Source organism: Delphinapterus leucas, chromosome 21 (genome assembly GCF_059928025.1).
Source record: "Delphinapterus leucas isolate spDelLeu-1000000601 "Yukka" chromosome 21, BTC_Dleu_Yukka2, whole genome shotgun sequence".
Taxonomy (NCBI): Eukaryota; Metazoa; Chordata; class Mammalia; order Artiodactyla; family Monodontidae; genus Delphinapterus; species Delphinapterus leucas.
In genome coordinates this window covers 14,764,430-14,836,518 of record NC_143149.1, presented here as the reverse complement: position 1 = coordinate 14,836,518, position 72,089 = coordinate 14,764,430, and the positions used below count along the sequence as shown (strand labels likewise).

The window sequence follows — 72,089 nt, the reverse complement described above, 5'->3', positions numbered from 1 at the left end:
CTTCATCACTTTAAATATGTCCTGCCAGTCCCTTCTGGCTTGCAGAGTTTCTGCTAAAAGATCAGTTGTTAACCTTATGGGGATTCCCTTGTGTGTTATTTGTTGTTTTTCCCTTGCTGCTTTTCATATGTTTTCTTTGTATTTAATTTTTGACAGTTTGATTAATATGTGTCCTGGTGTATTTCTCCTTGGATTTATCCTGTGCTTCCAGGACTTGATTAACTATTTCCTTTCCCATATTAGGGAAGTTTTCAACTATAATCTCTTCAAATATTTTCTCAGTCCCTTTCTTTTTCTCTTCTTCTTCTGGAACCCCTATAATTCGAATGTTGGTGCGTTTAATGTTGTCCCAGAGGTCTCTGAGACTGTCCTCAGTTCTTTTCATTCTTTTTTCTTTATTCTGCTCTGCAGTAGTTATTTCCACTATTTTATCTTCCAGGTCACTTATCCGTTCTTCTGCCTCAGTTATTCTGCTATTGATCCCATCTAGAGTATTTTTCATTTCATTTATTGTATTGTTCATCATCGTTTGTTTCATTTTTAGTTCTTCTAGGTCCTTGTTAAATGTTTCTTGCATTTTGTCTATTCTATTTCCAAGATTTTGGATCATCTTTACTATCATTATTCTGAATTCTTTTTCAGGTAGACTGCCTATTTCCTCTTCATTTGTTAGGTCTGGTGGGTTTTTATCTTGCTCCTTCATCTGCTGTGTGTTTTTCTGTCTTCTCATTTTGCTTATCTTACTGTGTTTGGGGTCTCCTTTTTGCAGGCTGCAGGTTCATAGTTCCCGTTGTTTTTGGTGTCTGTCCCCAGTGGCTAAAGTTGGTTCAGTGGGTTGTGTAGGCTTCCTGGTGGAGGGGACTAGTGCCTGTGTTCTGGTGGATGAGGCTGGATCTTGTCTTTCTGGTGGGCAGTTCCACGTCTGGTGGTGTGTTTTGGGGTGTCTGTGGACTTATTATGATTTTGGGCAGCCTCTCTGCTAATGGATGGGGTTGTGTTCCTGTCTTGCTAGTTGTTTGGCATAGGATGTCCAGCACTGTAGCTTGCTGGTCATTGAGTCAAGCTGGGTGCTGGTGTTGAGATGAAGATCTCTGGGAGATTTTCCCCATTTGATATTATGTGGAGCTGGGAGGTCTCTTGTGGACCAGTGTCCTTAAGTTGGCTCTCCCACCTCAGAGGCACAGCACTAACTCCTGGCTGCAGCACCAAGAGCCTTTCATCCACACAGCTCAGAAAAAAAGGGAGAAAAAGTAGAAAGAATTAGTAGAAGTAGAAAGAAAGAAAGAAAGAAAGAAAGAAAGAAAGAAAGGGAGGGAGGGAGGGAGGGAGGAAGGAAGGAAGGAAGGAAGGAAGGAGGGAGGGAAGGAAGGAAGGAAAAAAGTAAAGATAAAGTAAAATAAAATAAAGTAAGATAAAATATAATAAAGTTATTTTAAAAATAATTATTAAAAGCAAAAAACAAAACAGAAAAAAAACGGATGGATAGAATCCTGGGAGAAATGGTGGAAGCAAAGCTATACATACAAAATCTCACACAGAAGCATATACATACACACTCACAAAAAGAGGAAAAGGGGAAAAAAATCATAAATCTTGCTCTCAAAGTCCACCTCCTTAATTTGGGATGATTCCTTGTCTATTCAGGTATTCCACAGATGCAGGTACATCAAGTTGATTGTGGAGCTTTAATCCGCTGCTCCTGAGGCTGCTGGGAGAGATTTCCCTTTCTCTTCTTTGTTCTCACAGTTCCCAGGGGCTCAGCTTTGGATTTGGCCTTGCCTCTGCGTGTAGGTCGCTGGAGGGCGTCTGTTCTTCGCTCAGACAGGACGGGGTTAAAGGAGCCGCTGATTCGGGGGCTCTGGCTCACTCAGGCCGGGGCTAGGGAGGGGCACGGAGTGCGGGGCGAGCCTGCTGCGGCAGAGGCCGGCGGGACGTTGCATCAGCCTGAGGCGCGCCGTGCGTTCTCCCGGGGGTAGTTTTCCCTGGATCACGGGAACCCGGCAGTGGCGGGCTGCACAGGCTCCCCGGAAAGGAGGTGTGGATAGTGACCTGTGCTCGCACACAGGCTTCTTGGTGGCGGCAGCAGCAGCCCTAGCGTCTCATGCCTGTCTCTGGGGTCTGCGCTTTTAGCCGCGGCTCGCGCCCGTCTCTGGAGCTCCTTTAAGCAGCTCTGAATCCCCACCCCTCGGGCACCAGGAAACAAAGAGGCAAGAAAAAGTCTCTTGCCTCTTCGGCAGGTCCAGACTTTCCCCCCGACTCCCTCCCGGTCAGCCGTGGCGCACTAACCCCCTGCAGGCTGTGTTCACGCCGCCAACCCCAGTCCTCTCCCTGCTTTCCTACCGAAGTCCGAGCCTCAGCTCCCAGCCCCGCCCGCCCCGCCCGCCCCGCCGGGTGAGCAGACAAGCCCCTCGGGCTGGTGAGTGCCGGTCGGCACCGATCCTCTGTGCAGGAATCTCTCCGCTTTGTCCCCCGCACCCCTGTTGCTGTGCTCTCCCCTGCGGCTCTGAAGCTTTCCCCCTCCGCCACCCGCAGTCTCCGCCCGCGAAGGGGCTTCCTAGTGTGTGGAAAGCTTTCCTCCTTCACAGCTCCCTCCCACTGGTGCAGGTCCCGTCCCTATCCTTTTGTCTCTGTTTATTCTTTTTTTTCCCTACCCAGGTACGCGGGGGTTTTCTTACCTTTTGGGAGGTCTGAGGTCTTCTGCCAGCGTTCAGTAGGTGTTCTGTAGGAGTTGTTCTACGTGTACATGTATTTCTGGTGTATCTGTGGGGAAGAAGGTAATCTCCGCGTCTTACTCTCCCGCCATCTTCCCGGAAGTCCCAACTAACATTTCACACAGAACGTTTCTTAAAGTCAAAGCATGTACTGGCTGGTTAGAAACTCCACTCCAACCAAGTCTCTTGGAAGGTTAAAATTACACCAATTCAATGTCAGAGCTTTCAGTGCAGGGTTGATATTGAAGTGTGGTATTTAATTCAATGGGATGGAATTTTCCAGTACAATTAAATCCAAAGCTATGGCTAATGTGACTATAAAAAGCGCATTTGATTATCCAAGTACTGTGACCCAGAGAATATGTTTGTTCATTTAAAATGTTCAAGATATTGAGAAGTAAATTGATAAGTGATTTGTTAACTGAAGAGGGGAGGGGAATAGTAGGAAGAGGATTAGCAAAAGGCAAGAAGAAGATAGAAGAAAATTAGACTTTTAATCTCTTTCTATAATTTGTTTTTTTATATATATTTAAAAGCCTTAAAAATGTGCTTATTCATGGCCTCACCAGAAACAAATACATAAAGAGAAAGAAATCCAATTGACTTTTAATTGTTGGACACCAAATTATCAATTCAGAAAAATTTCTAGGAGAAATATAAAATTAGGTACTAATGTAAGCACACATGTCCTCTGCGTCTTGTGAAGCTACAACATAGCCCAGGGAAGCTGAGCACACATTAACCAGGGCCAAGATATAGCCAATCAAGACCATTAAGCAGCATGAAGTCAGTCTAGAAAACTACAGGTCTGGATGGGGACTGCTTATACTTCTTCCTATGATAGATATTATTTGACTACTGCTATGAAATTTGAATTTATATGTTCTTTCCATTATCTTCACATTATCAATGTATTTATATCCATGCCCTACATACTGTCAACCTATTATAGTCTATAGTACTTCTTGCAAAGTCAGCCATGTTATTAGTAGCTTATTTATTTAATAATGATGATTGCTAATAATTTATTTCGTGATGCTCACAACAAAAACTTAAATTTTCATTTTTCATATGGAAAAATAGGAAGTTTAGTTTTTTCAGTTAAGTTCCCCTAGGCCATTTACACAACTAGGAAGTGTCAAAGTCAGAAATTGAATACATACATGTCAGCTTCATTCAGGGTGCGTGATCAAAATACAATTGCTCTTTATTTTCTCCCCCTTTGGGGTTGGCTTCTCATCCACAATGCTTGTCCAGCCCTACCTGTCAAAGAAAAGTGTTCCCTTAAATCAATACTCACTATAGTACTTGTTCTTAAATAATTTGGCCAATTTCCATTGCCTACCTAGTGAACTGCATCTTTTTTTTTTTCTTGGCTGCTTTGGGTCTTCGTTGCTGCGCGCGGGCCTTCTCTAGTTGTGGTCAGCGGGGGCTACTGTTCGTTGCATTGTGCAGGCTTCTCATTGTGGTGTCTTCTCTTGTTGCGGAGCATGGGCTCTAGGCATGCAGGCTTCAGTAGTTGTGGCACATGGGCTTTGTTGCTTCGCAGCATGTGGGATCTTCCTGGGCCAGGGATCAAACCCCTAGTCCCCTGCATTGGCAGGCGTATTCTTAACCACTGCACCACCAGGGAAGTCCCGTGAACTGCATTTTTAAAGAAGCTTCTAAATACCTAGAAGGGCAAGGCCTAATTCTATCAAGCAATTTTCTATCTGGATGCACTGGAGCCAATGGGCAGGTGAAATATTGGGGACTAGATTTTCTTTCATATCACATTATATAAACGACTTTTAACTCCACCAAAGTGGAAGGAAAGCCCATCTTCTCTTGTAGTTTCTCTCCTGTCTTGGGACTGTAACTTGCACAAATATAAATTTCCTGGAGGGACGATAATGACAATGATAGGCAAGAACATTGAATAGAAAACTCTTCCTATGTAATTGTTGAACATTTAATTTTTATTTAAAATCCCTATTAGTATATAAAACTCAACTAAAATCTTTTTAAAAATTATATAGAGAACAGCATACATGTCTCAAGCCAGGCAATATATTAACAAATTTAATTTCCAGCAATCAAATAAGCCATCCTCCTCAAAACATCATTTAAAAAATCCAGTTGTCTTGCTTCGGCCATTTCATTAGCTGACGCCCACAAATGAACTGACGCCCCTAGAATTTTTATAAATTTTATTTGCAATATATATTTTAGCTGAGCGATTTTTCCTCATGACCTAAAATAACCTAAGGGCTCAACTGTCGTTCTTCATATAATACTGACTTCCCTTCTGTCAAAGATAGAAGTCCTTTCACCCTGTGATATGCTGGCTTCCACCCCTTGCTACCAAAACTCCCAGGTTCCTAAAACATCAATGGGTCTTCTACCTGAAGCTGCCCTTTGCGGTAATGCACTCTTTTGAGTCATCTGTCTTTACTTTCCTTCCTTTGCTTGTCTCCCACTCTAGTGTCAGTTAAATATCACCTGGAATTCATATGACATTACCGTGATTGCAATATTTTGGATGCCATCTAAAGAGTTTCCATATTTTGCAACTCCCCTGTAGATTAGCTCCCATTGCTGGGAAACACTGTGGCCTCCTACTTCTACTTTCTTCACTAATAGCTGACACTCATCACAATCGAGGGAGTCAGATCTGCCGGAAGAAAGTGATTCCATCTAGGGTGGAATAGAATAACAATGTTGCTAAGTATACCTACCACTTATTGAGTACTTACTGTATGCAAAGCGACATGCTGAGTTCATTTCTTCCTCACAGTGATCTTATGAGAATGTATTCTTTTCCTTAGGAATTTCCAAATTGAGGAATTAAACACAGAGTAATGAAGTCATTTGCCCAACATTACACACCAGCAAACAGTAGAGTGGAGATTTTAACCCAGGCAGCCTCACTCCAGAGCCTGCTTGCCCAGCAATATTATGAAGTGCCCATAGTAGTTTGGGTGGACAGTACCGAGAAGGCATAGTGGTGGGCAGCAAAGCAAATGAAGATGGATGGGTTTCTGGATGTACAGTGTTAAGTGTGGCCCAGGCTCTACAGTTGTTTGAAAAGAATAAAAATCAGCGTGAAGGGGATATCAAGGATGAACGCTTTCAAGACTGCAAATTCATTTTACTCAATCTCAGTGTGTAAGAATACAGATGGCTGCATAATTTAAGCCGGTCTATGTAAATGATTAGCAAAAATAACTCAAGCCCTTGGCCTTTGGAAAAATTGTCAATGTGGTTTCAGATGCTTGGAACCTGTGCTCCCTGGACTAAGCCAGGCAGGGTCCCTTAAGTGAATTAGTGCCATTCTGTGAATCACCACCCAAACGTGTAGGCTACATACTGTATTTCTATTTATTAAGCAACCATGAAAGACAAAGCTGCAGGGAATCGCCAAAGCACCAATAAACAATAAAAGAAAGCCCCACTGTTGTTTTGTTCACATTTCAGTTTTCCCACATGCCCCTCTTCTCAAACTGCAAAATTGCTGTTCATCCCCATGTTGACCTGAACGAAATGTGGTAATCTGTAGGGATCGTTTTCTTTTAGAAACAAATAGCAATGAAGCTTGCTATTTAAATCTTCCTTCCATTGATGCACTTGAGTATTTAAATTGCACAGTTAAAAGTAATGAGCACTTGGTACCATTTTCTGTCTGCATCAAACTGTTCTCTCCCATTATCTAAGAGAAGTTATTTCATTCTAAGCTTCTCAGATGTAATAGAAGAGACTTTTTACCTGTTTTTTCTTTTTTATTCTCATAATTCCTTGGTTCTCCCAAGTCTTAGCCCAACCACTTTTAGTTCTTGCATGCTTTCTTTAAATGATAAAGAGCTCCTTGAAGCTGTCTCAGCAATAATGCCTTCTGCTTGCTTTTAAAAGAGCTGTCAAAATTAGTAAGTCCCCAACACAAGTGTTTTCCCTATCATTCTTCTTCCAAATCAGTGATATTAGCTTCTTCTGCTGTGAAATTCTTTATAAAATAGTAAAAAAAAAAAAAAAAATTAGCATATTTTATTTGTAGCTCAATATGTGACTTGCTATTCTGCCACAGCAATGACTTCCAGTCAGAAGTGTCACAGTGAAAGAAATAATGATTTAAAAATAAACTTGATGGGCTTCCCTGGTGGCGCAGTGGTTGAGAGTCCGCCTGCCGGTTCAGGGGACACGGGTTCGTGCCCCGGTCCTGGAAGATCCCACATGCCGCAGAGCGGCTGCGCCCGTGAGCCATGGCCAATGAGCCTGCGCGTCCGGAGCCTGTGCTCCGCAGCGGGAGAGGCCGCGGTGGTGAGAGGCCCACGTACCGCAAAAACAAAAACAAACAAACAAAAAAAAACCCCTAAAAATAAACTTGCTGATGTTCAGTGACCAAGGCTTTGAAGTGCGGCTTCACCCAACCACTAATTCTCAACATGAAGAAGGATTGACCCTTGGAGGTCTCAGTTTGGATACATTGTCTGTTTTTCAATTAGATTGTGCTGTGTCATCCCTCCTTGGGCTGGATACACCGAAACGTGAGGCAGAGGAATGGCCCATCCCCAGTGGTGCCCCGAGCCAATGGCTCCGTTTGTACTGAACCGTGTCCATCTGGCTGATGCTCTGCTCACCATCCGGCTCCCTAACACGCTGGGCCCCCAGCTGGTCTTGCTCACTGTTTCAAGGAGTAGCGGGGAAGCAACACAGCTCACAAGCTTCCTCTGTGAAGAACGAGCTCTGCACGTAACATACAGGAGACCTGCTCACACCCAAGGGAGTCCAGCCACCAATGCACCACACACCTCTTACCTGACGCTAACGACTTTATATTGCACTACGGTATGCTTTTTTTAATGAGAAATTTTTTTCTAAAAAAGGAAAACCAAGTATAAATCCAACAGTAACTCACTCTTTTTTTGAATATGCTAGTATACAGAGATTGAAATGACATAAAAAAAGAGATTCGTGAGTTTTTGCTTTTTATTTTTTAGCATCTTTATTGGAGTATAATTGCTTTACCGTGGTGTGTTAGTTTCTGCTGTATAACAAAGTGAATCAGCTATACATGTACATATACCCCTATATCTCCTCCCTCTTGCGTCTCCCTCCCACCCTCCCTATCCCAGCCTTCTAGGTGGTCACAAAGCACCGAAATGATCTCCCTGTGCTATGCAGTTGCTTCCCACTAGCTATCTATTTTACGTTTGGTAGTGTATATATGTCCATGCCACTCTCTCACTTCGTCCCATCTTACCCTTCCCCCTCCCCGTGTCCTGAAGTCCATTCTCTACGTCTGTGTCTTTATTCCTGTCCTGACCTTAGGTTCTTCAGAACCATTTTTTTTTTGTAGAATCCATATATATGTGTTAGAATACAGTATTTGTTTTTCTCTTTCTGACTTACTTCACTCTGTATGACAGACTCTAGGTCCATCCACCCGTGAGTTGTTTTTTTTTAACAAGTAATCAAGGAAGCATGAAAATGTGTTGAAAACAATGTTTAAGTAATTTAATCAAAACTGCATGAGTCTATATTTAATATTTAACATTAGACAGAGAGAGAAGATTCCTCAACTCTCTCATTGTAACTTGCCAATACGAGAATTCATGCTGTAGCTTTATTAATTTTTTATCACATTATTTCATATTATTTTTAAATATATGCCTGAAATGTATATGATATTTAAAGAACGATAAGGCAAATATCCATTTAGCTACCATTGTACATTATCAATAACTTTGTTATTCCATTATATTGAATTTATTTATAGTTATGTAAAAATATTAGTATTACTAAACAGTATGTTATTCAGTTTGTCCTAATTACACATTTATAATGATGGAATCACACCACATATCTGTAGATTTGTGTGCATGTGATTTTCTTTTATTGCTCAATATTATCTTTTTGAGATGCATGCATGTATAACTGTGTGAATCTAATTTGTTTTTTCTGGTCTTAGAAGACAAAGAGTTGCTTCCAGGTTATTGCTTTTGTGCAAACGCAGCCATGAACATTATTGTACATACCTCCTGGTGCATATAGCCAAGAGTTTCTTTCGAGTATATTCCAAGGAGTGGAATTGCTGTTTTAGGTAATATACATATTTACCTTAACTAGGTAAAGCCAAATTTTTTCCCAAAGAACCACTGATTAATAAGAATCCTAATCTTCTGAACACTTCTAGTCTTAGACTTAAAAATTTTCCTAGAAGGTTAGGTGTCAAATGGCAACTAATTGTGATTTTATCTTTATTCCTCTGATTCCTAATTGAGTTTAACATTTTTTAAATACAATATTAGCCATTAATGATTCCTCTGTCCTGAACTGTACATTTTTTGCACATTTTTGCACATTTTTCTATTGAGTTGTTTAGTAATTTTTTATATATTTAATTTTATATGTTCTATAAAATAACTTTTATCAGTTACACTGTTAAATGTGGCTGAAACTGTGTCCTAGTTAGTTTGTTTTCTCACTCTATTGTGTTTTATGAAGAACAAAAGTTCTTAATTTTAATGTGGTACCATTTAGCCATTTTTCCTCATTTGTCTATAATTGTTTTTATTCAACAGTTATGTTGCCACCACTAAGTAACAAATATATTAGCCTATATTATTGTCAATTTAAAATTTTTTGTCACATAACTTTTCTTTTTTTAACATCTTTATTGGAGTATAATTGCTTTACAATGGTGTGTTAGTTTCTGCTGTATAACAAAGTGAATCAGCTATATAAGTACATATATCCCTATTATCTCCTCCCTCTTGTGTCTCCCTCCCACCCTCCCTATCCCACCCCTCTAGGTGGTCACAAAGCACCGAGCTGATCTCCCTGTGCTATGCGGCTGCTTCCCACTAGCTATCTGTTTTACATTTGGCAGTGTATGTATGTCCATGCCACTCTCTCACTTCATCCCAGCTTACCCTTCCCTCTCCCCATGTCCTCAAGTCCATTCTCTATGCCTGCGTCTTTATTCCTGTCCTGCCCCTAGGTTTTTCGGAACCTATTTTTTTTTTAGATTCCATATATATGTGTTAGCACATGGTATTTGTTTTTCTCTTTCTGACTTACTTCACTCTGTATGACAGACTCTAGGTCCATCCACCTCACTACAAATAACTCAATTCATTTCTTTTTATGGCTGAGTAATATTCCATTGTATATATGTGCCACATCTTCTTTATTCATTCATCTGTCGATGGACACTTAGGTTGATTCCATGTCCTGGCTGTTGTAAACAGAGCTTCAGTGAACATTGTGGTACATGACTCTTTTTGAATGATGGTTTTCTCAGGGTATATGCCCAGTAGTGGGATTGCTGGGTCGTATAGTAGTTCTATTTTTAGTTTTTTAAGGAACTTCCATACTGTTCTCCATAGTGGCTGTATCCATTTACATTCCCACCAACAGTGCAAGATGGTTCCCTTTTCTCCACACCCTCTCCAGCATTTATTGTTTGTAGATTTCTTGATGATGGCCATTCTGACTGGTGTGAGGTGATACCTCATTGTAGTTTTGATTTGCATTTCTCTAATGATTAGTGATGTTGAGCATCCTTTCATGTGTTTGTTGGCAATCTGTATATCTTCTTTGGAGGAATGTCTATTTAGGTCTTCTGCCCATTTTTGGATTGGGTTGTTTGTTTTTTTGATATTGAGCTGCATGAGCTGCTTGTATATTTTGGAGATTAAGCCTTTGTCAGTTGCTTCATTTGCAAATATTTTCTCCCATTCTGAGGGCTGTCTTTTCGTCTTGTTTATGTTCTCTTTTGCTGTGCAAAACTTTTAAGTTTCATTAGGTCCCATTTGTTTATTTTTGTTTTTATTTCCATTACTCTAGGAGGTGGGTCAAAAAGGATCTTGCTCTGATTTATGTCATAGAGTGTTCTGCCTATGTTTTCCTCTAAGAGTTTTATAGTCTTGTCACATAATATTTTGATCAATCTGGAACTGATTTTTAGCTAACTTCCAAAACCAGTCCACTGATCAACAATTTCATTTCTGTCATACTTTAATATTTCTATATACATATGGTTTCTTCTGGATTCTTTGTTCATTGCATTCATCTATCTGCCTTTTTCTGCATCAATATCCACTATATTAATAATAATAGCCTTTTAATAAGAATTATATTTGGTAGGGCAGGTATTCCTGACCCAACCTTCTGCTGCAGGTGTGATTGATCATTATGGCCCTTTGCTCCTCACATATACGTTTGGTTAAATCATATTGGTTCCATGAAAAACTGTTTTGAAAATTTTACTGGCGATACCAAGAACCTCTGGATCAATTTGGGGGTAAACTGACATATTTATGATATTGAGCTCTCCCTATCAATGTACATGGTCTGAGTTTCCATTTATTTAGGTCTTCTTTGATGTCTTTTAGCTAATGTCATACTATTCTTTATAAGAGATGGTACATTGCTTTTAGTTTTATTCCTATGATACATTTTTCCTGCCCTTGTATGTAGTATCCTTTATTTAGCAATTCTAAACATTATTTGCTAGTATATAAAGATAAAATTGACTTTAATACCTTGACTCTTCTACTTAGCCACGCTATTCAATCACCTTATTAATCTCAGTGGTTTGCGGATTACTTTGGGTTTTCTCTTTCCTTTAAGATAAGGATGGTGTAGTAGTGCACACTAGAAAAGGCTGGGAGAAATGAACATTCACTTTAGATCTGAGATGTATGTGATAAGCTGTATAATACTGATATAGAGAAAAATATGAACAATGCATAAGCCACCTAGGCACCCTCAAACTAGGAAGTTTCTGAAGAGCTTGTGTAGAAGATGTCTGGGTGAATTTGTTTTTAGTTGTCTATTCATTGTTCAAGTTTGACTCAAACTATTCAAGAGCTTCCTCCATAGGTTTGTTACTCTCTGCCATCTTCTTTTTCAAAAATTAATTGTTGACTAATTCAGTAAAAACGTATTTTTTACCTTTTAAAGAGTATATTAGGACTTCCCTGGTGGCGCAGTGGTTGAGAGTCCGCCTGCCGATGCAGGGGACGGGTTCATGCCCTAGTCCGGGAAGATCCCATATGCCATGGAGTGGCTGGGTCTGTGAGCCATGGCTGCTGAGTCTGTGCGTCCGGAGCCTGTACTCCACAACGGGAGAGGCCACAACAGTGAGAGGCCCGTGTACCTTAAAAAAAAAAAACAAAAAAGAGTATATTAAATGCAGTAGTACATGGAACAAATGTTATAAAGTAGACAAAATGATAGCACTTTAGATGAATACAAAGTGTTTTGAAAACATCCCTATGTCAAGTTCAATTTCTTGCAACAAATACTCATTGAGGACCTTCTACAGGCAAAACCTTGACCCATTAAGAAAAGTATTTGTTTGGTTATCCCGTGCTAGGAAAAACTAAGAAGATAGTAAATTTAACTAATATAAGCCATCAATCTTAGAAACAGAAATAACCCTCACCCCCATCTTTACTCTGTAATAGGTTTATCACCCTGATTTATTGGATAATTGCCTAATCCCTCTTGCATATGTAGACAAGAATTCATCAACGTGAGGTACTTAAATGTATTCATCGTTGAAAGAAAACTTCAACTAGCTAGCCATTACGTCCTAATTGGTTAGCTATGGTCATCACTCAACACTTTCTAGGGAAAAGTCATACAAAGGAAACGCTTATGAGAATTCTTTTTCTGACTCAATGAAAATTCTAATATTTTTCAATTCATGTCTAAAACATGGAAATACTATGGTAATATTTAGCCTACCTCAACCCAAGTAGTTCTAGGGATATAATTTCTGGCTCTACCTCTTACGAGAAGCAAATCCTTGTAAGCATTAAGAAATTCCTGAACATGTCATAGATTTTCAGTAATTGTTATCTTCACCCTTGCCTTCTCCTTTCCTCCCTGTGGTGGGTTTGGGAGGGGTGGGGAGGTTATATCTTTTAGAGGAGATAACACTTTGAAGACTCAATTAGATTTAGGTATTTAAAAGATTTAAAATATTAAATGTTCTTCCACTTAGTTCTTTATTTGAGCTACTCAAGTCTTCTAGACTTGTTACATCTGCTAGTAATACAGAAATATATTTATTTATAATCAATGTAAACAATACTGAAGTATATTTGGTAAAAATGCAAACCCTCCACTGTTGCCACCAATCTTTTTTCCCTCCCCAGAAGGAATGAAAACAGTGTACTTTGTAACTTTAGAATGTTTTTCTATGCATTTACATAGACACATTCATAAATGGATAAAAAGTTAGAACATTTAGGACAGTTTTGTTGTTTTAATACAAATGGAATCATATAAATATTTCTGCAAAATTATTTTCTCATAATAACATGTCTTAAAGATGTTTCCATGTTTATATTTTCAGGTCTTTACCATTGAACTGCCACAGAGTAGCTTTTTATATAGTTTGGGATATTATCTAGCCATTCACTTACTGGTGAAAATTTATAATATTTACATCTATCTGTGTATACATTTTATTTTTAAAAAAATTTATTGGAGTATAGTTGATTTACAATGTTGTGTTAGTTTCAGGTGTACAGCAAAGTGATTCAGTTATACATATACATATATCCACTCTTCTTTTTAGATTCTTTTCCCATATAGGCCATTACAGAGTATTGAGCAGAGTTCCCTGTGCTATACAGTAGGTCCTTATTAGTTATCTACTTTATATATATTAGTGTGTATGTATGTATTTTACATCATCCTGGTGTGAATATCCTTATACATGCCTCCTTTTACAGGAGTGAACAGTATGTACTAAAGATACTTGGACATTACATTTTCCCAAAGGGGGGAAAAAAACCCTACCAAGTCCTCCCCACCTACACATTCTTACATTAGCAGGACCAGAGACTCAGGGGCCTAGAAATTATGTACCTCTTCCCTCAACATACAGAACATATTCAGAAGATTCCTTTAAATTCAGTTATGTGTTTTTCAATATGTCCCCCTAGTAAATTCTCATGGCCATGTACTCTGTCTCTTCCCATTTCAATTACCTCTGTCAGATCCTGTAAGATTTGTTCTCTAGATTAGCTATGATTTCTAGTATCCCAGCATTGCCTAATGTGTCATACAATCAATGATGTAACTGGCAGGAAAAAATTGCTTAAATTTGGCCGAATGCAGGTTAGCTGAAACCCAGCTATTCAACTCCAGCAGTTTGTTCAAAAATTAATATGTATGAGAACTGTTAAAAATGAATATATATAGGAACTGGTTTTTCAAGTATTCTTTTGTTAAATATTGTGCAACCACCTATTATCCTTTTAAATATTTGTACAGACCATTTTCTAAAATGCAGGGTGTATTATATAATATGTAAATATTTATATTTTATTTGTTAGTAGAAATGATATAGCATTAATTCTTAACTTACCATAATTTATCTAGGCTATTTTGTTTCATGTTGTGGAAAGTTAAAATTTTTGCTATATGTTAGAGTTTTCTAAGTAAAATCTTTCTCTAATTTTGCAATACCAATTTTCAGGCATTATCTGCTTATTTCCCTATTTTTTACCTGTATTTCTGATCCAGTCTTAGATAACTATGTCCACTCTTTCAGTTTTCATAGAGAAACATCAAACAAAAGTGGCTTAGTTTTAAAAAAAATTCCTGCTTAATTTTTTCCCTTGCACAAAAAGTGAAACATAGTCAGATAAGCAGAATAGGCATAACTGTCTTTAAATTGTTATTTTTAAAGTAGAAAAATCCCATCCTTCAAGTTTCAGTTTTTTTAATTAATTATTTTTTTGAATTTTATTTATTTTTTTATACAGCAGGTTCTTATTAGTTATCCATTTAATCCATATCAGTGTATATATGTCAATCCCACTCTCCCAATTCATCACACCACCCACTCCCACTTTCCGCCCTTGGTGTGCATACGTTTGTCCCCTACATCCATGTCTCTATTTCTGCCTTGCAAGCCAGTTCAACTGTATCATTTTTCTAGATTCCACATATATGCATTAATATACAATATTTGTTTTTCTCTTTCTAACTTACTTCACTCTGTATGACAGTCTCTAGGTCCATCCATGTCTCTACAAATGACCCAATTTCGTTCCTTTTTATGGCTGAGTAATATTCCACTATATATATGTACCACATCTTCTTTTTTTTTTAATTAATTAACTTATTTATTTATTTATGGCTGTGTTGGATCTTCGTTGCTGTACACAGGCTTTCTCTAGTTGTGGCGAGCAGGGGCTACTCTTTGTTGCGGTGCATGGGCTCCTCATTGTGCTGGCTTCTCTTGTTGCAGAGCATGGGTTCTAGGCATGCAGGCTTCAGTAGTTGTGATGCACGGGGTTAGTTGCTCTGCGGCATGTGGGATCTTCCTGGACCAGGGCTTGAACCCGTGTCCCCTGCATTGGCAGGCGGATTCTTAACCACTGTGCCACCAGAGAAGTTCCTTCAATTCTTTTTTAATTAATGACTCATTATTAGCTTTTTTTCTATTTTTCCATATTTTAACAGAAATGTATGCTTTATTTTAGAAATAGAAAAATGTAATTTTTTTATTTTGAAAATACAATTTTTTAATATTTTAAAATAGAAAAATACAAAAAGGAGCACAAAAAACCCTAGAATTTTACCTATCCAAAATATCTATTAACATTTCATTATCTGTACAGATTCTTTTCTAAAATACAAAGTATGTTTATTATATAAATATTTGTGTCTTACTTTTCAGTAGAAATGGGATCATACCATTATTTTGTAACCTACAGTTATTTAGGCAATTTACCAAATGTTAGATATTTATTTTATTCTAACATCTTCTTATCTTAAACAGAGTGTGCAGGAATAATTTTAATATGAATTAGAAATGTAAAAGCAAAGAGATAGAGAATAAGGAGAATTGGTTAAACATGAAAAAAACATGACTGAAATGATGTTAAATATTAAAAAGCGAAAAAGGCCTATAAACTGGAAAAGAATATGTAATGATGTATGAAGGTCTGCAAAGTGCCCCATGGTGTACCAAAAATAACTAAGACTAAAAAACAGCAGTGTCCAGGAATTTTCATTTAAACCCCATCATCATTTCAGCCAAAATGACCTGCTGACCAACTTGCTTTTAACTAAATTGCTTTCAATGAAATTATGTTCTATAAAATTGCATTTGTCCACATTGCTTTTTCTAAGTTTTTTTTTTAATGGTCAAATTATATCTTGCTATTAGGACAGAATTAGGACTCTGGAAGCCATTTTTGACCCATGCTTAGTTCTTTCCTCTACCTCTGCACCTCCATCCCCCCATCATCTTTATCCTCAAATTTCATCATGGATCAGTTTCCATCCCAGAACCATGAGATTCTTCCTGTGAATGTAAACGTTGTTTGGAAGATGACTTTCTTCATACCATGCCTTCAGAAATACTCTGGAGTTATGGCTTTTTAACCATAGAATATCTAACTCTAACTCTCCTAGTTTTAGGATGTTCCCTTCAGTCCTTTTTCAAACTAAATTTCATGTATCATGTTTTTACCTCTCCTTGTAAGATGAAGACTAAGCATTTTAAGTGAACTCTTGAATTGGTGCTATATACCCAATGAACAATTCAACTATATCAACTAGGCTACTCTATTGCTCATTGCAAAATGTTTATGATAGCACACTCTTTCCATATATACCGAGAACACTCTATTTCCCTCATCTTATGGCTTCATCCTCAAATTCCCAAAGCTATCTATGTTAGTCCCATAATAGCAATGCAATAGAAAAAAACCCCAAATTATCAATATGCCTGTATTTGCAGCCCTTCTCACCTGAATTCCAAAGATTCTTGTTTAAAAGGCAATCTACTGACCTCTTCCCTGTAGCCCCAAGTCCAAACAGCAAGCTGTCTGTGAGACTGTGCTTTCCCAGTAGCTGTACCTAAAGTAAAGGAAGGGTAGAGGGTTTGGTAAGAGTGAGATGTGGTGGACAAGGTGCATGAGAGTGTGTTGAATGAGGGTTAAGCGGTAGGGAGGAGCTAGTGAAATAGAGGAGTGGAGTGACATGAAGGAACAGGAGAGTTTTACTTTTGCTTTGTGTGTGTGTGGTTTTCATAAATGTATAATATGGAAAGAGGAAATTATGTTTGAAAGCATTTATGGTAAACTTCCTGTGTCACAGGTAGAATAAAATGCCTGGCTGGACTTGTTAAGAAGGTGAAAAGCAAAAATGATGCCTCAAGGTTTCTGGAGTGAGATTTGTGTTTCTTTTTTTTTTTTTTTTTTTTTGCGGTACGCGGGCCGTTCACTGTTGCGGCCCCTCCCGCTACGGAGCACAGGCTCTGGACGCGCAGGCTCAGCGGCCATGACTCACGGGCCCAGCCGCTCTGCGGCATGTGGGATCTTCCCGGACCGGGACACGAACCCGTGCCCCCTGCATCGGCAGGCAGACTCTCAACCACTGCGCCACCAGGGAAGCCCTGTGTTTCCTTTTAACATGATTCTTGCAGAGCCTGAATCATGTGGAGACATAGCTTATAAATACGATCACCTGGTCAAGAACTGAGTAAGTTGTCCTGACCACTTCACACAGGTAAAATTAGAATAAAAACCATCCTCCGCTTGATGACAGGCTCCCAGGGAACACTCTAATACCAAGGGGCAAGTCTGGCTCCCTTGCCATCATTTTTACTTCATCCATCTAACAGAAATTGCACAAAAATCACCAACTACATTCCATCTCAAATTTCTCTCAAGTCTGAAATGAACCCGTATCCTATTTTGCATGAATCCCTTTCAGCCTAACCACATCACACTCAGCATCTCACCTGAGAATGTAACACAAATCTGTCATCTGAGCAATACTGAAATCTTGCTGTAACACAACTAGCTGCAGTGTTTAGGAAATTGCATTGTTTTGGAGAGAAAACCTGAGAAATCATGATCCATCTAGAAATCCCTCTATACCTTATGGCATCCTTTTATCACTACCATGCCAAGAGGACCAGAACTCACACTGGCAGTAACAGGAAGGGAATAACACTGGAAATATATCGGATGTTGGGTTCAAGTGCTATGACAAGGGCAGCAAGATCTTGCACATAATTTCGAAAGAAACCCTACCATAGTACAATATAAGGCTATCCTCAAGAATTCATCTGGACCTACTTTGTAACCTCCCTGTGTCTCTCACTTTCCTTGCCACTTTTGTCTGTTATTATTCCTCAGAAGCATATCTTTATGTTTTCCCTTATTTGAGTTGCAATACCCTGTCTTATGAAGGTTGTCCTGGTCCTTAGGTTCATGCTTCCCCTAAATCTACCTATTCACTCTTTACTGTTACATTCCTGGCACCTAGGACAATGTTGGTACATAGTACATGTGCCCATTTGATGGTGCCTATATCCTATGTGTTCCTTACTCCTGTTTCAGTTCCAAAAGCTAAAACTGTGCCCCCTAAAGTAGCATAAAGGATCTGCACTAACTTTAATCATCAAAGGAAAAATATTCATAAAAGTTCATAATAGTTAAGTTAAAGATAGGAGAAAGTGCAGAAAAATCCTCTGTGAAGAAAAATAAGGACCAAATGATGTTTTGCAATTGTTTACAATGCTCTCTAGGAGCTGAAGTTTGTGAAAAAACCATGACTAGTGGTTTCTAAGAAGGTGGTTACCTTTGTCAGGGTGGTCAGGAAAGGCCCCTGTGAGGATATTTTCGTAAGAGAACCAAATAACGAGAAGCAGACAACCATGTACAAACTTGAGAGAAGATCATTCCAGGCACGAAAAAGAGCAAGTTCAAAGGCCCTGAAGCAGGGGTGAGCTCAGCATGTTCTAGTGACAGGACCAGCAAATGAAGTGACGGTAGGAGGTACTACCCAAATTAAAGAACATTAAAAAAACAATATTTAAGGATGAGATATGTTATTTTTTCACATCAATAACCTGGAGATTGTGAGATATCCTGTCCAGAGATTTGAAATAAAGAAATTAGTTCCTTCACCCACAGTAATATACAAGGAAACATTTACTAGGCATATGTTATGTAAGTTTCCTTAATTTACAATTTTATTGAAGAATAGCATACTTATACAGAAGTGCCCAAAGCCTAAGAGCAATCAGTACACATATTCATTTGACAGTTGTAATTATGTACCTGGCCATGTTCTAAGCACTGGGTACAGGGGTGAAATGAAAGAGATCACACATCTTTCATGCAGCACTTATCTGAAAGGCAGGAGATAGAAAATAGATGCATAAACAAATAAATAAAATCATTTCTCATGTTGGTCACTGCTATGATGTGAGTATAGCCGGGTAACTATATAATAACAACTCACTATATTTGGCCTTACTGATATTAGAATAGAAAAAGAAAACTTCTACAACCTTGGTTTTCATTTTTAGTATATATAAGTATCACCTGGGGAACTTGTTAGGAATTCTACCCAAGGCTCCACCACAGAAACTAATTCAATAAGTTTGTTGGGGCCTGGATATCTGCATTTTAATTAACATCTATGGAACCTTAAGCAGCTGAATGCATAGGGAAAAACTTTTTAAAAGAATGATCTAGGGGCTTCCCTGGTGGCACAGTGGTTGAGAGTCTGCCTGCCGATGCAGGGGACACGGGTTCGTGCCCCGGTCCGGGAAGATCCCACACGCCAGGGAGCTGCTGGGCCCGTGAGCCATGGCCGCTGAGCCTGCGCGTCCGGAGCCTGTGCTCCGCAACGGGAGAGGGCACAACAGTGAGAGGCCCACGTACTGCAAAAAAAAAAAGAAACACAGCCAATGAATGTTTAAGGATATAAAAATAGAAATAATTGTTGTAAATTAGAGTAATGACATGTGTAAATGACAAAATATATGACACTATAACTGATAAAATTTTGATCTCAAATACAAACGCTCACACACACAAATATATAAAGTTACCAGCCACAGTCTGCTAAATAAGTGCTTATTATAATTTAAAAAAAGCTTACCCATAATAATAGAAATCACCAACCATATTAAAAAATACATAGAAACACAAATAAAAGCAATTTTGTTACCATTACATATTGCAGTTAAGACTTCAAAAATAAATTTCAGTAATACACAATGCTATCTCAACTTATGGCAGTGTGTACTGGCTCATTCCTACTTCAGTGCAATCTGGTTAGGTGCAAAAATACTTTTGAGAATCAGACTACATGAATAATATTATAATAAATAATATATTAAAAGGCTCTAGAATTATATTGTTACATGGAAATATAAATATTCTATAAATTTCAGGAGTCAAAATGAGTATATGTTTCAACAAATTATGTGTGTAAAAATATATGCATAAATATTAACAAGAACTGAAATAGAAATTTATAGGATGCAAAGTATTTTTGCTTTTCATGTTCACTGGTGTTTTGTTTTTCTAAAAGTTTCTGAATTATCTTAGGCAATAGATAATTAAAATTCTTCTTATCAATAGAAAAGAAGCCTTATCTCATGTGAGGAAATGTTAATTTGTTTCTTTCTGTTAATGAGCCCAGAATCAGTGTCCTGTGACAGTTATTTATTCATTTCTCTCAAGGTGACACAACCTTCAGAATAACATTTACTTCTTGTCTTCCTGGCATCTCAATCTAAAAACCTAAGAAAATAAGATCACATTTCAGCATTTCCCTCGCTAAAGATTTTTATTCGTCAAGAAAATTGCTGTTCTCAAAACAACAAATGACACTCAATATGGAAAATCGTCCATCATTTTCCAGATTTGGGAGTCCCATCTTGCTAGCTTCACCAGATGCTGTGCCCTTGCCTCTACCGGACTTAGATTCGCATCCACTTACCTGTGATGACTCTTATGTTTCCAAAGGATAGGATAAAGGGTATGCCCTCAACAAATACAACTATTTGTCCCTGGCCCTCAACAAATACAACTATTTGTCCCTGGCTGGGCATCTGACCCAAATCCTATCTCTTCACCAATTGTTAGTTCAACCTGCCAGCTGCAGAAATCTTAAGATGGGAAAAAATATTTGCAAATGAAGTAACTGACAAGGGATTAATCTCTAAAATACACAAATATCTCATGTAGCTGAATATCAAAAAAAAAAACAACCCACAACCCAATCAAACAAATGGGTGGAAGATCAAAATAGGCATTTCTCCAAAGAAGACGTACAGATGGCCAAAAAGCACATGAAAAGATGCTCAACATTGCTAATTCTTAGAGAAATGCAAATCAAAATTGCAGTGAGGTATCACCTCACACCAGTCAGAATGGCCATCATCAAAAAATCTACAAACAATAAATGCTGGAGAGGATGTGGAGAAAAGGGAACCCTTCTACACTGTTGGTGGGAATGTAAATTGGTACAGCCACTATGGAGAACAGTATGGAGATTCCTTAAAAAACTAAAAATAGAACTACCATGTGACCCAGCAATCCCACTCCTAGGCATATACCTAGAGAAAACCATAATTCGAAAAGATACATGCACCCCTATGTTCACTGTAGCACTATTTACAATAGCCAGGTCATGGAAGCAACCTAGATGTCCATCAATAGAGGAATGGATAAAGAGGATGTGGTACATATATACAATGGAATACTACTCAGCCATAAAAAAGAACAAATTAATATTATTTGCAACATGGATGGACCTAGAGATTGTCATACTGAGTGAAGTCAGACACAGAAAGAGAAATATCATATGATATCGCTTATATGTGGAATCTGAAAAAAGCGTACAAATGAACTTATTTACAAAACAGAACTAGAGTCACAGATGCAGAAAATAAACTTATGGTTACCAGGGTATGATGGGGGGGAGGGATAAACTGGGAGATTGGGATCGTCATATACACATTACTATAAATAAAACAGATAACTAATAAGAACCTAGTGTACAGCACAGGGAATTCTACTCAATACTCTGCAATGGTTTATATGGGAAAAGAATCTACAATAAGAGTGGATATATGAAAAAAAAAAAAGAATTATACTTGTCCTTTTCCTCAAGGCCTAAAAAGAATGGAAGAATCTAGATCCTAGCTTCACAGTACTTGAAACCTAACCTGACTTTTCTAAATTCTCCGTAAGGAAAGGGGCTTCAAAAGCAAAAGGAAAGATAAAATGTATAACCTTAGACATTTTTCATTGTTGCCTAAAGATCTGGTACTCTGTGAGAGCAGGGCTGAAAGAAGGCATTGGTCGGTGACCAGACTGTGTAATCTTAGCATTTCAGAATTCTCCCTGAATATAGATGTGAGGGGAGAAAAAGCTCATTAGTGTTTGCCAGTCTGAAAATTGTTTTCCAAATATTTGCATAATAATGCCTATACTGGTCTCACAGCATCTCTAAGTTTTTTTTCTTTTAAATATCTTACTTTCCCTCTTTGTTTCAAAAAACGTTTAAAAAGATTTATATAGTTGCCTAACACACTCCAAGTTATCTGAGAAACTTTTTAGACTTGAGTAGTGGGAGGAGGTGAAAACAATTTGTGAAGTATCTGATTGGGAAGGGCACCTAGAGAAAAAATTTAAAGTACGCATGTAAATAACATTTATATGAAAAATTTAAAAGACTATCATCATTTTTCCCAGACCATTATATTGCTCAGCTACATGATTTTTGCTGGAACATAAGGAAGTGGACAAGCAGAGGGAAGCTTGGAACTTAAAAAGTAAGTTACGACTTTGCCTGATAGTTTCTAAGAGGAAATTATTTATGTCTCTCTTAATACAGGGATAATAAGGGGAAGTGGAAGTCTACCGAAGATAGAGGAAAAGGCTATAAAATTTTTGATACTTGAATAAGGTATTTTAATTCCCAGATGAGGATCCAGTGACAAGTACCATAAAATCAGGATGACCCAATAAAGACTTGTGATGAGCTAATTTTACTCAAGAATGAGGAAAAAATCAGCATGAATAATAACTGAAGATTAGAGGAAAATGTATTTAATACACTTAACTTTGTAAAAAAAAATTCTGACCTAAATTATATATTATTCATTTAAATGCACAGTATTTAAATGCACTAGATAGTAATTCTCATAGACACTAAGTATAGCTTTGTTAAGCACTCTTTGTGTTTTAAAAGAGTAGAAAAGGGGCTTTGGTTTAAATCTCCCAGTTAATCATGCTCATAGGAAGTAAGAGGTTAGCTCGGCTATCTCCACACACCAGGTGGATAAATATGGACATTTGAAATATAATGCCCAGAAGATAAAATTTTTAAAAATCCTTCAGTTGTAGTCTACAAAATACATAAAAACTTTAAAAAATATTAGTATATATATATATATATCCAAACTGTCTTTAGGTTTTCCGCTACATCAGTTTTGCTAGCTGGTTACTTTAGAAAATGTAGGAAAGCCCACCTAACAGCTGCTGTTATGATTATGATTCCTCATCTTTGAAGCATACTTTCAGTGAATAATATTCTAAGCTCTATGTTAGGTTTGAGGAGGAAGTTAATTACATTCTTGAACTTTCCTGGATGGATTCAGATGTCACAATCTATTTTTTTCATTGTTTGGGCCAGAGATAGAGTCAGAAATATGTTCACTGTGACCAGGAAAAAGATCTAATCTCTCAAATTAATATTTTTAATAGTATTTATTACGGCTAAGCAGTAATTCTTCTCCCAATTTGCTTCCACATATGGACATCGAGTATTTCCCCATTTTACAGCCATTCCTCTTCTACAATGTTTCTATCAAAAAGTCATGTTTCTAAGGGCTGCATCTGGAGTTCCAGTGTTCAAAGTGTTTTCATCAGAGAACAGATAACCAGCAATAACTTCACTTGCCTTGTGATGCTCCATCTTCTACAGAAGAATCTATCTTCCCTCACAAAGCATATTCTGTAAGATCCAGCACTAAACACGTGCTAATATTAAAGAATAGAATCTCCTACTTAGATAATCAGTACTTTTACTCCTATTTCTCATTTTAATTCCTATACTCAGATACTCCTCTTAAGTGCTTTCATACTTACTGTTACCTATTTGGTTTATAAATTGTAACGTCTGCCAAGAAAATACCAGACATTTCTCATGCACTTTGGGTTCCATTTAGGATGTTAGCATTCTCTTTGTAGTTGAATTGTGAAAATATTATTTGTATATTTATATTGAACTTTTTTTGTGGAATCATATAAATCAAAATTATTTACCCTATGGCCTGACCATAGAATTTAGTGGGTATTATTTAATTTTTCAATTTTAGCCCTATATTTGACAAAAGCATGCATTTATTAATAAGTTTCCATCAGTAACAGTGATATGGTATATTTAGAATCTTTCTTCTGGATTTTTATCTAATCATATTTTCTTCTAGCTGTAAAACCAGACAAAATTCTAATCCAATCCCATTTCTTTTATTTACAAACAGTCAAATTTTGAACATTACTTAAACTCTCTCACTTTGTTTCCTTAATCTGTGTAATAAGCATAATACCACTGTCATAGGCCATTATAAAGATTCAATGACTATATATAAAATAAATAACTAATAAGGACCTACTCAATACTCTGTAATGACCTATATGGGAAAAGAATCTAAAAAAGAGTAGATATATGTATATGTAAACTGATTCGCTTTGCTGTACAGAAGAAGCTAACACAACATTGTAAATCAACTACACTCCAATAAAAATTTTTTAAAAATAATAATTAAAAAAGTCTTAAAATAAATAAGATACAAGGGTGTAATGTATAGCACAGGGACTATAGTCAATATTTTATAATACCTTTAAATGGAGTATAATCTATAAAAATATTGAATCATTATGTTGTACACCTGAAACTAATATAATATTGTAAATAACTACACTTCAGTAAAAAATACAGTAATGTAAAAAAAAGATTCAGTGAGAGGTTATGCTCAGTAAACATTACTTCCCTTAATCTAACATTTTAAAACTTTTTTTATAATTAAATTTTTTAGAGGTAATAGTAGATTCACATGGAGTTGTAAAAAATGATACAGAAATTTCTTCTTACCTTTTAATCAATTTTCCTCAATGGAAACATTTTTCAAAATTGTAGTACAATATCACAGCCAGGATATAACATTGATAGAAGCCACAGATCTTGTGCAGATTTCCCCAGTTTTATCTGTGCTACTGTGTGTGGGTAGCGTGTGTGTGTTTAAAATTTTATTTTAAAGTAATTTTAAACTTATGAAAAGCTAAAAGAATAATACTAGGAGCATTTTTTATTTTTCCTAAATCATTTTAAGTTGCCAACCTGATGCCCCATCGCCTACCAAATATATAAGTATGAATATCCAACAAACAAGGCCATTGTTCCACATAACTGCGCTATTACCATCAAAATCAGGAATTTAACATGGGTACATTATTACCATCTAATCTACAAAGTTTATTCAAGTTTCACCATTTTCCAAAAATATCCTTTCTAGAAAAGAATCCAATTCTATTCAGTTGGCACATCTGTTAAATCCTGTTCACATTGGATCTATTCTTCCATCTTTACTTGACTTACATGATTTGACACTTTTAAAAATTGTAGGACAGTTATTTTATAGTATGTCCCTCAGTTTGGGTTTGTCTGATTTTTCTTCATGACTAGATTCAAGTTAAGTATTTTTGGCAGGAGTATCAGAAAAGTAATACCAAATTATTCTCACTGCATTCTATCAACTGATAAGCAAATTCACTGTGTGCCTTGCTGGGGATATTAAACATTAGCACGTGATTAAATAGTTTCTTCCAGGTTTCCCCAGTTGTAAAGATCCTCTCTTTTACCTTTATAATTGATAAGCATTTTGCGCAGAAGTTCTTTGAATTTATAGAAATATCTTGTGCATCATTTAACTCTCACCAAAATGTTTTACATGCATTGATATTTTTGGCTGAGTTACTTATTACTGTGATAACTGCCAGATGATTTTCTTATTCTGTAGTTTTCTCCTCTATTTATTAGTTGGCATTCCACTGTTACGAAAATCTTTCACCTCTGCTCATTTAGTCATTCATTCACTTATTCATGCATTCATATCTGTATGTACTGGTGGATTTCTGTTTTATTCAATTGATTATAATATGTTGCTATTATTACTTATTTTAATGCTCAAATTGTCCCAGATTTGACCAGTGCGGATCTCAGGCTGGTTTGTGTATCTTTTGACATGGTTCTATCATATGGGGAACATTTCTTTATTTTCTGGTACATCAAAATGTTCTTGGCTCATCCGTTTCTTCCCTTCCCCAGTCCAGGAATCGGAAATTTCTCCAAGGAGCTCTGGTTCCTTTTAGTGGAGAATGGCATTTATAAAGCAAGATCTGAGTGAAAGATATGCTCATTGCTACTGGAGTATCTCTGCTCCCAGGCTCTCTCAGGACAGAGCTAGGATATATATGAACTATGTTATATACAATTATATTATCTATCCCCAGATCTTCCTTCCTTCCTCCCTCCTTCCCTCCCTTCCTTCCTATCTTCCTTGCTTTTTTCTTTCTATTTGTCATCTATTGAAAACTATAAATTCACATTAATATTTCCATATCTAATCTAACATTACAGGGTTCATTCTAGTTTTCTTTTTTTCCATATTTGTGACTCCCTTTTCTAGCATCAATAAATCGGACTCAATTTTTCTCGACATAAATAACTATTTGATTATTTACCTTCATAGGTACTCAACTCATATCAAAGCCACCATCACCCTCCTCTCCACCCTCCCCATCTCTCCGCCACCGGTGTGACAAACTTCTCAAGCTGCTTGCCTTCTGAATACCCTACACTAGCAACTACCACTTCACTCCTCCTCATGCATGCCATTCTCACCCCACTCAATCTTCAGTCTTTCACATAAGATGCCACTACTCACCTCCACCTTCAGACATCTTCCTCAACTCTCTCATCCTCGAATAACCAGGCCAGGCTGCCACCAGTGCACCCAAGCCTCCAGACACTCTGGTACCTCACTCAGATTCTGAAAGCCCCCCTTAGGCACTGCCCATAACACTGTATGGATGACAGTTTTTTCACATCTTCACCTAGTAGTTTGTTGACCAAATTAGGAAGAAAGGAATGGAGGAAATGAGGAAGTAAAGGAAAAAAAGGTGCACAGAAAGAAGGAAAGGAAGGATTTTGTTTTAAATCAGGGATCTATAGACCCCTATCTTACACTATACATAAAAATCAACTAAAATGGATTAAAAACTTAAACATAAGACCTGAAACCATAAAACTCCTAAGAGAAAACACAGGGGAAAAACCTCCCTGACATTGACCTTGGCAATGATTTTTTGAATACGACACCAAAAGCTTAGGCAACGAAAGCATAAATAAATAAACTAAAAATTTCTACATAGGAAAGGAAACCATCAACAAAATGAAAAGGCAACCCATGGAATGGGAGAAAATATTTGAAAACCATAAATCTGATAAACCATATAACTGAAAACCATATATCTGATATCCAAAATATGTAAGAAACTCATACAACTCAGTAGCAAAACAAACTCAAATAAAAAATGGGCAAAAGAGCTGAATAGACATTTTTCCAAAGAAGATATACAAATTACCATTAGATATATGAAAAGGTGCTCAACATCACTAATCATCAGAGAAATGGAAATCAGGATCATAATGAGATCTCACCTCACATCAGTTAAATAACCATTATCAAAAAGACAGAAAAGGGACTTCCCTGGTGGCGCAGTGGTTGAGAGTCCGCCTGCCGATGCAGGGGACACGGGTTCGTGCCCCGGTCCGGGAAGATCCCACATGCCACGGAGCGGCTGGGCCCGTTAGCCATGGCCGCTGAGCCTGCGCGTCCGGAGCCTGTGCTCTGCAATGGGAGAGGCCACAACAGTGAGAGGCCCGCGTATGGCAAAAAAAAAAAAAAAAAAAAAGACAAAAAAGGTAACAAGTGTTAGGGAGGATGTGGAGAAAGGGGGACCCTTATATACTTTTGATGGGATTGTAAACCGGTATACCAATTATGGAAAACAGTATGGAGGTTCCTCAAAAAATTAAAAATAGAACTACCTTATGCTCCAGAAATCCCTGTTCTGGGTATATACCCAAAGAAAATTAAAGCAGTACCTCAAAAACATATCTGTGCTCCCATATTCATTGCAGCATTATTCACAATAGCTGAAATACAAAAACAACCTAAGTGTCCATTGATGAATGATTGAGTAAAGAAATGTTTGTATGTACATACAATGAAATACTCAGCTTTAAAAAAAGGAGATTCTGCCATTTGCCACAACATGCATGAAAATGGAAGACATTATGCTAAGTGAAATAAGCCAGAATCAGAAAGAAAAATACTGCCTGATGTCATTTATATGTGAATCTTAAAAAAGTTGAATACACAGAAACAGAGTAGAACAGTGTTCACCAGGGGCTGGGAAGTGGAGGAAATGGGGAGATGTTGGTCAAAGGGTATGATGTTTCCGTTATGTAGAATTGATAAGATCTGGAGATCTAATTATAGCATTGTAACTATAGTGAATGGTACTGGATTGTGTACTGGAAATTTTCTCAGAGAGTGGATTTCAGGTGCTCTTACAACAACAACATGTTAACTGTGTGAGGAGGTGGATATGTTAATTAACTTGAATGTAGTAATCATTTCACTATATATATATGTATATATCTCAAAACACCATGCTGTGCAGCTTAAATATATACAATTTCTATTTAAAAAAAAAACAAATAAAAATAAAAGTAGAATTACCTTGAGATCCAGCAATTCCACTTCTAGAATTTATCCAAAAGAATTGAAATCAGGATCCAAAAAGTTTTAGTACCCCTATGTTCATTGCAGCACTAATCACAATATTTCCAAGTTGTGGAAACAAAAGTCCATTAACAGATGACTGTGTAAAGAAACTATGGAATATACATCTAATGGAATATTATTTAGCCTTAAAAAAGACAGGAATTCTGCAATGCATGACCATATGAATGAAGCTTAAGGACAAACGCAGTGAAATAAGCCAGTTACAGAAGACAGGTATGGCTTGATTCCATTTGTATGAGGTATCTATGAATAATCTCTAAATAGGTGCGGTACAATATTGTACCTATAGTCAACAATAACATATTTGTACATTTAAAAAATTTTAAGAGGTAGGTCTCATGTTAAATGTTATTTCTGTAATAAAATTTTAAATTTAAATTAAAAAAATACTTTCCTTTTTCAACCATCTTGGACCCTGTGGAGGCCTGCTGAGAGCAGGACTTCTAAAACAACAAATATGTCTGGAAGGCTGGTCCAAGGCCATTCTTGCTGGCTATAAGCAGTGTCTACGCAACCAGAGGGAGCACACAGCTCTCCTGAAAATTGAAGGTATATATGCTTGAGATGAAACTGAATTCTATCTAGGCAAGAGATGTGCTTATGTGTACAAAGCAAAGAACAACACAGTAACTCCTGGTGGAAAACCTAAAAAAAACAGAGTAATCTGGGGAAAAATAACTTGTGCTCATGGAAACAGTGGCATGGTTCATGCCAAATTCTGAAGCAACATTCCTACTAAGGCCATTGGACACAGAATTCGTGTGATGCTGTACCCGTCAAAGATTTAAACTTACTGAAAAATAAATAAAAGTGTGGATTTGTTCCCTTGTAAAAAATAAAATAAAAAAATAGAACCATTCTTATCTCAGTGTCTAGCATAGGACTGTACTGATTGAATACAAGGTAATAAATATTTGATGAATAAGAAAAAATTTTTAAAAACCAATCAAGAGATTTATTTATCACCTATCCCAATAGAGGTATGAGAGGGAAATTGTTCTCTTTTTAACTGGCAGTGTGGTTGTGTAAGGGAGAACGAGTAGTGAAGGAAAAAGTTAATTTAGGATATTTAAAATAGGCCAAGAGTTGCCCCCTGAAAAGTTTACAGAAATGTCACAATTTGGCTTTAGAGTCCACAACCACCTATAAAAATTAATAAAAAGACATCTTAATTAAAACAGAGTCAGGAAGCCAGAAGGGGAGCTCTCCACCCTACAAGGATTGCAGATCCCGACAGGAAGAAGAAAGACGTCCTCTTCCTGTCTGGCAAGAGCTCAGCCAATGAGAGACTGTCACAACTCAGCCAATGAAAAGTCACTATACTTGGCACTCTCAATTCCTCCAATGGACTCTTTGTTTAGTACAGCCCTCCCAACTTCCTCTTCTCCTCTTTAAAAGAGTTCTCCTCTCCTTGCTGCAGGGAGACTTGTGAGTGGCTCACCGTTGCAATTCTTTGCTGATCCTGAATAAACCCATTTTTTACTGGAGAAATAACTGGCAGTCTGTTTGTTTAAGGTCAACACTCCCCATTTTGTGCTTTTCTGTCTCACATATTGTGGACACCTAGCACCCTCATGGACTCTCCCCACCTTGCCTCCACCTATTAGCCAAGGATTTGAAACTCATTCTCATATTGTAAATAAGCAAAAGCCAATTTTTTTTCTTAGATAATGAATATGCAGAGACGAGGTGCTAAGTATTCTTTATCTACCTCACATCTTTTTCTAAACAGATGGCTTCTCTAGGCACCAACCTTGCCTTTCTTCTCCATCATGCTTAAATCTGAGGTCATGGCTCAGTTTTTGACCTGTATCTCATAACTCATTCCTCCCTAGCTCCATTTTTGACCTGTATCTCATATCTCATTCCTCCCTATCTCCACCAGACCATGCTCTAGATAGTATTCATAGCTGGTTCTTGCTTCTTAATAGACGAAAAGATAGAAAGGAAATGACTTCTCACCTGCCCAGGGGAAAAACTGATTGATTGCAGACACTATGGGTGAAGTATGGAAAAATGAATCAATGATAGGGCCCTTTGTGTCCTTTCTGACATTACGGAGGAAGACAGGCTACAGAAGACAAGCACAGGTAGGACAGCGCACCAGTTTGTCTGGCAATGGATCACCGGTGCAAAAGGCAGCAGAGTTTATACACAGAGACCAAGATGAGACCCCAGAGAAGTGGTTCTGAGAAGCCTGAACATATGATCCTGTTGCCTCTGCTGATGGTGTGGTGATCTCACACTCAGACCTTCGGTCAGACTTTCTTTAGATTTTCCTTCCCCTACAGTTTCTCGGCAGTGAGGTGTTTCATTGAACGTCTGGAGTAGCAGCATAGGAAAGTGTCATAAAAATGGAGGAAATTAAACGAAACATGCCCGGTAGGAGCCGAGCATGAATGCACCAGTTCCTGTTCTTCATTGCTGTTCTTTCCAGATGTGGAGAATTTTCGTGAAATGGAAGAAATAAAAAAAGAATGGTTAGTGGTGTCTAAAAATATGTAATTGGATTCAATGACTATTGTGCTGGAAAGGTGTTTTTCAGAAGTACTTCCTGGAGAGAAAAGACATAGGAGAAATTATATTTCGGCTGGCCTGGCAACATTATTTTCCACGCTGAGGACTGTGAATGTTTTATCTGGCTGTCATCCTATTGGCTTTGCTGAAAAATTTAACCCTTTGAACATATGTTAAGAACCGAGTGCCAAGGTAGCTGTTCAGTGTCTCCACCTCAGCTTCTAGTTGGCTGGCATTGCTGCGTATTAAAAAAAATAAGATATATTGCTGTGGAATACAGGGGAATATTTTCTTTATGGATAGAACCTTAATGGAAATGTGGAAAAGAGTCACTAATGTCTTAAAAAGTTTCTTTGCATTTAAGTTGCTTGAAATCTTCTTACCTTTCGCTCAGTGCTGTTGACTGGGGTTTTTACCGCCTGCTGTTGACAGGGTTTACCTTTTTGAAGGAAAGTCATTTTCTCGATAATTTTCTCAGTGGTTCTAATACCACTCATGATGAGTGATTAAACTTCACTTGGTCTTTTTCCTCTTTCTAATTCCACTCACAGACAGTTTTCCTTACCTGAAAGGGGAAAAAATTGTACCTTGATCTTTGAAACTATTTCATGGAGTTGCATATGCCCTCAACAAACTTCCCTACTTTGTACCCCTCATAGTTTTCTTGTCATTTGGGCTGGAAAATGATCCTATCATTTTCCAGCCCAAAGTCTGAAATAAAAGAACATATAGTTTCGATCAAAGAAAAAGGAGAGAGGCATCCTGCTGTAGCAAAGCAACTTTGACATTTTCCTTCTATTCAGAATGTTTGATTCATTCTTCCATTCATTTAATATCTATCTAGTGAAATGTACTAGCTATAAGGTAGATAATTACATATTTCAGGTGTCATTACACATTTTAGGTGTAAGGATCTCTTAGACACATTCTCTGTCCTCAGACATTTAGATTCCAGTAGGTAAGAAAAGATATTTTTAGAATAACCTAAAGGCTGCAAGAGAAGTACCCATTAAGTGCTAAAACTGAAAAGACATATGGGAAGCATGAATCAGGGAGTTATTAATTTTATTTTATGAATCAGGGAGTTATTTTATGGGGAAAGTTCCATTTGATTTGGGAAAAGAACACTGGTTGAATTTCCATGGGTGGAGATGGGGTGGGAGGAATTCAAACAAGGAAGAATGGTATAAACAAAATCCTTGACAAGGAACTGACCAATATACTTGTTTGTCTGTGTCACATGTTTCTCATGTAGGGAAGACAACGAAAGTTCCCCACACCGGTACTGCCTTTCATTTCTCATGTGTTCCTCCTAGTTCTATGCCTCAACAGGGCTCCATGGAAATGTGAACGCTTCCATGTGTCCCCCCACAAAGCTGTCTACTTAAACTGAAGTTTATGCCCAATCCATCAACCCTCAAGGTCTGAGAATTACACATATGTGATGAGGAAGTATACAAATGAATGTAGCCCCCAAATGAATTTTCAGAAGTAGAGACTCTCAGCAATGGAAAGGCAGTTGGGCCCGCTGAAAGCTTTTATGGGTTTTTTTTTTCCCTCTCTTACAACTACCCATCCCCTGCTTAAATACCTCTAGTTGCATGGGACTCACTACTCTAAGAGCCCATTTTTCCTTCTGAAAACTCTACTACAAATTTATTTTTCACATGTTAAGTGGAAACCTGAACTTCTGCCCTCCAGTTCTTTTCTCCAGGAGGACTGCTCCCCGAAGCAGTCAGGCTGTGAGAAAATCCTCTTCTGCTAGGGATAAACTCTATTTTCCTTATGTAAATTACCTACAGGTTTCTCTATAGGGTGACACACATACACAATAATTCCTACTCTCCAACCCATGATTTGGAACGTTGGATGGATTATTTTGTGTATTTACTCCTAAATTCCAAAGACCTCAAAAATGCTTGCTAAAATAAAGCTCTTACCATTAAGAATGAATCATGTGGAGAGAAAAGAATACAATCCACGTCCTTGGCAAAATAATAATAATGATAACGAAAATGATGATGATAATAATAATGGCTTTATAAACCTTTTAAAAATAAATTTACTTATTTTTATTTTATTTTTGGCTGTGTTGGGTCTTCGTTGCTGCGCGTGGGCTTTCTCTAGTTGCAGTGAGTGGGCTTCTCATCACGGTGGCTTCTCTTGTTGCTGAGCATGGGCTGTAGGCGTGCAGGCTTCAGTAGTTGGGGTTCATGGGCTCTAGAGCTCAAGCTCAGTAGTTGTGGCACATGGGCTATGTTGCTCCTTGGCATGTGGGATCTTCCTGGACCAGGGCTCGAACCCGTGTCCCCAGCATTGGCAGGTGGATTCTTAACCACTGCACCACCAGGGAAGCCCAACCTCTTTTCTTTATGACCCATTCTCTTAGGGAACCAAATAGCTTGGGTTTGTAGAGCCTTTGTTCCAGAATGTTTAAGACATGGCAATACAGTAATTCAGGAGGCAGGAGTGGCAGTGAATATTGTGTTTTCAGGGATTATTTACCACAGCCTGGCTGTGAGAGCCTATTTTGTGAAGAGATAATATTAGTTAGGACATTGGGGAAAACCACTGATTGTCAAAAGTACTGTTGAATCTTTTATAAAACCTAAGCTCGGAGACCAAAATCCAGAATGGTTCCAAGTTTTGCTTTGGCTACAGGAGCTTGTCTGCATCTCTAAATAAAACAAAAATAAACGTAACAGTTCTGTATTTCTCAATGTCTTGGTGAGTAATGCTTGTTTGTTGCCAGATATTTAGTCAAGCTGAGTCCTCCTATAGAAATTCCAAAATGCTTTGGGTGCTTTTAAGACTGTGTCCCCAGCTGGCTAGTGAAATTCCTTTCTCTAAAGTTTCAGAGGAGTTCCTGGATACCAAATCTAATGGCCTCTTCTAAACCAATTCTCTCTATTTTTATAGAGTTATACAACCCCTCTTTGAAATTCTATCCTCCTCATAGATGTAAACATATCAAGAAGAGCTAGAAAAACACAGGGCTGCAATTCAGAGCTTGGATGCTTTGGAAACTAGTTGGCTGATGACATTTTTAGAACTCTTTTTACAAAAACTGATAAAGAAGAAGGCATGTCTCTCATTAAAATTATAGATTTGCTCTTCAAATTTTTCTCATTTGGAGTTTATTTTGTAATATGCTGTGAGGTAGGCTCAAAGTCATTTTTCTCTACATAGTCAATTTTTCTAATGTGATTTAACAAATACTCTATCCTTTACCACTGATTTTTCATGCCAGCTCAACATATACCACATTCTCATATTTAAAAGGATTTGCTGAACAATCTATTCTCAATTCAATTGCTCTATTTATCTTTTTCATGCTAATGCCATATTCTTTTAAATAATATAGCTTTGTGACATCTTAATACAATAGTTTGGGTTTCTTTTTTCAGAATTGCCTTACCTAATTGTGAGCCTTTGATCTTCAATGTATTTTTTAGAATCAGCTTTTCAAATTCCCTGGTAAAATCTTGCTAGAATTTTAATTAGGAATATTGAATAATCAATTTCTACATTAATTTGGAGAGAACTGACAACAAAGTGGTGTTTCTTTCCACTTATTTTGATCTTTTTTAAAGTTCTTTAATAGAGTTTTTAAAGCGTGTGTGTGCATGCATGAGTATGAAGGTCTTATGCGTTCTCTGATAAGCTAAACTCAAGATATTCACATAAATGGTGTTTAATTTTGTATTATGTGTTAATTTGTTATTGTTGATGTAAAGAGGTGCTATGGATTTTTAGGTTGATTTAATTCTTGGAAATCTGCTGAATTCTTATTAACATAAATTATTTTCTGTGAAGCTTTTCTATGTAAGTGACTAGAGCACCTTCTAATAATAGTTTTTATCTCTTCACTTCTATTCTTATCTCTTGGTCCCTTTTTTAAAAGGTATTTTTATTTTTTGCACTGGCCAGAACCTCCAGCACCACCTTACCTATTTCAACCCTTAATTCAAATGTTTCCTTTTGATCCATTTATTTAAACTCGTAACTCCCACCCAGTACTCTCTTTCCCCATTCCTGTGTTATTTTTCTCCCGGTGCCTAGGAGAGTGCTCGGAGTATAGTGGGTGACAAACAAGTACCTGTTGAGTGAATAAATGTTGGACGGGAGGAGTGGTAGGGGGTATTCTTTCTTATTCCTTAAATTAAAAAAAAATGTATCTAACATATGAAAATTTCTATAAACATAGCTTTTTTATATAAAAAATGTTTTCTTCTAGTCCTAGGGTTCTAGTATGTTTATACTAAAAGTTTAACTTTATCAAATGATTTTTCAGCATCTATCACAAAAGAGGCAGCATAAAGAGTGATTAAAAACCTAGACCTGGACGCTGGATTCAGATTGCCTGTATTTGAATCTCAGCTTTGCCTCTAATTAGTGCAATGAACTTAACTGGCCTAAATAATCTCCTTCAGTTTCATCTTTAAAATATGGATGATAATACTACCTACCTCATAATATTATTATGAAAATTAAATTAGTTAATATGTGTAAAGCCCTAGAACAGTGTCTGGTGCAGTATGAATGCTTTAATAAATGTTGTTAAATAAATACTATAATAATCATGGATTTTTTCTCCTGAATTCATTTTATGGCATTTTACTTTATAGGGTTTTTTATTATGAAAATCCTTACACTTAAAAAAAAAATCAGGCTTGATCTCATTGAATTCATTTTTTGCTATTCTATTGGATTTAATTACACACAGTTGTATTTAGGATATTTGCAACTTCTTTAGAAATGAAATTAACATAACTTTTTTTTCTGCAGAGCTGAATTTTTAAAAATATGATACTGGTCTCATGAAATGAATTGGGTAGTTTTCTGTCCTTCTATATTTTCTGAAACAACTCATGTAAGATACAGATCATCTATTTCTTGAATTTTTGGTAAAGCTTACTTATAGAACATTCTGGGCCTAGTTTTACTTGTGGGAGGAGAAGTAGTGAAAAAGTGCTTGAAAATGAAGGTTTCAAGAACTTTAACGCATATATATCCTATTTTGCTAAAATCTATTATTTTATAAATTATATCTAATTTTAATTCACTATAGTGAGAAAATATAATGTACATAAAGTTGTTTCTTTTATGGAGGCTCTATTTTGGCCTAGTACATACTCAATTTTAGGAATATTCACCTGTGCTCTTTTATTCTATGTGTGTTTGTGTTTGTTCACAATAAATTCTCTCTCCATATCTCTCTGTATGTATATTATGTATGTATGTACATATGTATGTAGAAAAATTTAAACTGTATTTTAAAATACTATAACCTTGTTTTTAATCTCATATTTTTCTGAGAGAAATTTTTTAAATACCTTTTGTTTTGTTTTTTTGTTTTTTTTTTTTGCGGTACGCAGGCCTCTCACTGTTGTGGCCTCTCCCGTTGCGGAGCACAGGCTCCGGACGCGCAGGCTCAGTGGCCATGGCTCACGGGCCCAGCCACTCCACGGCATGTGGGATCTTCCCGGACCGGGGCACGAATCCGTGTCCCCTGCATCGGCAGGCGGACTCTCAACCACTGTGCCACCAGGGAAGCCCTAAATACCTTGTTTTTAATCTCATATTTTTTTGAGAGAAATTTTTAAAATACCTAGTGGGATCTTATGCTAGTGATTTTAAAATCTAACGTGAAAGCACTATTATTTGACGTTAAACTCATTTATATTTATTCCAGGCACCATTCTATTAAGGCAATTTTTTCAACACACACAAAAATGTATATGCACAAACACATACAGAGTTTTGCTTTATTTTTACTTTTTCTTCTGTCCTAGTGTCTGATATATTGAAATTTCTTCTACTGATTTAAAAGTTTATTTTCTATTTTTACTATTCTGGTGATTATTTGAATTTAGGCCTATATTTACCCAATAAATTCCTAAAGCTTCTCAATATTGTATATTCCCACTGATAACAACCTTATCATTCCTGATCTTCCTTATTCCTCTTCCTCTTCCAATATCCTTTGGAGTTTTAGTCCCAAAGCCTTTATTTAAGTTAAATTGACCCTTGAACAACATGGGGGTCAATGGAGTCAACCCTCTGTGCAATTGAAGATCCACATATAACTTACAGTTGGCCCACTGTATACGTGGTTCCTCCTTATCCTTTGTTCTGAATCCATGGATTCAACCAACTGTGGACTGTGTAGTACTGTAGTGGTTACTACTAAAAAAATCCTCGTAATAGTGGATCTGGACGTTCAAACTGGTGTTGTTCACGGGTCAACTGTAATTACTTATTTAGATTTACTAAATAAGATTTGATAAATTCTTTCTTGAACTTATTTCATTTTTCAGGAACTTCTTTTATCTTTAGCTACAGAATATTCCTACAAGACTTTTTTCAAATGGGGATCTGTTTCCTAAACTTTAGTCAAACTTTATATTATTTATATAATTATCTTTATTTCATCTCACATTCAAATGACAATTTGAGCTGCATATAAAATTTTAGATTGAAAGTTGCTTTCCTTCAACATCTTGATAGTATTATTCCATTGCCATCTTTTATCTAATATTGTTCATAACTGGAACAATCCAACATAGTATCGAGAATGTATAGATAAGATAAAATAGGAACTATGTTCAGAGGACAGAACTATATTCCCACAATCCGAAAGAGAGAATTCTTTGCAATAAATTGTTCAACTACTGCCTGAAATGTTTTGCCCTTGAAAACAGGGAATCTGCATCTCTATTCTTCAGATTCCTATTCCTAATATCTATAGAGAATTTATATGTAAGTCATAATAATGTGTAAAATTTTATATATACTATTAATAAAGAAAATAAAGCAAACTCTTTCAATATTCCCTATTAATTAGTGTTCTTGCTTTGATCTAAGAAAATTAATAAATATATAAATCAGAATACTCTTCATCAAGTTTTAATTCCAGGCTAATTTATTAACTAACCATTTCTTCATCCTTGTGGCTGCATACACTATTTACTTGCTGCTTTAAAATAAATTTAATCAAGTCCACAAACTTAAGTTTTATTTTTGAAAGATATTATCAGCAGCTAAGAAATTGAAATAGTTCATTTCAGTGATTTCTATAAAATGTTTACCTGTATTCCCTTTGGTTTAGGTTTATTTGAAGGAAAAAGTGATATTTTGCAGTTTTAGATCATCTCTAAACACATCCAAAGTCTTCAGGAAATTTAAATCAGACAAGTTTAAAAGTTAAGTACAATACTAAAAATGTTAAAATTCTAAATAAGATACTTTTTTGTTTTTAGTAAATTTATATAATTGTTTTGATTATCCAAAAATGATATAAATAAGGACTAATTCATTTAATGAAACATTGGACTTTAATTTCCAGAGTCACATATTTTTGTTTATCATAGTGGGAGATGGTACCAGTCAGCTACAAACATGACCCCAAAGATTTTCACCTACTGGTATTTATACCTTCATGGAATGCCTCTCATTGAGTGTGGGTAGGACCTGTGACTTCTAACCAATAAAATATGACAAAGGTGATGGATGTCACTTTCATGATTATATTGTATTATGTAAGACTCTGTCATTGTAGATTGTGGGCCTGATGAAGTAAGTGGCTATGTTGGAGAAGCCCACATACAAAGAATTGTAGGCAGCATCTAGGACCTGAGGGCAGCCTCCAACTGACAGCCAGTGAAAAGCCAGGGAATGTGAGTCGGTCATTCACCCTCAAGAAGACGAATTCTGCCGGCAATCTGAATGAGCTTGGAAACAGATTCTTCCTTAATTAAGCCTCCAGATGTGCCCAGTCAACACCTTGAAAGTCTGAACAAAGGATTCAGACAAGCTGTGTCCAAACTCTGACCCACAGAAACTGTGAGATAATAAATGTATGTTGTCTTAAGTTGCTAAGTTTGTGTTAATTTCTTAGGCAATGATAGAAAATACACATATGATAGTACATAGATGTGATAAATGGAGGAGACTAAAGTTTGAGGAATTTTAATTGTTTACTTTTTTTAGCCTAGAGAATGCTAAACACAAAAGATATTGTTATGATCCAGTGAAATGAATACGATAATAGAAAATGTAGGCAACTCTGCAAATTGCTTATCCAAAATGAAAGTGAAATTAACTTTGTCTTAGGTGGACTTCAAAATTGGAAGGCAGAGAAGGCTGTTCACACATAGATAAAGAAGGCTCTTGATCATTGGTATTTGGCAAAAGCCACTTAAAATCAATTCATATATCAGAGACTGATGTAACAGTAAATATTGGGGAGTGGGCTGGGGAAAGGCTTTACCAAGACTTTCTCAGTAAAAGTCAGAAAGTTGTAAATTATAAAATAAGTTAATTTTACTTTTAATAAAAATAAGATTATAACATGTTAGTTCTAAGAATAAAATTAATCAAATGTTAGTAGATGGATTGGGCTTTTATTTTTTCTCATAATATTATATTATAGAGGTATAGGATTTCCTACTTCATTTATTATTCTGTAAAAGAATTCTTAGTTTTCATCAATTTTTCCCGTGATCTTTTAAAATTCTTTGATGGTTAAGTCATTCTATTTTACTTACCTATTATTCAGCAACTTTGTTTCCTTTCCTTTTCTTCAGTTATTAGCTTGTCTAGATGGATAGACTTTCATTTGTCATTGGGTTTGTTGTGATCTGAGCAGTTCTTTCATATCACTTTTATTGACTACATGAAATATTGCATCTTTTACAATAGTCACCATTTTGTTTTGCAAAAGCTTTATATTATTTTCCATTATATTACTGAATATCTAACAATTTGAAAAACCACTCCCTGTCTCACGGCAAAGACAGACTGTAATATTAAACCTCAAATGTGAAATCTACAAGAGCAAGGATTTTGTCTGCTTTTTCTGTAACAGTCTCTTTCAAGATCTTAATGCAAAAACCTTAATTTCTACTTTGAAATCTACTCCACCTTCTATTTCTAGCCTCATTCAGCCCACAATTTCCTATCCTTTCTAACTCTAGTCCTCTGGAAAAATATACATAAGTAAGTCCATGATCTAGACTTCCTTATAGTACTTACAGTTGGTACCTTGGTACATTGGTACTTGGTAGAGTTGGTACTTACTTGGTACCTTCTTAGAGTTTCAATCCATCTCATACAGTGAGCTCTATGAACCAAGAGAGAAGGAAAAGCTTCAATACTTTATTTTTAAGTGCTAACTAATAAAACCAAGAAGTGTATGTATATATTTATTTGTTGTCTTCTTATGGTTATAGGTCAGGTTTACCACATCTATAACTCTATCAACAAGATAAATCAATATAATGTATACGTTGAGTATAAAGTTATTCACCTTTCCTCTGCAATCTTCCCCTTTGTCCATTTCCACATTTGCTATCTTCTAGTATTTGACATGGTGCCTGGCACAAAACAGCTTCTTAATAAAGAGTTGTTAAGTAAAATAGTCAAATACTCTCAAGCAAGAAAACTAATAATAATTTTTATGTTTTAAAATACAGAATTATGCATAAATATCAGTTATAATAAATTTCTTCATGCCACTCCGAACAAATGCAAATTTAGGTGTAAAACAATGTCACCGAAAAGAGGAAGGATTCCAGGGAAAGTTTTGTACTTTACACTATGTGTTAAAGGAGGTTGATGTGATATAACTCTGTGGGGTTCGTTTGTATTTAGTAAGCAAGTGACAGGCATATACATGGAATCAATGTTTTGTTTTTTTTTTAAATATGGGCACGAATAGACATGAATTTTTAGTGATCAAGTATGAGCAATGGCAAGGCAAACTTGATTACCACTGGCTCTGGGAAAAATCCAAGGCTTCCTAGTAGATAAACTTACAGTGTATATAGTTCATTAGTTTCGTTGATTAGAACACAGCAAGGCCCCAATTAGAAGCTGAATTCCTGTGGCAATCAAATCATCTTCACTCTATACCATGGCAAACTCTTAACTCCCAACAGTAAATCTGAGTTGTTGGTCTCAAGATGATCTGAATGAGAAGAGGGTGCAGTTTTAAACCTGTCAAATCAATCACAGCTGTAACAATTGCCATTCTGGGCTATGAAGACTTTTCTGCAATTACAGCTAATCCAAAAGACCAAAACAAAACATTAAATAATTTTTTAAGTAAGGTACTAGGGTAGGATTTTTGTTACCATTGAACTGAAAATACATCCACCAAAGTGACATCTTTGTTAAAATCTAATTCTAACCCATTAGATTTGCTTTTAGGGTAATTAAAACAGACTCAGTTGTCATATACAAAATGGAAATAGCAGCTACATTATTGACTATAAGACAAAATAAAGAATAATTTATATGAATAAATTGGATCCCAAGCCCAATTTATACAGAAAATTTCAATCCCGGAAAAGAGTTACAGTACAATGAGTCTTCTTCTCTTTAGCCTTCATGTAACATAATAATAAGGACATGAGTGGGTTTCCTTTGTTTTTTTTTCTTGTTGCTGTTGTTCTTTTTTTTAGCCAAACTGCAACTGGATTGTTCTCATCAGGTAATATGAAAAAGTTTATTCTGGTTATTTTGTTCAGAAGGAATAACATCACTTGTTGCCATTGGAAGTTCAATATGTTACAAATTTAGTATCACTGAGCCAAGAAAAGGCAATAATCTGACCAAATATTTGCCGTTGTGAGACTACTACTATTCTATCTTTTCCTGGAATATCGACAGGGACAACAAAGATTATTAAACTTTGTGACAAATATACAGCAACACAGAGCAACTTAATTCATTTCAAGAAATTTTGATTATAAAAAATCAGAAAGGCAAAAGAAAAAATATAATAAAATGTTAGAATAAAATTTAAATGTTTATAATAAAGTAGTTTAAAGAGTACTTATTGAAATTTAAAGCTTTACTGTTACATCACCAACATTTACATATTATATTTAAACACTGAATTTTTACAATAAAATATCTGATAAGTAATTGAATTATTTTCTACATAAATGTTTTGTTATAAGTGGGTGTGGGCTAAAACTTCAATCATTTCTGTTAAGAAATGAGTTTTGTTTCAAGTTAGCAAATGCATACCAGTCCTAGTAGAGTCTGTCACAATTCTTTTTTCTGGTCTAGGATCACACATTGCTTTTAGTTTTTAATGTCCCTTTAGTCTCTGTAATCTAGAATGGGGCTTCATTCTTTCTTTGTCTTTCATGGCTTTGATATTTTTGAAGAGTATAAGTCAGTTATTTTGTATGCTGTCCCTGATTTTGGGTGTGTCTGATGTTTTCTCATGACTAGAGTCAGTTTATGCATTGCTAGCAGGTGTACAGACATAAGTGATGTCATACCCTCCACAGTGCATCATATCAAGAGACCCATAAATGGACACGTTTTAAAGAAGAAGTTTAACAACCATTCTGCCATCTTAATGAATAAGCAAGTTCCTCTTTTTCTATGAATGTTTCCATAATTTTTTCATATTTGTAATTACAGAATGATATAATTTTTTAGTCTGCTTCCTTTTCCAACATTATAGCATTTTTATGTCTCTGTAGAACTTTATAATGTTATAATTATAATTTTCACGTAATAATTGCATAATATGCTGCTAAGCTGAAGTGTCATAATTTATTTTAACAGGTTGTCTATTTATTAAGCATTCAGGTTGTTTCAACTGCTTCACTATATTTTTTATTAAGTGGATAAAAACCATATATGTTGCACTGCTGATGAAGTTACTAGGTTTAACTGGACAAAAAATTGTGACAAAATATTATGCTAACATAAGTGAAATTCTATATTCTCAAGTCTTCAGCAATAGCCCCTCTTTTCTCAACCAACAGACTTACAAATGGGAGCTTTGCAACAAGCAGGATCGGGCAGAGAATAAGGGTGGGACTGACATGTATTCATTCCCAACCCTAGAAAATAATTTTAAATGTAGGCTACATTATTTTTCTTGATGGACTACAGAATAGCTTTGTATACAAATGTGCTTGGGGGGAAATATAATTTAAATTGGCTTAAATATGCTTAAAATTATTTTTTTATAAAGAACTCATTATGGAAAGTTTAGATATATACCTGGGAATTTTACTTGTGCTTTCTCCAACTTTTACACTAGAAAAGAAAATGTCTTAGAGAAGTTTTTGCATACTTACACAGGTGGAGAGAGAACGATGTTTTACATACGGCAGTTATTGTGAATGCAACCAGAATGCTGTCAGGTGATCAGAAATAGTATGCTGATATTCTGTAGTGAAGCCTTACAGATCCTCCATACAATATGAGATTTTCCATTAGTGCCAGCAGTGAGCCATTTGGAAGATTTCAGAAATTAAACCTTGCATCAGAATGCCAAGCATCTTAATGCAGTGCCAGACTCCCAGGACAGAAGGTTGGAGGGAAAGAAGAAAGGAAGAGAGAAGGACGCTATTGGTGATCTCTTCTTAGGCTGCGCAGTTGCCTAGGTTCACAGAAATTAATTGACTGCATTTCCAAATGGTGTCCAACCACGAGCTTGCAAAAGAGCCTATCAGAGAACCATCTGCTGAGTGGGAGGGAAAGAATTCGCATAGCTCTTGCTGGTTATATCACTGCTTAATTTGACTCTTCCCTGTATCTAGTCAACTCATAATTATCTGCTCTAATGGGTCTCAGAGGGAGGGATGGGAATGGGTAGCTGTGACACAGATAATACTGAAGAGCAAAGACTGCAAAATATTTTCTATTAGGCTTTTGCATATATCATATGCTTAAGAAGGAAGTATGTTGATCTTTCTAATTATGTTTTGCTTAGACTAAATTTTCTTTTTTTAATTCCCATGCCAACGTAAAAGCTATTTCATGTTACATGGATAGTAGGGGAAAGCAGCCTAGGTTTTAAAATCTTCAAGGGAAAATTCCTGAAATTGGTAAACTGCAAACCTGAAACATGTTTTTCTGAAAATGTGGCCTCTCCGGTGTTCCCGTGCCTCAGTTCAAGCCTTCATTGCCTCTTAACCGGACTCCCCATTACTGCAGTCCAAAGGGAGCACAGTGGCCGTGGAAGGGAGTGGTGCTGAGTTAACACCACTGTCCTGACTGACCCGGAGTTTAGGTGCTGGGGTTGGAGGGGAGTGTTCCCTTGCTCATCAGCACTAACTCCTCAAGGATTCCATACTCTGTACCCAAGGGCCTATGAGTACTTTAACCTACTGAAAGAAAAAGTCCAGATAGTGCAGTGCAAATGGCAAATTTCTGCTCCAGTGATGCACAGACAGGTAGATCCAGGTAACGCCATGTCAATGGATGGCCTTCCTAAGAGCAATGAGAATAGACAGTGTGGCTTCTCAGCACGGGTGAGCTGTGCTGCTCAGTACCTGGGGTTGATGTTCTTGGGCTTTGCCTTTGCTCAATGGAACTGGAGACAGCTGTGCTTGATTCTCTGCTCCAAGTCCATTTGTCTGTATGTGGCCAACCACCCACCCGGCTTCCCCACCCCAACAATCACTCCTGTTTGGTGATCAGGCACCCAAACAATCACCTCTACAACCACCGCATTCCCACAGTCAGGCACCCTCTGTGGCCCTGCCCTCCTCCAAAATACCAATCCATCCAAGTCTCCTCTCCTAGGATACCTCATCTCAGTGGAAGTGACTCTTACTGTGTACTCCTGCCCTTATTCCAGTTTAAAGTTTTAAAAAACTTTAGTCCTTGCCTTAATAAGGTCCTGCTGTTGAGTCTCAAGATTCTTACCTTCTTTCCATAAAATACATCCTTTGCAAAGGAACTTGTTTTGTCTTTCAAAAGTATTGATGGGAGGGTTGGTGAACTTCAAAAACTATTTTGGAGAAAAAGAAACACCAAATTTTACTTTTTTGCCTCTTTGCATTTCTGGTATACCAACCCAAACTCTCCTCTGGCAGGCAGTTGGCTATCGCTCATCATCTAGTAGACAGGAGGTCACTTACAAGAAAATTTAGAAAGAAAAGCATGGGTATAAATATGTAATCTGTTATTTCAGTAGAGGGATTGTTCTAGAACAGATCTCTCTATGCTGTTCTCCTGTTTAAAACCCTCTGGTGACCTAGCATTCATGGCATTAAAACTGCATGTCTTATAGCTGCAAAATTTCCAACTGGTCTTTCTAGTTTCATTTGTGTCACTCCCCTACTAGGCCAAACACAAAAATCTATTTTCCATTCTCCAAAGGTGTCATGTGTTCAAGTTAATATACTTTTAGGATAGTGTCAGTGTTAAAAGAAGATGGGCTTGTAGCCTGAATATAGGCTCCAGGGCCACATCCACCAACACACTGTTTTGGTCAAGCATCTAAAACTTTATTATCCTTGAAAAAGGCAAAACTGAACACTACCACTCACCCTGCCTTTTTGGTCTATTTCTTTATGAATTCAAAAAGACAAGGCTGTCCCTGAAAATTGCATAATACTAAAGTGCTGCCCACATTTTTCTGTGGATGTATAGTTCCCTGGGCTTGTGGTCATAATTAACGTGGATGAGAAGGATTACTACATTTCTCTTCTCCATGCCCCTTCCCTACGCCAAAGGGAAGGTGATTTTTATTACAGATAAATTCATATTTTTTCCTTTCGTTTTTATTTTATTTATTAATTGGCCTACAATATTATGTTAGGTTCAGGTTACTACATAGTGATTCAATATTTTTGTGCATTACAAAATGATCACCACGACCCCTAGGTCCGTCCTATTGCTGCAAATGGCAAGATTCTTTTTTATTTAATGGCTGAGTAATATTTCTTCCTTTTACTCCTCACATATTAGAAAAGCCTGTTGGCTTCTCTCCAAACTATATTCAAAATTGACCACATCTCCACCACTGCCCCTCCAGTCCCCTGGACCCCAGCAGAGCTAAATGAGCTCCTTTTCACTCCATTGACCCTTTAAGGTCTTCCTCACAAAGGAGTCAGAGTGATCCAGTTAAAATGTGAGTTATATTACATCACCTGTCACTGAGCACCCTTTAATAGCTATCTCCCGTCACACTATAAATCAAATCAAATCAAATCAAATCCCATGCCGTAACTCATCCTACAATGTGCTACCTGATCTGTCCTGCCACCTTTTCAGTCTCATCTTCTACTTCATTTCCTGCCATTTCCCCCTGCTCATAGCACTCCAGCATCAGACCAGCCACTTTATTTTTCCTCAAAACACCAAGCCCTGCCGTGGGCCATTTTCAATTGTCTAGAACCTTCCTCCAAAACTTCTTATACAATAGGATTTACTTATTTGTCATGCTCATTGCTCATTTTTTATTTCCCACCAGTAGAAAGTAAGCTCCCCAAGGGCAGAGTTCCTCGCTTTATTTACTGGTATATCATAAGTAGCTAGCTAAGTAGCTCAACACATTTTTGGTGCTTCTTAAGGATTGGTAGTTGAATGAAAAAATATTGGTTCTTATTGTTGATACTATCAATAACACAAGCTACGCTTAACTCTACACACATACACAACAGTCACACAGCTCCATTTCTTTTCAGCATCAAACAAAGGACAACCATCACAGATTTAACATTTTTGAACATCAGTCTTGTAAGGTAAGAATGGAAGAAAAAAATGATAAAGTTAATTACTTTTGTACTGGGTTAGTCAGCCAGGCTTATGTAATTAAGGTTTCTCAAAAATGTTCTCCTTTTCTAATAAATGATGAAGTCTAATATTTACATTTCAGGCTTTGTTTCCACAATAATCCAACTGAATATTTATCATCAGTATTCAGTGAATGTTTTATAGAAAAGTAATAAAAAAAATGCCTGCTTAGACATTTCAGAAAGCCATTTCTATATGACTAAAATTACAAGCTCTTGGGGACTCAATGAAATGAATGTGATTTTATCTATTACTGGTCCAAAGAGGGCCAGTTTGTTACGTGGAGTTTTTGCTCACTCTCCTGAGGCATTCTGGTTTGGCATTTTTCGTTCAGAATATTCAGATGAGTCCATTCGATACCATGTAGGTTACATTTTTGATTATGAAACTGCAGACCAAGTAAGCAGAAGAGTTGACAGCATGGGGACACTTTAATGATAATTCCTGCCCATGTTAGCCATCACTGCAACAATGTTCAACTGTGTAATCAGTTATAATTTAATTCAGTTCAGGGTTAATATCGAAGTCTGAGCATTTCTCTAGTGCAACACTGTTGAGGATTAGCCAAAGCTGGATTCTAAGTTCAGAGACCAGGAGCAACAGAGGAGAGAGAGGGAGGATGAGAAAGGACTGCCAAGATAAAGGCTGGCTCGCGTGGGTATGTCTGCTTTATCCCCTTCACGTTTATAAAATTCTGGAAGACCAGTTTATTTTGGAAAATTAATCTTTAGTATACATCACATTTTGCAAAAAAAATGGTTTATATAAAAATGTCTATACTAAAGTGGCCATGGTGTACATTATAAGTGCGTATATATTATATAAGGCATAAGGAGAGAAATAAAATCTGCTTCACACTTCTTCGCTTGGGCAAATTCCAACAACCACCCAGCTGAGCAATAGGCTATTTGAGCTCTGCTTTGTTTTGCTCCTTTTGGAAGCAGTGAAATTTGTATGATTAAGATATAGAGAAGCCCTCTATATCAGGTGGTCATGTGCTAAAGTAAGCACCACTGTTCTACATTAGTTAGTAATTCCTATGGGTTTTGTTTCATTAAGTGGGAAGCCATCCTTAATATAAAGCAGAGAAAAGCATCAATGTCACCTGCTCACCTTGGTTGAAAGAATACAAGCCCTGGATTATGTTGCTTGGGTTCAAATCCCATCTCTGCCACTGACTAACTAGACAAGTTTGGGCATGTTACTTAACCTTTCTCTGCCTCTAGATTTTCTCTGTAAGGATAGTAATAACGCCTTCCTTAAAGGATATCTTAGGATTTAACTTAAATAGTGCTGTAGTAGTCTGCTTAGGCTGCCCCAACAAAATACTGCAGCCCAGTAGCTTAAACAACAGACGCTTATTTTCTCACAGTTCTGGAGGCTGGAAGCCCCAGATCAACATGCTGGCACAGCTGGTTTCCGGGGAGGACTTTCTTCCTGGCTTGCGGACAGCAGCCTTCTTGCTGTGACCCCTTCTCTGTGTACAGGCACTCCTGGGGTGACTTCCTCTTCTTAGAAGGACACCAGTCTTACTGAACTAGGGCTCCATTCTTATGAGCTCATTTGACCTTAATTACTTCCTTAGTGGCCCTGCTCCAAATACAGTCACAGTAGGGGTTTAGGGCTTCAACATATGAACTTTGGGAGGACACAATTCAGTCCAGAGCAACTACAAATTCAGTGCCTGACACACAGTAACTTCACAATAAACACCGGCTCTTATTATGTGATATACTTTTACTCTTTTCTCAGATGTGTATATGACTCCTACTTTCAACATTCGTCACTTTGGCTGGTTAAAAAATCCAGTTTATAAGTAGAGGCAAATTTACACGAGTAATCCCCAATGAATGCATTTATTTAAAATGACAGTGTAGTTTTGTTTCTAGTGGGATGATCTGAATGCAGACATATACACCTTACCCATTAATTTATGTAATTTTGTAAAAGGCACTTGACTGTAATCTTGTACAGTACGTCATTGCTCAATGTCAGCAGACTATAGTCTGTGGGCCAGCGCTAGGTCTGTGGCTTGCTTTTTTTATACATCATGTGAGCTAAGGATGTTTTTTACATTTTTAAAGTGTGGCAAAACACACACACACACACACAAAAGAAGACTATGTGACTGACACTTTACAGGGTTCACGAAGTTGAAAATAGTTACTATCTGGCCCTCTACTGAAAGGGATCACTGCCTCTGCTACATGGAAGGAGTTTAATTTGAGCTCTTCAAATACAACCATTTCTCATCATGCAAATGCCTCGGCTTCACCTCGGCTTTTCTCTATCCTGAGCAAGGTTTTACTAGCTACCCCCAACATTTTCTCTTTATCTTCTTTATTTTGGGGAGAAGTAGTTCTACAGTCTCTGGCCTGTCTCACCAACTTCTGAGAAATGTGCTAAGTATAGTTTCACCTTTTCCTGGTTCCTGGGACCCGCTGATGGCCTCAGACGTGAGTAAGGATCATGGTGTTTTTGAGCTGCTTTTTCTATTTGATGCCTCTTACGGTCAGGAAGGATCTCTCATTTCTTGCTGTTGTTGTTCTGTGCCTCTTTAAAATCTCCTGCTTTCCATCTGCTGTGGGCTGGGAAAAGAAGGAGAAAAAAGAAATCATGATTGAAGAATACTTTGTATCTATCAGGTTTCATTAGATTCTTTTCATATGTTAGGTTCTTTAATTCTCATAACATAACTTTATGGTTAGATGCCATTATTTCTGCTTTACAGATGAAGAAAATGAGCCTCAGTCAGCTTCAGAAGGGTTAATTTACTTGAATTCAAGCCCAGTCCTTCTGGCTCCAAAATTTAAGTCCTTTCATCAAAGAAACCAAAAAACCTGGCTGACTTGAATTGTAAGTAACATAAGGGCAAACAGACTAAAATGATGCTTTCATAAATAAAGTGCCCAGTGCTGAAGTGTCCTGAGACTTCTGTTTTGTTTTGCTCTTCACTCTTAGCTGTGTTACAGATAATTCAGTTGTCTGACAAACAACTTCCAAATTAGTGAGGTGTTGTGATGACACTTCCCTTGTTCAAATATATCCTTTGAGACCATTAATTCAATACACTCATTCAAAGGTAAATATTGAGAAAGTGTGTGTACTTATAACCCTAGAGAACGTCCAAAAATGAGTATGGTTATGGAATTATGGCTCATTTATAGTGTTATGCACATAACTCTCTCTTTATAGGTATGAATGTATGCGAACACACACACACACACACACACACACTTATTCAGGCATGCACCTTGGAGACCCAACTAGAACATTTCTGCTCACTTCTGTTTTACTCTTCCAGCCTTTCCCCCAAGGCAGGTTTTAAGTTAAATTCCTGGGATGCATCTGACGTCCACTCTTCCTCCAAGCCTCCTTCCTATACAGCGTAGGTCCTTGTACATAACTCTGCCTGCCTGAAACAAACAGGAGAAACTGAATCATTATGAAGATTCATGTTCACTGAGAAAGCAGAAACCCAAAGTATAGGATTTAATAAACAAATTGTTTTGGAGATCTTTTTAATTACCTAATACCAGACTCTAAAATATTTCAATTTCTATATCATTATTACATAAATGCTATATATGATTGTCTTTGCACAATAACAAATACTTGAATAACAAGAGAAAGAGCAACATCAGTACCATATCAAGTTAACCATGAGGTTTAGCTTCAGGCAGAGTCTGACAGTCTCACCAGAGCAGGGAAGAAATTCTGGGCTTTAAGGGATTAGAGATATAAGGCGACTGTAATGGCACACTCGGTTTTTCTTCCCAAAGTTTTTGAAAAGCAGCTCACAATGGAAAGTATGAGATATTTACTGAGATGGAAATTTACTTTAGTTCTCTTTGCATATTTCTTTCCCTGTGACAAGCAGGTGGGTCTCACTGTTCTCTCCTGTCACAGGGAAGGATTGAACTCCAGATGGAAAACAGAAGGTGGTTAAAATCACTCCTTTCCTGGAATTTGGGTTCCAAAAGCCCAAGCTCTTTTAGAGTGCTTTGCTAAGGGGAGCAAGTAGGATGGGAGGTAGTCTGAACACCTAAGAGGAAGGAGAGAAGATTCCCTTATAGAGAGGCATAAAAATCGCTGGATTCCCCAAACAAGAGTGACCTCTGCCTCACCCCAAGAGTACCTGCAGAGAGGTGAAAAGCCTTCACAGAAGAATGGCTGCATGTCCTCCAGAGGAGGATGAACTCTATGGACTGTGTCTTGGAGCATCAAGAAAATTCCTAAGTTGGCTACATGAAAGGTCCCACTGGTTGGGACTAACAGGATACTGGGTGTCACATCACCATGCTGGCCTAAAGATAAGAGAGTCGTTTTCCCAATTTCTAGATACCTCAAGACATGCTCATATTCTTGTGGAACCTGGAGAAGGAGAGAGGCCTCCAGGAATAACTGAGATGGAGTTTCAAAGGCAAATTTATTTTGAATTAAAAACAATAAAGAACTATGGTCCAACTTCTGTTGCTGGGTTTGTGGACAAAAGTTTCACACAAGTACGTCCCAAAGGGAATTCTCTCCACACATTCAAATCACAGGGCTCTCCCAGCCTCTCCTGGAGCTGGTGCTGCGGTGAACTGGGCCACCATTATTTATGCCAAGAAGGCCACTGCTGCCTGAGCGACGCAGTTCAGTGTGAGTGGCCCCCGGTCTGCAGTGATCTCCTCTGCCTGGCATGACGAAACACCACCTTCTCTTCTGTGTCTTCCATCTCCCCTGTTACAACTTCAGTGTGACTGTAAAGGGGCCCCTTTAGTATCGTTATCAGCCCTTAACTCTAAGTACACAAAAAACTTTTCTAGCTTTTCCTGGTCTTTTAAATAACACCGCAAACAAAAACCAGGACTCGGGCTTCCCTGGTGGCAGAGTGGTTGAAAGTCCGCCTGCCGATGCAGGGGACACGGGTTCGTGCCCCAGTCCGGGAGGATCCCACATGCCACAGAGCGGCTAGGCCCATGAGCCACGGCCGCTGAGCCTGCGCGTCCGGAGCCTGTGCTCCGCGGCGGGAGAGGCCCGCCGTACCGCAAAAAAACAAACAAACAAACAAACCAGGACTCACTTTCCCCACAGCAGAGCAGCAGTGCCTCAGGCAGGATTCTGCGAGCGGCTGACTCTTTTCTCTGTCCGTGATACATCTTTCAGGGCTCCTCTTCCCACGGTCTCATCCCTCAGCTGCCCTGGGCTACCTTTCCCAGCAGCTCCCCACCCCTGAATTTTCTGCAACTCACTTCTCAGAACAACTTTCTTTGCCGAGTCTAATTTCTTTAGGACTTCCTAGGACAGGAAGAAAACTGAAGAGTAAAAAAGGGAGGAAACAAGAATCCTAAGGTTCCAAATGCCAGAAACGCAAATTGAAAAATACTTCATTAGTTCATGGACTCCAAAGAATATGTTTATTAAAAATGAGAAGAAGGGAAGGGATAAAATTAGGCTATAGGACATCCACCACCTCTTGCCTCTGCTTCAGTCTCTTTTACATGAAAGTAGCTTTTTCTTATGACCGAGACTTGGCCTTATGACCACTAACAGCTCCTGAATTGTATGTGTTATAACTTCCCAAACTAAAAGGGGAATGGATCTTTTAGTTTCAGTAAAGTACACACACACAGACACACACACACAAAAACACAACCCAAACAAATAAAAAACTCAGAAAGGGTTTCTAATTGGCTTGGTTTGGGTCACATATCCATTCATATACCAATTAACTGTGACCAGAGGAAAAAGAATGATAACTGGCCAGTTTGGATCATGGTGGATCTTGTAAGAACATAGAATCTCCCAGTTTAGCACACGGAAGTATTTTCTAGGAAAATAAGAGTTCCTAGAAGATAAGAGCATAACTATCTCTATGGTAATATTTTGGGGTGTCTAGTGGGCCAGACACTAGAACAGATGTTTGCACGTTATTAAAAGGATCAGGAAAAGCCAGAAAATATTTTGTGTGTCAATTTAGAGTTAAGGGCTGATAACGATACTAAAGGGGCCCCTTTACAGTCACACTGAAGTTGTAACAGGGGAGATGGAAGACACAGAAGAGAAGGTGGTGTTTCGTCATGCCAGGCAGAGGAGATCACTGTAGACCGGGGGCCACTCACACTGAACTGCGTCACTCAGGCAGCAGTGGCCTTCTTGACATAAATAATGGTGGCCCAGCTCACCGCAGCACCAGCCCCAGGAGAGGCTGGGAGAGCCCTGTGATTTGAATGTGTGGAGAGAATTCCCTTTGGAATGTACTTGTGTGAAACTTTTGTCCACAAACCCAGCAACAGAAGTTGGACCATAGTTCTTTATTGTTTTTAATTCAAAATAAATTTGCCTTTGAAACTCCATCTCAGTTATTCCTGGAGGCCTCTTTCCTTCTCCAGGTTCCACAAGAATATGAGCATGTCTTGAGGTATCTAGAAATTGGGGAAACGACTCTCTTATCTTTAGGTCAGCATGGTGATGTGACACCCAGTATCCTGTTAGTCCCAACCAGTGGGACCCTTCACGTAGCCAACTTAGGAACTTTCCATTGCTTTGAAGGCCAAAGACACTTCTGTAAGTAAATAACAGGATTGAAGGACTCAGATTCAACCATAATCACAAGATTACTTCTAAAAGCATTACTTACATATTGATCTTCTTTTCCTATTTATAAACTTATATCTGGTCAAGGAAATGAGTGGAAAATCCAGAAGACTGTGGAGAAAATAAACATTAACACTTGTAATATGTATTCTTTGAAAGATTTTCCTCTACCTAGATTGCTTTTATGTACAGAGGTTATATTCAAAACACTGAATCACCAGCACAGCTGCATAGCTCACCAACCAGTCAGAACAAAGCTGGGTGATAATGAATAAGGATCTTGAACCCTCCTTCCAAATCCCTGTCCCAGGCTTTAGCTCATAGTTACTTTATCTTGAGGAGGTCCAGGGTTGCCATATTTGGGAGAAGCCCTGTGTATGGTGGTGGTGGTGGGAGGGGTCTTGGTGCAGTGGCTATTTACCAACAGATATAGAGGTCCTTTGACAGTTTAACAACTGGTATGGCTGTATGGCCATCTGTACCAGTACATACGGATGGAGTTATTAGCCTGGGACATGTCATAATTCCTTACAGTTTGTGTTTTCTTCACTTAGCAAAATCTAGTGAACATTTTCCTATGGCAAAATATATACCTATACGTGAGAACTTTCTAACTCATCTTTGGTGATGAGCTGTAAACATGCCAAGATAATGATCCCTTAGTCTTTTGCAGTGGCTATGTGGGCATGTACCACCAGCTTCCAGAACCAGTCACCTCAAGCCAACTCTACTGTTTGCCCCAGTATGTCATAAAAATACTGTCATTTTCTCCATGTGTCATGATGTGAAAGGGTTGGGAAGAACTGTTCTACAACATGGCTTTTAACAGGAACATATCCCATTATATGGCTATAATATGGTTAACTTAACCAACCTACTATTAGTGGATTTTCATCTTGTTTCTCTTTTTTCCCAATATTTTATTTTATTCCTAGAGGACATGGTTATACGTATGTCTGGTTATTTTTAAATATTTTATTTATGTATGTATGTATCTATTTATTTATTTTGGCCGCGCTGCGCAGCATATGGGATCTTAGTTCCCCGACCAGGGATCGAACCCAGGCCCTTGGCAGTGAGAGTGCGAAGTCCTAACCACTGGACCGCCAGGGAATTCCCTATATGGTTATTTTTTAAGACAAGTTCCAGAAAGAAGAATTTTGATATATTGGGTTCTATTTAAGACTTGGACACAAAGTATAAAATTTCCCTGCCTTTCTATGAGTTCCTAAGAATACAGGTTCTAGATCTAGATTGTCAGCGTGTGCATCCCTGTTTCATCACCTTATTAGATGTATGACTCGGTGACTCTGTGCCTTAGTCTCCTTGATGAAAATGGAGTTAATCACAATATTTTCCTCACTGGATTGTTGTGAGGACCAATGAGTTAATATATATGGGGCACTTAAAACAATCCCTGGCTCATTGTTATTCATTAAATATTAGCGATTTTCTTTAGTAGTAGTAGTTTTTGTTAATTTTAAAGTTTTACAATTTTCACTCACCTTAGAAATATATAAGAGTATGTTTTCTTGGGAATCCTCCTACACTGTCGGTGGGAATGTAATTTGGTGCGGCCACTATGGAAAACAATATGGAGGTTCCTCAAAAAACCAAAAGTTGCCATATGATCCAGCAATCCCACTCCTGGGCATATTTTCGTAGAGAACTCTAATTCGAAAAGATACATGCACCTCAATGTTCATAGCAGCACTATTTACAATAGCCAAGACATGGAAGCAACCTAAATGTCCATCGACAGATGAATGGATAAAGGAGATGTAATATACATACATATATATATCTACAATGGAGTAGTACTCAGCCATAAAAAAGAATGAAATAATGCCATTTGCAGCAACAGGGATGGACCTAGAGATTACCATACTAAGTGAAGTAAGAAAAAGACAGATACCATATGTTATCACTTATATGTGCAATATAAAATACCATACAAATGAACTTATTTACAAACTAGAAATAGACTCAGACATAGAAAACAAACATATGGTTACCAAGCAGGAAAGAGGGTGGGGGGATAAATTAGGAATTTGGGATTAGCAGATACAAACTACTATATACAAAATAGATAAAAAACAAGGTCCTACTTTATAGCACAGGGCACTACATTCAATATCTTGTAGTAAACCATAATGAAAAAGAATATGAGAAAGAATATATATATGTAACTAAATCACTTTGCTGTACACCAGAAACTGAATCACTTTGCTGTATACCAGAAACTTTACAACATTCTAAATCAACTATACTTCAATTAAAAATATTTTTTAAAGAATATCTTTTCTCCCACAATCCCAAAGGAACTGTGAATTAAATTCTTTATAATTAGTTCTATAATATCAATATAACTTGCTTTTAGAAAAATGCAAAATTACAAAATTGAGATTTATGAGATTACAAATCTTTGGTAGACATATGTTTTGTGTTTTGCTCACTTTCTATAAGTTTGTTTGGCCAATTCAGGGATTTTTTAAACATGGAAAACTTTCTGGGAGCCCTAGGCACCTATTACCCCATTCTGGGTAAAATGAAAAATAGAAATGCCAAAGCAATCAGAGCCTCACAGCCGGATGCTCTCTAGACAGAGAGTTTTACAATCTTGGCTGCCCACTGTAATCACCTGGGACATTTTAAAAGGCACTCATGACTGGACCACACCCCCAGAGATTGTAATTTAATTGGTCTGATTTAATTACCTGGCATAGGGAGGGTTCAAAGCTCCCCAGGTGATCCTAATGTGCAGCCAAGACTGGAAATCACGGTGTAGGTGGGTACCAATTAATTCAGGATCATTTGGGTGTGTCTGTGGGGCTGCGCGCTGGAGAGAATGACTTTCGTAATCAGTCAACTCTCCAGGCCAACTGAGTCACTTGCCACCAGGTAAGCTGGCTACAGAGCCTTCTTAAACTGGAACAAAAACATCCAATTCAGCTGGACGTTGCAATATCTTGAAATTTTTTGCTCTGGACGGTTACTTTCACTTTCAAAATTTTATTTTTCTTAAAAATCATCCCAAATGTTATCCCTGCATTTGGTGGTGGGAAAGATCACAACATAACAGATATTTCATGTTCTTGACTATGTTTCTTCTGCGTTTTGTTGCTACTGATGAAGCAAGCAATCACAAAAAGATTAATTGCACACGAAACAGCCTGGATAACATGCACCCTGGGTACAATGGCTTTGCTCTTTAGTCTGCTTTGAGTGTAAGTGTCTTGAAATTCAGTATTTTAAGGAAAGAGTACTTCACTTGGACTACAAACTATAAACTGAAATTGTCCTTGAACTGGGAATATTCAACCACAATGTGATTTCAATGGAAAGATTTAAGAGCAGCTTCAAAGAAGTCAGAAACCTAAGGACGAGAAGATGCTGATGTGTTAGGAAAGTCTACAATATTTGCTTCTGTGGTTTTGAAGATGTAAATAGAAACAGCTATGGCAAAGAACTTCTATAATTAGGTTTCATCCTGATTCCAAAAGTTGCTTCTTACAGAGCTTTTAATAGTATGTGCAAACCACTGTTTAAAACTCTGGGTTTGAATTTCCTGCCACTTTAATGAAAAAATTAGTATTTTCAAGCTTTGGGGGTTTTTCTAAAGTCATGCGCTAAACAAGTAGAAGTCCTCTGTTGCCTAAAGGTTTTGGTGGAGGGGGGACGCTCTGGTAATTTTCTTCTCCCCGGGCACAGTCTTTCTCTAAGAGTCAGAGAATGTGTTTAAATCAGAAATTAAATGGATTACGGATCTAAACTGTGGGTGTAGTTATGGACAGACACTGGAACTTGGACCAAACAGATGTGCTCTTTAAACATGGTGACCATACCCAGTTGTTCTTCCAAAAGCACAACAGAGAACAACCTTGCTCAGTTAGTCATACTTCCCTGAAGGGCCACCACCTAGAGTGGCATCTGCATTCAGCAGCGAGATGGGACAACCACATCCTACCCTGGAAAGGGAACCCTTATCATTTTCCCTCAATCCAAACTGCCAGGCAGTATCAGGTCCCTCTCATGAGCTCACCAAATGTGCTGTTTCCTTACTTGTTTTACCACTCTGGTGAATTCTTTGTAGGTCTAAATCCTATAGGATATAAATCGAATCTGGAGAAAGACTCTGAATAAGCCTCCACCACCTCCAACCAAATTTTATCCAGGTGCAAAGTAGACCACGTGAGAATAAGAGAACCTAAATCCTGTCTATAACTGAAAGAACAGAGTATTATTGGTAAGTGATCAAGGAACATTTATGGCATTCTTGAGTTCCATTTAACATTTTGCTGAGAAGTTTCAGGAAAAAATTTAATAGCAATGGTGACTGATGGAATCAAATAAGTGAATCAAGTCAAACTGCAGTTGTGTTACTCTTTACATACCAGGAAAAAAAAGTTAGTTCTGGATTTGTCTCTTGGATACTAGATAGGGAAAATCTAGCCTGGTATACCCCATAATTTGCAGAGATGGCAGTGAGCCTTGGCATATATCCTATAGAAATTAGTCAAATAAGATTAGTTCTGGGTTCCTCCAAGAATTCAGGATGCTATTTGATGATCACTGTGGGATTCTCCTGGACTTGAGTTTACCCAATAGGACCTGAAAAACTTCCAGCAGTGGTTCTCAAATTTTATTTCTCATAATTCTCTGTAGAGAATTAAAAAAAAATTATCCATACTCATAGCCCATCCCAGAATGTCTGAATCAGAATCTCTGGTGGTATGTATTTTGAAGAAATATTCATAGGTGTTTTTGATGCACAGCAAAGTTGAGCATGTCTGAATTTAGGTGAATAGAAGGGATCAAGTTTCCCACGGGCAACTAGCTCTTCTGAGGGACTAGAGATTTTTTTTTTTTTTGGGACTAGAGATTTTTTAGGATTGTTCCAGATCATCTCGGCAGTCCTTTCAGGGGAACTCAAATCATTCAAGATATTCTAATGAACAAGATTGGTTACAGAAAGGAGAAAGGACACTCTTTAATTGTAAGGAGTCTTTGAACATCAAAGAGCTGTGCACTTGAAAGCATTATTCCAATCAACTTTTTTCCACAAGAATTAAGTTTGGAGATGATTTTTATTTTTGCCTTGCAAATTTTACAAAAAAGCATGATAACTCCTTCAATTAGACAAACTTATATTTTCTGTAATACATGCTTCATGTAAATATTTTCCTGTTTTTATATTTGTCATATTATATATCATTCCCAAGAATGCTTTCATTAGAAAATATTTTCCAAAATATGATCATACAGTTCATAAATAAATTTTATACAATTTATTTGATGAAAAGGAGTACCTGTAGGAGGAGAAATCTGGACTAATATTTATTGATCTCCTCATATACATTTATTTAATTATGGACTGGTTATTATTCTTCTCATTTTACTGTTGAAAAAAATTGAAGTTCAGATTAAGAGGAATCTCCAACACTGTATAGTTGTTAAGTTATAGTGTCAGTATTTAAACTCAAGTCTGGCTGATTCCATAGTTCCTATTTACCAAATTGCATTATACGAGGACAGTCAATAGAGAAGTAGGTGTCCTTTCTTAATCCTTCAAAATTCATCTGGAGTGTTAGTCTGTATTCACAGCATGGCCATAAAGATTAGACAACTGGATATCTACTAAGACTTTTTCATCTTTCTTATTTTCCAATTTTTCACAAAGGACTATATACATACTTTAAGGAATAATTAAGGGGATCCAATTAAAAAAAAATCTACTGTCTTCTTAACCAACTAAGAAATAATACAAAAGAGTAAGGTAGGTGGGGACCAAATTTTTGCCTTTATTGTGGACAGTTTAGGCTGAAGGATATGGCTTAACTCAGGAGGAAAGTGGGGCTCCTAAAACTGAATTACAGTTTTAAACAGACTTATCCATCCGGCACAGGCAACCACCAGAACACTGGAAGCTTGAAGGAACAGAGTTAAAGGTAATGCCTTCGGTAGCCAAGCTTCTTTTTAAGAGAAAATTCTAGATCTCTCCAAACTCACCAGTCAGATAAGCTGCTCCACCGGGGGCAAAGAAAGTCCAGCGCTGCTACACCTATGAATCTCCCTTCAAATGGGAGGAAAAAAAAAATCAGAATTAAAGAAAAAGTGCTTCTCCTGGTCAGAAAACTGTGCCAGGAAGATTTTCATATGCTTAATAAAAATGTGTAAGGACACATTTAAAGTTAAACTTTATTTGCTGAGTTAGAGGAAGAAGCAAAAACCTAGCAAAACAGCTCCCACATCCACATATTTACAGACCGGTTCACTGAAGAGGGAAAACAAAAAGCCTCAGGTGGAAAGTCATTTAGTATCAATGTTTCTAGTATGTACTAATCAAGCACATATTCAAGTCAAGGGTGTGAGGTGACGTGAATACTATCAGTGTCAGAGAAGTTAATAATGAGGACATTTCTACTGAACTTTAAAAAAATCTTGCTTTGTAGTTCCTCCATCTCTTTGGTAAACTTTGCCTTAAATTTAGGTTATCTTTGAGGACACATTCCTCACCATAAGTCCTTTGTTCTGTACTAAGACTGAGAGACTGCAGAAACTATAGCATTATCCACTTAGTTTTGGATATTCTTTTGATTCTTTAGTCTGTTTGAAGAAATATTTCCACCATTTAATATTTGTAAACATGTGGGGTATTTGTTCAGCTGGTAGTTCATTTACACCAGCACACATTAATTCATAATTAGTGTGAATTTAATGAGTTAAATAATTTCTAACAACTTCTTACTCTTCATGAGTTTTTAATTTACACTTTAAAAATTATGTGTAAATATGAAGGCAGATTTCTGAATAGTTTAGGCCAACCTTCCTACCCCATTCTCCTAAAAAATTTTTATATCAGATTCCTTAAATTTGAGCCAATATTTGTTTGATTTAACATCTCAAAAATCAGAGAAATACTAGAGCTGGAAGGCACTGGGTCTAATATCCTCATTTTGTAGATAAGGAAACTTGGACTTAAAAAAATTAAGTGATATGACAAAGATCACAAAATAACTTCTTTAGTAGAGCTGAAACTGGAGTTAAGTTCTTGCAACCCCAGAAAGGGCTTTTCAGAACCACTTGCTTTATTTTCCAATTTATTTTCATACTACTAATGTCTAGCTTAAAAATTCTACCTCCTAAGATGATAGTTCTCAATCCTACTTGCTTTGTTTTGCTGTTTAATTTGATAGTGGTTTTTATTTTTTTAAAAAAAGTCTGGTGTGATTCTACTGAGGAGGAAAATGTTCTTTTATTGCTTTTATTGTCCCTTTTATACTGTAATATAAAAAATTTTTAATTTTTAAATCACATATCAAAATTCTTACAAAGCATTTGGTTTATCTCCATTCAGCTCTAATTTTAATAGTCAATTCTAACTTCATGAAGGATCTGCATGGGCACTTTCCATTTCCTGAATGTTTCAGTTCTTGGCTTTGTTTTCCCAGACCTGGTATTTCATTCGGATTTGACTCCCATCACCTGCATTTTGCAGAGGTCCCTTTGCCGCTTCCAAGAGTATGTGTCAGATTGGGAGAAATGTCCTTGCCTGTTTCTTACATCAGAAGGTGTTTAAGTGCATTTCCCAAATAAGAAGCCCTGTTTTCCACCTGGCTGCTGCGAGTAACTTCAAAATCTCTGGGGATGACCATGTCTGTTCTGGGAGGTTCTCCTTGGAGTCTGATTGTGTAAAAAAAATCTGCTTCTTTTCCAGACACACTTGGAAGTCTCTCTTTTGTTCCCACTTGATTATAAAACATGTTCAGCTGCTCCACATCAGAATAAAACATTACTTTCCTACCCAAAGATTTTTGCATTGTCCAAGGCTAATTAGATGGTCAGATTTATTGTCCAAAATTTGAAATCAGGTTTTGTGCCTCTTAGCAATGATTTCCATCAACACGATGCAGCCATCATACTTTTCCAACACAAAACATATGAATCAGGGCATAAATGTTTAGAAATATCTTGATGTAAAATAGACCGTAAAATGCAGCATAGCGTAGCATATGTCGACACAGCGGGAAACAACGGGTTCCAAAAGAAATGAGCCTAATTTTCTGGTCCACTGGTGTGAGAGTGACTGGACTTGGAGGAGGCACAAAAGAAGCCATCTGAGGATGTAGCATGCCAGAGGAAAGGGACATTTTGATAATCCTGCCCTTCTCAGGAGCACATACACTTTGATATGAGACCCACTTTGATGTGAACACACAGAGGACAGAGTGTGGGAAATGGACCTGTTTTCCTATGTTTCCTCCCACTCATTTCATGGCTGCAGCAGTAATGCCCCATGTACACAAGTGGAGGCTTCATCAACAACTTCCAGGCTCTCAGGACGAGGAACAGTTGGAGTCCTCATCTACGAGTCAGATCTACTCTGGCTAAAGCATCATATAATTGAAATAGGATTACATTTTTAGTGTTGAATTATTGATTGATGTCTCTCTTCCTTCTACATGTGTGGACCCAGCCTAGCAATGTGAATCAGCCATCTAAAATACATGGTATAAATGTCTCTCCCCACCCCATTTTTTATCTTTTCACAACCTTCAGCCAAAAAAAAAAATAAAATAAAGAACGGAATTTCTCAGGAACTGTTAGGGAGCCAAAAAATACGCTAGATGCATTAGGTTTATGTCAGATGTAGGATCTAAGGGAAACAAGAAATCCAGGAAAGGTTTAAAAATCAGATTGAGTCTGAGAGGAAGCAGTCTCTGGCTTGGCGCCTTAATGGACGGCAGAAATGATGCAGGGAGGATTATAAGTCACTCATTTCCCAATTAGATCTGATTTTCCCTGACAGCACCATAAAACCATGTCTCCACACAGCAGTAAAACTCATATTCCACTGATCAGTCAGGTTCTTTATTGCTGACTAGGTTTCCTGAATAAGTTCAGTAGTAGCCCTAATGAAATAGCTTCAAATTTGTTGGATGGAGAGAGTTGGAGCCTTGTTTAATAGTACCGTTTCAGTTAAGATTTTCACAACTCTTGCCAAATGGAAACTGAAATAAAGTTTTAGCATATCCAACCTGGCTATTTTCATGACAGACAAGTTATTGGTCTTGAAGCCCCATCAACATAGCAGCATCATATAGGGAAGGTCACTGGCATATGGGAAAGGCCAGCAGATCTGGACTATGGACGTGATCTGTCCAGAACCATTCACTTCATTCCATGGTCAAGAGTTTCCTTGCTGCCTGTAAAATGGGAAGTTGAACTAGAGATCTCCTCCAGGTGTAACCACTATGGTCCTAGGAACAGGACAAAATAAATGTCCTAGGAACAGGACAAAAAAAATCACATTGAGTCTGGCTTCCTTCATGAGAACACTTCAGCCCAAACAATCACAACTAAAATAGCATGTGAGAAATTAGTGTTTTGGGTACCACTATTTATCAAGCAAATGGATCAAATGTCTTATGGACATTTTGGATAGGACCAAATAAATATCAAGGGCCTACTGGCATGAACCAAGTGTCTTATAGATGTTTGGGGCAGGACCAAATATCCTGCAAGGGGAAAGGAGAGGAGAGAGGCGAACACTGACTTGAAGTCGAGAGTGTGGACAGCAGGTCCCTGAACCAGTTTGTACAGAGAACATCATTGAGAGAAAGCAGTCCCTGTCCCCCTTCCACTGCCATTACAACCAGGGGGTGGCTGCTGTGCAGAGAGGGGGCTAAGGGCAGCGTGCACAGCTCTGATGGTGCTGGTCACCCCCCAAGCCCTGGACAAATGCAATGTAGGCAGAGCCCTGTCCTGGCCCTGTCAGATTTCTCCATGAAATCCTCTCTTTCACTCTCTCTTCTCTCCTTCATGACCAACACAAAACACCCAGATGTTAGTCCCAAAGAAATCAGTTTCCCCTCCACCAGGAACCCAGTCTCCCAATTATCCTCTTCTTGTTCATTATAAAACATTCCATTCGGAGATATTCACGTGATTACAATAATTTGCCCATGAGAATACGAAAAGTAATCTTTAACCCTCCAGTTGGTGGCTGTTTATACCCTAAAGTACTTCTGGTGTTCTACTCAAGAGGAATTCTCATTTGTAATATATGGAGGATGGTACTTCTGAGCAGTGGATTTTATGGCACCAGAGTGCCATTCATCCAAACTCCCGGAAGGAATGAAACAAAGAAGTTAACTTTATCTCATTTAATCTTCACAAATTAGCAAGGCAGGCTTTATTTTTTCTACTTTTTATAATAGACTGAAATTCAGAGGGGTTAAATGACTTGCCCAGAGCTTAGTAACTCCATGTTCTAAACACTCAACATGTCTTTGTACTTCATCACATCAGAATTTTTAATATGAAGTTTCAGAAGTGTTAAGTTTGAAGGCAAATTAAGAGTCTTTTCTATTTATGATGTTAGAACATAGGACTGTTATTCTTAAAATAACAGGTGCTTTTTATCTGGAAAGACCTGAGTTTGAATCCCAGCTAACTTGATCTGAGACTAAGTGAAGGCCCTTCAGATGTTTTGAGAATCATTCTCATCTCTCCAGTGAAGGGTAATGGAAAGCCAAACGTGGAAGCAATGTGGAGTGTACACTTGAGGACGTTTAGGTCAGAGGGAGGCAGACTATTGGGGGTTTTTGTAATAACACAGGATGCTGAGTTAGGGACACAGATCTAGAGACAGAGATCAAAAGATGTTAGAGTAATAATACAGGACACTGAATTAGTGCTACAGAGCTAGAGTGTCATAGATCTAGAGGTAGAAGTATTATCTTGGTAGTCAATTTGATGGTTAGTTTAGGCCTATTTCACAGCTCAGAAACTGAATTAAGGGAACCAATTAGTCTACTTTTTCAGGTTTTATTATTGACAGTCTTCAGATAATATTTTTTATTTATTTATTACCATTTTATTTCTCCCAAAAGGAAAAATCATGCCAAAGAGCAAGTTAAGACAAGATTGGTTATAACAAGACAGTTTTCTGTGACTGAGCCCCTCAGGAGAAAAATCACGACAGAGAACTGGATTCAGAAACCTGTTGGTCCAGTCATTCTGTCTAGAACTCAGAGAGTATTGAAGATTTTCCCGTGTGATGACTTTCTCAGCCACAATCCAACTAGATCTGTATCAATTAATTGTATTAATCAATTCAGATAAATTTTATGTAACTCGGTTCCTTCAAAGAATGTGTAAATAAGTAAATGACCTATTGTACATTACTTCCATTCACTCCTTCATCCAAAAAAATAATGATAACTAAAGGTTAGGCCTTTGCTGGGCACTGGAGATAGCATGTCCCTACCCGCTGGGCAATCAGAGAGTTCATGTTTGCAGAAAGGTTTAATAGGGGCATGCACAGAGTACGGTGGAAACACGAAACCTGAAAAAACTAAGACCTACAAATCAGCAAAGGATTCTGAGAGGAGATAAGTTTTGAGGGTTGTATAGGGACTACCAAGACAAAAGGGAAGGCAAAGAGAAGGTAGAACATAGGCAAAGAAAGGAAGAGTGAAACAATGTGGCATTTGGAAAACAGGAAATACCACCAATGTTCCCTGGGGAATAGGACAAATGTCTCAACTCCTTCCACTCTCTCTCTCTCTCAGCATACATAAGAACATATACAAAAACAAAAAAAAAATGAGTGCGTTTTGCCCCTCTACTCTTGACTCTGTTCCGAGAAACAAAACCAGTAAGATACATACATGTATATGTATATGTATTGATATGTATTAAGAGTGGAGGGGGGAAAGCATTTGTTTAACTTTTTTGAGGTTCAATTACCACATAAAATTGTAAGATACTTCAAGTGTACATGGTGAAAAGATTCCTCCCATCTAGTTAATTAACACATTCATCACCACACATATTTACATATTTACCTTTAAAAAAAAAATCTTGTCTTATAGCTGAAAGTTTGCTCCCTCCTTTTACCAACCTTTCTCCATTCCATGCCCACCCCAGCCCTTGGCAACAACTTTTCTGCTCTCTGTTTCTATGAATTCGACTGTTTTTTTCTTTTTTAGATTCCACATATAAGTGATACCATGCAGTATTTGTCTTTCTTTATCTGGCTTATTTCACTTAGCATAATGTCTTCAGGGTACATCTATGTTGACACAAATAGCAGGGTTTCCTCCTTTCTCGTGGCTGAATAATATTCCATTGTGTGATATATATATATCCCACATCTTCTTTATCTACTCATCCATTGATGGACACTTAGGTTGTTTCCTTGCCTTAGCTGTCGTGAATAATGAACCTGGGAGTGCAGATATCTTTTTGTATCCTGTTTTCATTTTCTTTGGATATATACCCAGGAATGACTTGCTGGATCACAAGGTAGTTCTATTTTTCATATTTTGAGGAACCTCCATACTGTGTTCCATAATGGCTGCACCAAATTACATTCCCACCAACAGTGCACATGGATTCCCTGGAGAAAAGGCATTCTTGATGATAATTTTGAATCAGATCATACCATATCTGAAGCTAGTCATCCCTGGAATGTCCCAGTTGAAGAGCCTATAAATTTCTTTTCTAAGAAAAACAGCATTAGTTTGATTTCATTTACTTACAATTGAGGGATTATTGATTGATACATAAATAACCCAAGCCAAAAAAAGAATCACAAAGTTATTTTCTTCTTTCATAAATATTCCTAAATGCACTGAAGGTGTCTAAGTCAGAAAACCATTCATAAAGGCAAAAATAACATTCATATACATATACACCTATATAAACACTACCTCTATATTTGAAGCTGCCAAAAATTCCAACCAAATAGGACAGGTACCCCTAGGCTTTAATGCACCAGAACTGTTTCAATTCGTTGCTTTTCATAAGAAAGATTTTATTTCCCCAGCTGATCAGAGAGTATTCTTGGAGAAAAATCTGTTGATATTCCCCTTGCTGAGTTTTAAATAACCTGAGTATGTGTGATATATCTTTTGTAGTGGGTACTTCAGAGAAAAAACATTGCTTTTAAATCTCATGCATGCCCCAAATGTAATGTGAAATAAATTCCACGTGAATGAGCTCCTGCCATGTCTAAATACTGAATTGTAATATGCAAGTTTCTCCGAGATGGGTCATTTTTTTTGTGGTCTTAAAAGCATCAAAGCTAAGAGGATTGATAAATTTTAAATCTCTCTAGCAGATTTCGTGTAAAGCTGTAAGTTTATATCTCCATGCAGCTGTAGTAGCAAAAACATGAGTAATTCATTCTGAGGTTTCCCCAGGAACTCAAGCCTGTTCAATTAACAGGGTGTATTTCACTCAACACAGGAAAGCTGTGAATAAAAATAATGTTGATACCGACAGCCTTCAGTCTGCCCTCCAGGAATTTGTATTTCATCTTTGAGATGAACCTAGTGTCACAGAGTGTGGTCTCTGAATTTTTCCATCTTGTTTCGGCATGCTTCCAAAGCTCTCAGATTGTAATTAGAAGCTCGAAATCAATCGAATCTCTGTTTGGTGGCTCACTGCTATAGGGATTAAAGAGCTGAAGTCTCCTTTGTGATTCGCTCATCCCTCAAGTGTGAGGGGTCTTTTTTGAACTCCCAAAGAACATCTTACCTTCCCTAGAGATCCTTGTCAAGCTCAATAGGAATCGAATTAAAATGACAATATCAACTATCATTTACTGAGCACATCCTACATGCCAAGCACTTCACCTGATTTTCATATATCATTTCTCTTAATTTACACCATAATCTTCCAAGTATAGGTCTTGTCATTTCCAACTTAAAGAGCCTGAAGATCAGTGAGGTTAATTAACTGAGCTAAGGTCACAAAGTCTTTAAAGGAGCCAAATTCAAATTCTGAGCTGTCTGTCATCAAAGACCCTGTTCTTTCCACTATACTGTGCTTTCCTAAAAAAGTGCCTTCAGGGCCTCATCTTGAAGCTGTGAAGTAATACATTGGCATAAGTACAGTTATAGAGGCTCTGGCTGGCTTTCTTCTCCCACACCTCAGATCATTCTGCGAACTACTAAAGCATAGTCTGTAACCTGAGAAAAAGTCTTCCCAGAGGCCCTTCACCTGCAATCACTGAAGATAAGAAAGCATTCCATACCCACGCCACTCTTAACTCAGTCCACAGAGGTCACCCCTTCACTGTTACCAGAGTTTCATGACTGAGCAGAAAGGTAACCAGTGGACCAAAGGGGCATTCATTTAACATATAAAACTTGCAAATATCAGCTCCTGAGTAACAGTCACGTACCATGCACTGGCTGCTATGTATGCCCAATATGAATCGAAATATGCAAAATAAACAGTTGAGCATACAAACTTTTTTCCCAAAACAAGCCATTTGCAGATGCAAATGCAAATTGAGGCCATAAAGGTGTGAACTGAAAAAAAAGCGTTAGGACATTCTTGTTTTATCTTTTCAGCTCCAAGAACTTCACAGCTGCTCTTAATGTGTGTGTGAATATGTTATGTGTGTGTTTTGAAAGAAGTAGTGTACTACCTTTCTTAAAATCCTCTATGAATGGCAGATTACGGCAGAAAGTTTTTTTCTCAAACACCTAAGCCTTCCTAAAACACTGGATCTTATTCTCAGAACCCAGTGTGTTAGGAATAAAGTAAGCCAATGTCATTTATTCTTAAAAGGAAATGTGTCATTTCTTTCAAACTTCTTAAGAGTTTTTTCCTTTAAAGTAATTTTATTTTCCTCTGGAAAACATTTATATAAAACATTAGATTTTATAGATTTTAAAAATTTTCCACTCCATGCTCTTATCAGTTACATGCCATTGAAACTGAGCAGTTTTATTGGTTAAAATAACAAAATAAGAATGTATCAATACTATGTAATGACCTACATGGGAAAAGAATCTAAAAAAGAGTGGATATATGAATATGCATAACTGACTCACTTTGCTGTACAGCAAAAAGTAAGACAACATTGCAAATCAACTATACTCCAATAAAAATTTTTAAAAAAGAATGTACTATAGTGTTAAATTCCACTATAGTAAGCCATGTTTTTCTTTAATTGTGGCTAAATACCCCTAACATAAAATTTGCCATGTTAACCATTTTTGAGTGTACAGTTAAGTGGTATTAAGCACTTTCACATTGTACTTAATCACCATTATCCATTTCTAGAACTCTATCTTTCAAAACTGAAACTGACCCTATTAAACAATAACACCCCATTTTCCCCTCCCCTCAGTCCCTAGAAACCACCAATCTACTTTTTGTCTCTATGAATTTGAATACTCTAAGTGCCTTATATAAGTGGAATTATGCAATATTTATCTTTTTGTGATGGAATATTTCACTTAGCCTAATGTCCTCAGGCTTCATCCATGTTACAGCATGTGTCAAACTTTCTTTTTAAGGCTGAATAATAGTCCATTGTATGTATATGCCACATTTTAACCATTCATTTGTTGAGGGACACTTGGGTTGCTTCCTTTGGCTACTGTATATAATGCTGATATAATCATGTATACAGACATCTCTTCAAGATTCTGCTTTCATTTCTTTAGGTATATGCCAAGAAGTAGAATTGCTGGATCATATGATAATTCTTAATTTTTTTCAGGAACTGTTATATTGTCTTCTACAGTGACTGCACCATTTTACATTCTCACCAACAATGTACAAGTGTTCAAATTTTCTGTATTCTCACTACCTATTTTCTGCTTTTTAAAAAAATTATAACCATCCGAGTGGGCATGAGGGGGTGTCTCATTGTGATCTGATTTGCATTTTCCCTTATATGATGTTTCCCTTAGTGACGTTGAGCATCTTCTCGTGTGCTTATTGGCCATATGTATATCTTCTTTGGAGAAATGTCTATTCAAGTTCTTTGCCCATTTTTAAATCTTAGTTGTTTATTTCTTGTTGCTGAGTATAGGAGTTTTCATGTATTCTGGATATTGACCCCTATCAAATATATGACTTGCAAATATATTTTCCATTCCATGTGTTGTCTTTTCACTCTATTGACTGTGTATTTTGATGCAGAGTTTTAAAAGTTTGATGCAGCCCAATTATCTATTTTTCATTGTGTTGCCTGTGCTTTTGGTGTCATATCCAGAAATCATTGCCAAATCCAATGTCATGAAGATTCTCCCTTAAGTTTTATTCCAAGAGTTTTAATAAGTTTTAGCTCTTCCACTTAGGTTTTTGATCCATTTTGACTTAATTTTTGTATATGGTGTAAGGTAGGAGCTCAACTTCTTTTTTTGTGTATATATATATATGTATATATGCACACACACACATATATATGCCACTAGTTCTCATTACTCATGGAAGTTTTGTCCTATACAGTCATTTTAAACACTGAATTAGGGAATCTGAACCGTTGCTCTAAGAGAAATACAAGGTTAGTCTCCTGAGAGCCTGTGGTCACACTTTTGTCACCTAATCAATACATAGCCTTGTATTATGTGTGTTTCTGTTTACAGACACCCTATTCAATGTACACTGTTGATTTATTAATGTTGAGCTCAGAGCCAACAGCACTATGACTCATGCCCACATGAAGTTTATCTAACACACGGATTTTCTCTTTATGACACAACAACTCTGCTCTTAGGAATACTAGAATGCACTTCAGCCCAATGTTTGGGGGCCATTTTAAACAGAAAGATCACCAACCAAAAAAAAAAAAATTAAAAATGAGGAAAATGTGGCACTAAACAGACCATGAAAACAACACTGGTGTTCAGTGTGAGAGAAGAAACATGAAGGCAGAGCGTCGCCTTGTTTCACTTCAGTTGGGAACATATGCACAGATGGACTCAGATGTTTTGCTGCTCTGCAAATGATGTGTCTGCAGATGCCTACGAGAGTACCACACGTATTGATGTGGAGATTACAAATACATTTTAGCGAGTAGGCGAATTCGAAAAAAGCGAATCTCTGAATCATGAGGATTGTGCAAATATGTATTTCTACTTTGCTTCAGGAATCCTTATCTCTCTGACATCCACTGAGAGAAAGAACTGGATGTACAGAAGCCGGGAGGAAAACATGTATGTGCTTAGTCTTGGTCCCTCATCCGGGATTTTGATATAATTTATTGGGCCTTCCCTCCCCTCCTCTCCCCCAGCAAACTAACTTACCCTCCCTCACCCACAGGTATAATTTCAGAAAGCACTGAGAAAAAGATGTTTATTCTAATCCTGAAATTATACTCTATGTGGTTATTTGGTCCAAATCATTAAATTTTCTAAAGATAGCTCAGGTTGACTCGAGTATCTAGAGCACTTAAACAAATACCTACCTATTGTGGAGATAGAGGCACCTGACTAGCAAAACCCAATGTCCTTAAACATTCGAACAGGTGACTCAGGTACGTGCCTGGCTGCCATGTAGCTTCCTATAGGATGAGGCTATCTAAACAACGACTGTGAGTTCTGGGCAGCTTGGCTGTGAGGGATGTTACTGGAAATGAACAGGGATGTGGTATTACTATGTTCACTTCCCTTAAACTGCACTAACCTGAGGTTGCACACGTGAGTCCTAACAATTCTGAAATACTAATAAGATCCCAATCTCTGAGAATTCAAGGCTAAGGGCAGACATGGGCCTGTGGTGAATCCAAATTAAAGATAACCTTGTGGAGGCTCTGGGGCTCTTCAAGCCGGCTTTTCCTGTTGAGACCTCCTTCATGCCTTTCCAAGGAAATGAGTTGATTTTTTAAAAAACTAAAATGGGGTTTTCTGTTTTTACTTCATATTCCTAGCGTTCACAATGAATGCCAGTGTATGTCTATGTATGTGTGCATTGAAAGATATAAGATATATTCATATTGTGCGTCCATTTTTCTTCCCTCCATGTGTCTAGATCTCAGGATTTTATCACTACTTTGTTTGAGACTCGGGCCTCCTTCAACAGAAATAGACTGTACCTTCCGGTGTTCCTGTGGGTTGAACTGTGTCTCCCAAAGGATATGTTCAATTCTTAGACCCCAATACCTGTGAAGGCAACCTTATTTACAAACAGGGTCTTTGCAGATGTGATCAAGTTAAGATAAGGTCATACTGGATTGGAATGATATTCTTGTAAGAAGAGAGAAATTTGGACACAGAGACGCTGACAGCCAGGGGAGAAGAAGACAGAGACAGAGATTAGAATGATGCATTTACGAGCCACAGGACACCAAGGATTGCCACCAATCATCAGAGGTTAGGGAGAGGCAAGGAAGGATCTTCCCCTAGAACCTTCAGAGAGAGCGTGCGTGGCCCTGCCTACATCTGTATTTCCAATTCCCAGCCTTAGAACTATATGAGAGAATAAGTTTCTATGATCTTAAACTACCCAATTTGTGGTAATTTGTTAGATCAGCCGTAGCAAACTAATACAAATGCCTTTTCTGGAAATAGTACTGCTTGTATAATGCTTTGTCCCTCTCATCCCTGAGAATTACTTTGTAATTAAATGTGTCATAGAGAACATCTATATCATTTTCTCATTTTATGGATATGGAAACTGAGATCCAATAACATTATTTGTTGTAGATCACAGAGATATAAAGGGGAAGAGTCAAAAAAAAATAACACAATCTCCTGACTACTTGATTTGTGTTTCTTTTCAATGCACACACTTGTAAAGAAATTTTAAACTAATGGTTGAAAGAACGAACACGTAATTCTTTATCATCCTTTTAAACTACGGTTATAGATTTAGCAGCAATGAAGAAATATATTCAGAGCTACAGGAACTAGCATCTCACTGTTCCAAATGTAGCTTAAGATTCTGCTTGGTTCAATTAATAATTGTTAAGTACAACTTATCACATTGTCTTGGATTTTGCTCCTCATTATAATAGCATTTGTAACTGGATTCAGACCTGCATCATTTAACTCATGATTCTAGCAGATTAAACACTTTCTACCTTCCTTTTCCCAAATGTACCCTTCACACATATACACATGCAAACCTACAGTAATGTTTAGACCTTGATTGACGCATTAGGTATATGTGAAAATCTATACATTTATATATCTCCCAGTAAATAAGATCTATTTCTCCCCAAAATATTATGTATCTGAAGAGCAAATATTAACAAGGAA

General features: G+C 37.4%; 1 long non-coding RNA gene and 1 pseudogene across 1 annotated transcript; one reads left to right on the top strand and one right to left on the bottom strand.

Annotated features, from left to right (window-relative positions):
* The first annotated feature begins 28,873 nt into the window (after nt 1–28,873).
* On the top strand, nt 28,874–29,231 carry LOC111173391 (large ribosomal subunit protein eL33 pseudogene; annotated as a pseudogene).
* A 20,102-nt stretch (nt 29,232–49,333) lies between these two features.
* Nucleotides 49,334–55,412, bottom strand: LOC149744429 (uncharacterized). The gene is made up of 3 exons (XR_016391150.1): nt 54,582–55,412; nt 53,120–53,187; nt 49,334–49,910 (listed from the first exon to the last, which is right to left on the bottom strand). It is a non-coding gene; the product is annotated as an uncharacterized LOC149744429 (long non-coding RNA).
* Between the last annotated feature and the right edge of the window lie 16,677 nt (nt 55,413–72,089).